Below are 72,089 nucleotides of genomic sequence, written 5' to 3' on the forward strand. Positions count from 1 at the left end.
AACGGTTTTCGAGGTTTTAGGTTTTGGAACGGAGCTAAAATAAAAACGACGAGTGAAAAAATTGAAAAACGTTTCACCTGCTAACGAATGGGAGGAGAAGACAAAATGGCCGATAAAGATGAACTCAAAATGGTATAAGGGAAAGTTTACGAATGAGGTGGGAGAGGGACTAAATGGAAACCGTGTTGTTTACGAATGAGGTTTAGGCAAATTATGATTAGGGATAAGTAAATCGACTTTCGATTAATCGACTTTTTGTATTGAAAAGTCTAATGCCATGTAGAGACGAGCGTTGTTCCCTCTCTCATTCGTGGTTCGACTCTTAATTATGAAGTAATTACATAGTTCAAAGGAACTACATTAAGGAACTAGTTCCTTTTTAAAAAAGAAACGAGAATGATCGATCCCTGAAGAGTAGGGATATGTAAATCGAGTTTTGACTTTTTGTATTGGCTGACATGGTTAACGGCGTCAGCAGTGAGTGATGCCAAAACGGGGCAAAATACAATATAGAATTAGTCAGTACCGTAACGTACGTTACGTGGAAGTAATCAATAATCACTTCAATGATGTCATTTGACTTTGGAATGTGTTATGCCATGTTTACCATCATGGTACAATTATAAAAGGTAACAGCAAATCCCAGCTGATTTGATTCCAACGTAATACTAGTGTCAATATGAATTTGACAAATTATGTTTTTAAAAATCACCCAACAGGAAAATTGGGAACGCATAAAATTTGAAATTGTTCTTTATTAAATGTGCTCCCGTTTTCAATTTACTCAATCTACCTGCTGGGAAATTTTCAGGAAGCAAATCTTTCTTCAAGGAATAACTCGCTATTCCCAGCATTTTCATATGTGTTATACATATATGTGGCAATTGCACAATTAAAGGAAAGATGTGGACGCGATAGGAATATAAATTTGAAAGATTTTCATTCATGTTTTTCAATTTTTATTTTGAAGATTCGAAAATATTTCATTTTCAAAATAAAAATAATTTGATGATAATTTGTTTGTTTACATTTTTCTGTCAAATGAGTTGACACTAGTAGAACTTACAACAACAAATTTCCATGTGGTTGTTGTATCGTTTTTTGTACAACAACACTTGCTGTTACCTTCTATTATTATACCATGGTTTACCATTTTCTGATAAAGGCCCTGATATGGCAATGACCAGTAATGATTCCTGTCACTACTCTTATTTCAACTTCGCTCAGTTCCAACAGTGAGTGTGTCATTTTTGGTAGACAGAGTCGGCCAAATAGATCTTGACACATTGTACCTAGTTTCGTTATGCCAAATTTCATAGGCTCTTTATCAAAAGTTCCGATAAAGATGAAATATTGGTGGTTTGATTGAGCCATCAATTGCTAGATCTGTAGATTAAGATCCTCGTCTAGCTAATTGGTCTGATCTTTCATTACCCATGATATCACGGTGTCCTGGTACCCAACACAGCCGATAGCTGCATGTAAATTCTTCCAAAAGTGAGGACGGCCTTAGATTTGATGTAACAGGATTTGTCGGCTTTAAGAGCCGCTTGACTATCCACAAAGATTGTCACCGGTTCAACAATCTCTGCATCCAGACTTTTTATCAATTCCGCTACCTTCCAGCGCAAAGATTTCAGACACTACAGTTGCTATCTAGCTTGTAGGTAGGCTAAAAGTCTAGCCTTTCACAGCCCAGCCCCTGTACTTGTTCCATCTTGGGTTTGTCTGTATAGAAAGCCAGACCGTCCGGTTCCAGTCGTCTCTACTAGAAATAACGACATCTACATCGTCAAAGCTCAGGACTGGTGATATATAGTAGCATAGTTTTACGCGTTGGTCCAATGTCATATCTGGTTCGTTCAAGATACAACCATGTCCAAAGGTACAACTTCTCCAAAGATTTTGTTAAAGCAGCTTTAGGGCACTACGCATGGCCTGACACGTAATACTGAGGCCCAGAGGCCTTAAGTTCAGCAATGTGTTCAGAGCTGCTTGCGGGGCGCTCCTCGCGGTTCCTGTTATAAGAATCGAGGCTTTTCTTTGTACCTCATGTCAATAAATTACAAATTGTTCCAGTGGCTTTGCTTATGCCGTAGACGTCTAGAAAATTTGGAAAATAATTCTCTATTCATGAATAAAAATTGGTCTGTTCCCGTACTGCAAGAATCTACTAGATTTTACTATTTTCTTCGATGTCATAAAGGAAAATTCGTTAACGTAGTAAAAAGTAGTAGATTCTTGCAGTACGGGAACAGACCAATAATTATTTTATTATTTTTGAATTATATCGTTCTTTATTCATTGACTTTCAATTTTTTTTTTCCAATTTTCTAAATTTTTGGTTTGTTCCCGTACTGCAAGAATCTACTAGATTTTACTATTTTTTTCGATATCATAAAGGAAAATTCGTTATCGTAGTAAAAAGCATTAGATTCTTGCAGTACGAGAACAGACCATATTTGCTTATTCTTTTGTTAATAAATTTATACATTGTTCATTTTTACTATTAATAACAAGTTCTACTCAAAAAATGCAATGCTCTTCCAAATTTCTTCCTTTTTGATTGCATTTTTGCAAGAAAATTTGAGTATGACGCTGAGCAAAAATGAATAAAATCTATTCTAGCGTCAAGCCACTAGACGCGAACGTCAGTCGTCGGGATTTCCCGTTGCCAATAAGAAACACACGGTAAACAACCGTCGTTGATTATCTGGTTGTGTTTAGACTCTAAGGTGCATTTGTATTAAATGTCAATTTATAAAGGAATATCAAAGTCTAGTTTAATTTTTAACACCGTTCTCTTTTCATTGTTTACAATAAATAATGACATGCTTTTATGTGCCACATCAAAAAATTTTCCTTGTGCAAACCCGTTATAAGTCATTTCTACAAACCTTATCGATTTTTACACTAATCGCCCTCATTGTTATCGATTACGGAATGCCAGCATTATCGCCACCATTCGCCCCCATCACTAATCTATTCGTCATAAGTTTTTTTCCAAACGTCATAAGAATTTCAGGCCGGTTTCAGATAAACGAAACACAAATTTTCACAAAAAAATTGTGAAATTTGGAATCTCCGCAAGAATATTTTTGCACCCCGATATTGTGGCACTGTGCGACTGAACATTATCGTCGAACCGGTACTAAACAGCACGCCTAAAAATGCAAAAATTTGCAAATCGCAATTGGGCGTTTTTGGTCATAATTCTTGGCTTTGTTGTTGTCCAGGCGGCAGAGCAGCAGCAGACAATACAAAAATCCACCAAATCATTAATTGAGTTAAATGAAGACAATTGGTCGCTGATGTTAAAGGGCGAATGGATGGTGGAGTTGTAAGTTGAGATTGTGTTGTTGTTGTAATTATTAATTAGTGGTCTGGGTAATTTACAAAGGAATGGAAAATCGGCCCTTGTGTTAATTTACAACATAAAAATCAAACAATGGGCATGTGATTTACTCACTATCGTGTATCGGTGTGTGTGTGTTGGCCAATGTATGTGGTAGAGAGTTGCCAGACAGACACCCACCATGATGTGACTACAAAACAAACAACAGCATTTTATTTTTGATCTTTTTGTTTCCTTTGTGTATTGATTTATGTCGCTAATTTTTTATTGCAGTTTTGCCCCCTGGTGTCCAGCATGTAAAAATTTGGCCCCCACCTGGGAACGTTTTGCAACGACAGCCGCTGATATTAATGTGAATGTTGCAAAAATTGATGTAACCACGTCGCCTTCTCTTAGTGGGCGATTCTTTGTCACCGCCTTGCCAACCATCTATCAGTAAGTTTGAATTATTGAATATGGAATTTAAAATTTTTAAATCTTTTATTTAATATTTAGATAAAAGCAAATACTAATTAGCAAATTATTTTCTATGATACAAACATTATTTTATATACCCCTATTGCAATAAATCTACCTACAAAATAGGGGGCGTTAATATTTTGAACTATATCAAGAGATTAGTACTGGATATGGTTATTAAATTTATAATAAGAGACCGAGAGTCTTTTTTATAAAGACCAACAGACATGTATAGTGACCAAAGGTCTGTATTGAGACCCAAGGTCTATATAAAGACCAATTGGTCTGTATAGAGACCTAAGGTCTCTATAAAGACCATTTGGTCTGTATAGAGTACTAAGGTCTATATAAAGACCAATTGATCTTTATATAGACCTAAGTTCTATATAAAGACCAATTGGCCTGTATAGAGATCTAAGGTCCATATAAAGACCAATTCGTCTGTATAGAGACCTTAGGTCTATATAAGGACTAATTGCTCTGTATTGATACCTAAAGTCTATATAAAGATCATAGTTGTATTTAAAGATCATCACTCCGTATAAAGATCACAGAGCTTTATATGGAATAATTTGTTTTTTTCTGTTTGAATATTTGTTATGTATTTCTTAATATTTTGACATTGTATATTATTTGTTTTTTAGCGTTAAAGATGGTGAATTCCGTCAATATCGTGGCTCACGTGACGGCGATGCCTTAATGTTCTTTGTCAAACAAAAACAATGGACCAAATTGGAACCAATCTCTGCCTGGAAAAAACCCGATACCGTGCACATGTCCGTTTTGTCGTATTTCTTTAAATTGTCGCACACTTTGAAGGTAAGCAGATAACAAAATTTATTTGAAAATGTTTAGTGTTATCATTTTAATTTCTTCACTTCAGATTTCATACTTTACATATTCAATATCAATTTATTTATTCAGTATAAAGTACTAAAAAGAATTTCCTTTTTTTATCAAAAAATATTTTGTGTACTAAAATACATATACTTTTTTTAAATCTTAACATTTAGGGGTACTAAAAATATATATATAATATATAAATTGGTGTACTAAAAAATATTTTTTAAATAATCTCCAATCATTAATGTGCGTATTTTTTAAAAAATCCCCACCTTTTTGTTGTACTAAAAATATTTTTTAATCCTCACCTTTTGGTGTACTAAAAAATATTTTTTTAAAAGATTTTTAAAAATATTTTCTATAAGATTGGTGTACTAAAAAATATTTTTTTAAAAGATTGGAGTACTAAAAATATTTTCTATAAGATTGGTGTACTAAAAAATATTTTTTAAAAGATTGGTGTACTATTTTTTTTTAAGATTGGTGTACTAAAAATTTTTTTAAAATATCCTCACCCATTACTTTATATTACTAAAATAATATTTTTTTTAAAGATTGGTGCACTAAAAAATATTTTTTTTATAATATTGGTGTACCTAAAAATATTTTTTAAAAGATTGGTGTACTAAAAATTTTTTTTAAAAGATTGGTGTACTAAAAAAATATTGTTTAAAAGATTGGTCTACTAATTTTTTTTAAAGATTGGTGTACTAAAAATATATTTTAAAATATTGGTGTACTAAATTTTTTTTTAGATTGGTGTACTAAAAAATTTTTTTTTATGATTGGTGTATTAAAAAAATTTTTTTAATTATCCCCACCTATTACCAAAAATTTTTTTTAAAGATTGGTGTATTAAAAAAAAATTTTTTATAATATTGGTGTACTAAAAATATTTTTTTAAAAAAGATTGGTGTACTAAAAAATATTTTTTATAAAAAAAATAACGTCTAATTGTGATCCAAACAAATATTTTTTTTAAAAATCCAACCTTAGTTTTGTAATAAAACATATTGGTGTATTAAAAATATGAAAAAAATAATCGCCTATTCGTGTACTAAAATTTTGTTGTAATATTTAAATCCAAATGGTGTACTAAAAATATGTGCTAAAAAATTGTTTTTTCAATTTTTTATTTTTAAACCAATTTATTATTACAATTTTTTTTTTTCAATTCCTTCACCCATTATGTATTTCATTCACCTCATATGTGTGTGTTGTTGTTGTTTTTGTAAATGTGTGTATTCCCATTTACTAATCTCTAGCTTATCCAACATTCATTTAAGGATTTCAATGCCCGCCTACAAGAAGAATATGGCCTGCCCACTTGGGGTTCTTATGCCCTCTTTGCCATTGGTACCATTTTCGTGGGTGCTGCCTTGGGCTTGATGTTGGTGTGTGTTGTCGATTTCCTTTATCCACCCAAGAAACATCAACGTCAAAGTTTCTCCGAATCCAAGGAGAATGGACAAAATGGCATTGAAGATATAGCCAATGATGAAATTGAAGATGATGCACCACAAAATGATGACGACGAAGAAGAAGACGGCGGCGAAGAAGAGGAGGAGGATGAAGAAGAGGCTGGCAATGATGAGGATGCCTCAACCGAAGATGATGACAAACAAAGTGAGTCCGAGGAACCTGAGAGTGAGAAAAAACAACCTGCAAAACAGCAGCAGGAGGAGAAGAACAATAAACCTAGTCCCACAGAAGTGCGTAAACGTAAACCACGCAAGGCAGATTAAAGAGATTTCTTCTTGAGTTTTATTTTTTTTTCGTTCGTAACTTAAGAAAGCCCCCCAAAAGATTTGGTTTTCAAATTTTTCGTTTAAAAAAAATAATTTTGTGTAGGAAAAATTTAAAGAAAGAAAGGAGAACAACAGTAACGTGACTCGAAATACGCACACACACTAAAAAAATAATATTTTCTACTTTCTTAGACGAAATTTGATATTAAAAAAAAGAATCCAAGGAATTTATTCCTTCCACAGCAACAACAAGAATCACACTGCAAAATGTATTAACAACAACAACAAAAAATTGTACTGTTTCGGTATTAAAAAAATAACAAGAAAAAAAAATATAAAAACAATTTTTAATTTCTTAAAGACATTTGTTTGCCTTATTTAAAAAAAGTAAATAACAAAAATATAAGGTTTACAAAACAAACAAAAAAAAACTGGAAATCCATTTAAAGCATTTTTTTTTTAAATATTATCGAAATATATAACAATAACAAACCTTAGATATGAGTGTAGTTTTATATATTTAAAAAAATTAACACTAAAGAAAATGCCTGTAAGGAAAACAAAAACATACAAACTTAATTTTAGTTTTGAGTAAAATTTATTCTTAATATTTTTTAAACAAACTATGACTGCTTAAACATATTTTTTTATTTTTCTTTTGTTCTTTTTTTAATAGTTTATGTTTTAAATATTTTTTTTTTTATTGCATAGATGTTAACTTTTCTTAAATATTTATAACTTACATATAAACTTTCTCTATAACAACATTTTTTTGCAATATTCTTGTCCATAAAAAACATTTATTATATAAAATTTTTTTTGGTAATGAAAAAATTAATTTAGTTTATAGGAGAAGTAAGCAAACACAATACATCGCAAAACCAGAAAAAAAGAGAAATTTGCAACTCTTAAAATGCATTATTAAAAAAAACAGTTACTGATGATGATATTTATTTTTTTTTTTATTTCAATGAAACACCATTCATCATCACGTCGCAACACTTTTGAACATTGACATTAAAAATCCCATTAAAATAAAACAAAAAATTATTATTAAGTTATATGAGACCATTTAAAAAAGTAACAAAATTATTAAAAATAGTAACAATAATTAATACTAAAAATAAAAACAAATTCAATAAACGACTATAAATGTTTAATATTACAAAAAAACAAATGGGTTTTAATTTACGGTATTCTTAAAAAAAACATTTTAAAAAAATCCACTTCTATTACTTACTTAGCTGGCTTGTAACAGAACTTTCGTTTCATAAGCCGAGCTTAAAAAAGATTTTCAGGCCCGTCGGTCTTTTGCGCAGTGTTTCCAATTTGAAAGACCACATTCGGCAATGTTGTCTTCCACTTGATATTTCCATATTATTCGTCCCCTTCTGCGTGAACCATCAGCTGGTTCGCTTTTATACGCCTTCTGGGTCTTCATCCATTCTCACAACATGACCTAGCCAACGTGTAGTCGCTGCAGCTCAATACTTCTAACAATGTCGATGTCCGAGAATGGCTGGTACAGCTCATGGTATATTCGACGACGATATTCACCGTCAACGCAGAACGGCCCATACATCTTTCGGAGAATTTTTCTCTCAAACACTCCAAGAGCTGCCTCATCTGCTTGCGTAAGTACTCATGCTTCAGATCCATACAACAGCACGGGTAGTCTCAGCGTCTTGTAGAGTGTGAGTTTGGTCTGGTGGGAGATGGCCTTGCTTTTGAGTTGTTTGCTCAGACCATAGTAGCATCGGTTGGCCATCACTATCCTTCTCCGAATTTCAGAACAGATGTCATTCGTTTTACTTATGGCGTTACCAAAGATATATAAAATATTTAACAGGAATGTCAAACGCAGACGGACTGAACGGATGGGGCTGTCGAATGCGGCTTTATAGTCGACGAAGCTACAGTTCTCAAGTTCCACAGTTAGTCTACTGGACATCTTGCGCGTTGATACCATCAGCATGGTCTTCTCGCCGTTTACTGCCAGACCCACTTTGACAAAATTTACAACTTTTTCAGCTACATTTTGACCATTTTGTATGGGAGGTACCAAAAGGATTGGATCGATATTTTCCATCTTCGTTCTTGATTTAAGTTTGAAACAAATATTACGATGTACAAAGTATGAATGAAATAGGTTAATCCCTATGAGAGTTATCGTGCGGACGATCCAACCAGTCAGGCCGATAGACGGATGGATGGACATTTGTAAATAGACTCCAAATTGTCTGAAACGGATTTGCTACGAAGAAACATGGGGTCTAAAACTAATATTTCAAAATTTCTTTCGATTGCCCGTTTAATAAGTACGGAAATGGAGCAATTGCCAACCAGCCAAACACCCAGATAGACGGATGGACATTTTTGTAAATCGACCTAGACCCACCTTTAAGTATACCGATCGTCATATCTCGACTAGCTGAGTCGATCTAGACATGTGTGTCCGTCCGTCTGTCCATTATAATTTGTAAACACGATACAGGCCACAGTTGTGGACGAATAGGTTAATATAATATGGTAAAGATAGGTTAATATTTAGGGGATGAAATGGACCATTTACTAAATTTTTGTCGGTTTTTGTGGTCGCTCCAGAGGCCGCAAATATGACCCAAATATCACGAAATTTTATATGGAGATCTTTATAGGGGACTTTTGTGTGAAAAATTACGAAATTTGTATTCTATGGAGTATATTTTTACCACTGAAGAACAAGGACCCGAAAAGTTGATAGCATATCCAAGAGGAGTGGTTGACCTTTAAATTGATACCATCTATATTGTCATATGTACTCTGATGAGGGAGTTACACTTAAATATTTACTGGTGCTTACTCATTCAGATAATATTTAGTAACCCATTACCACACTGGGGGGCGGAAATATAGCGCCGATCGCTTTAATTAATTTTTTGTGTGTGTTTTCGAGTCGATCTGTAGTCCACAAGTGGAAGCCGAACATCACAACACAACCCGCTGTGAAGGGAAGGTCTTTACTGAATATTAATAATATTTGTTGACCTCTAGTTGGTCAAGATGGTTCAAATATCGCAAAATATTGCCCATGCTCAGAATATAGAACCACAGAAAGTTAGATTTTCGTGGAACTTGTGAAGGGTATAATATGGTCGGCCCCGCCCGACTATACTGCTCCGCTCACTGGTTTTTTAAAAATAATTTTCGATTTCCCTTTAATAAGTACGGGAACAAAGCACTTGTCAACCTTAAATAACGGCCACTATCAGTAATCAGGTAATCGATTATTTTTTTACAACACTAATTACTGATTATTAATCTTTTGTTATTATTTTTTGCTTGCTTTTGTTTATTTGTTGGTGATTAGAAAATTACTTAGAAAGAAGCAGTGAGTCTACAATAGTCGAACTCAAAACGACAGTCACAAAAGTTAATTAGTCATTGACGAATTGAATTGAAAACAGCATTGAAGCTAAGCATCTCCTGTAACAAACACAAAAAACAAATTGTTCTAATCACAGCATTTTAAAATGGCCGACGTCAGCGATCAAGAATGGAATGATTTCAAGGTTTGAAATTAAAATTCCAATACTATGCATTATTATTATTTTCAATACAAATAATTTCATTTATCTAAATTTGGTTTCATTCCAGACCAAATTCAATAAAACCTATGCCACCGAGGCCGAGGAGAAATTGCGTCGTGAAATCTTTGGCAAAACGAAAAATCGCGTCGAAGAACACAATAAGAAATTTGAAAATGGTGAAGTTTCCTATTCGATGGGCATTAATCATTTGGCCGATGCCACCGAAGAGGAGATGTCATTGCGTTGCGGCAAACGTGTGGCACCAACAGCTGTATAACCAAAAACAACAAACAAAAAATTAGAATCTCTCCAAATAGTTATAATGCGTTTCATTTGTCTATAGATGTGTGTTAAGTTTCGTTTTTTTTTTTTGTTTCTGCTAATATGTTTTAGTGAATATGTGTCTTTGTTTATTTGTATTGAATGAATGAAAAAAAAAAAAAACAAATAATGACTCGATATTAACAATAAAAATTTTTTATAGCATTTGATCTCGTTAAATCGTGTGTTGGAAAGAATGTTTTGGATTTGTTTCTAGGGAGATTTTTGGGCAGGAGTTCTTTGGGGGGAAAATGACTTCAAGGAGATACAACAGGTTACTTCAATGTAATGGGTGGGATCTAGTAGATATTTTTAAAGTCTTATACCCCATTGACCATAAAGACTGTTTTGCAAGGCTATAAAGGTTCAGAAAAGAGATTTTTTTAATATTTTGTAATCCTACCAGTAAACGTGTTTTTTTTACAATGCTATAAAGTATGGAATTTCAGTGAAATATTTAGATTTAAAAAAAAAATCCGAATATAAGCTGAAATAACCATATAACTGCCCACATTTTCGGTATTTTAAGGATTTTAAACACATTTTCCAACTGAATTATCTGTTATATTATATTTTGAGTACTAATTGGGTAAAAAATTTCCATAAAAATATTAATTATTAAATTTTGGTATATTAAGGGCTCCGTGACACGTTTTGATAGTCTGGGTTTACACATGCAATATTTTTCAGCAACTCTGCTGCAGCTCTCTACTTTTTGGCTATGTTGATTATATAAAGATTCCAAGATTATTCACTTCGAAAATTTTGGCCCGGTCGTACTTAACGACATTTTATATATTTATAGGTAAATTTAATTGTACGTTTTATACACATACTATTATTTTTATATAAAAAATATAGTTTTTCTTTTTGTCATCTATTTAAAATTATTAAAATCTGGTCAACTTATATAAAGGCTAATCTCAGACTTATGTATAGAGTCCCACAAGTAACTGTTTGTTTCGTTAATAAAGTTCTGTTCAGTCAGCTTCATAAACGCCTTGGAAGCCCATCTCCACAGAGTTCTATAGAAGCTCTCCAAAGAGACTCTTACAAAGGTGTCTGTAAAAAAAAACAATGGGACCATATAGCCATATTATCAGTCGTCCGTAGTTATTGTTTCTTAGTCGTCAGGATTCCTTTCAGTGGTCCATAAAGATGTCATTCAGACCTCTATAAAGACTTTTTAGTCGTCTATAAAGATTCCTTTTAAACGTCTATAAAGACTCCATTCAGTGGTATACAATCACTTCATTTCAGTCTTCTTCAAAGACCTCTTTCGATCGTCTATAAATACTTCTTTCAGTCTCTTTCCCAGTCGTCTAAAAATACCCCTTTCAGTCGTCTATAATGACTCCATTCAGTTGTCTATAAAAACCTCTTTCAATCGCCTATAAAGACTCATTTCAGTCTTCTATAGTCTCTGTCCCTGTCGTCTATAATGACTCCTTTTAGTCTCTTTCCAAGTCCTCTATAAAGAATCCTATCAGTCTCTTTCCCAGTCGTCCAAAATTATCCCTTTCCGTCGTCTATAAAGACTCCATAAAGACCTCTTTCTATAAATACCCCTTTCAGTCTTCCATTAAGACCTCATTCAATTCAAATTTCCCAGTCGTCTTTAAACCCCTTTTCTGTCGTCTATAATGACTTCTGTTCAGTCTTCTATAAATAACTCTTTCATTTTTCTATGCAGTCTCTTTCCTAGTAGTCTCTAAAGACTCCTTTCAGTCGTATATAATGAATCCCTTTCAGTCTTCCATTAAGACCTCATTCAATTCAAATTTCCCAGTCGTCTATAAACTCCTTTTCTGTCGTCTATAATGACTTCTGTTCTGTCTTCTATAAATAACTCTTTCATTTTTCTATGCAGTCTCTTTCCTAGTAATGTCTAAAGACTCCTTTCAGTCGTATATAATGAATCTATAAAGACCTCTTCCAATCGTCTATAAAGAGTCCTTTCAGTCTTCTATAAAGTCTTTTTCCCAGTCTATAAGGATCCCTTCCAGTCGTCTATAATGACTTTATTCAGTCGTCTATAAATACCCCTTTCGGTCCTCTATAACAACTTCTTTTCAGTCTTCTATAAAGACCTCTTTCAATTCAAATTTCCCATTCGTCTATAAACCCCCTTTCAGTCGTCTATCAAGCGGTCTATATGGGTTTGGTATAGCCAGGCTGAATCGACTATACTGCATTGTTTACATTTATCGAAAAAAATTATCCATATTTTAAATATCTTTGAACTTTCATATAAAGCTAATTTTCTCGTATATAACATATATTTGTATATGTGTTGTCAATATCGAATAAAACTTTAGAATTTCCTCGAACCATTGCTGCCAATTTTATGAAAATCGGTTAAATAGTCTCTGAGTTATTTGCATTTGAAATCAACCATGATCCAAAATATACTTACTGTTCGGTGCTGGGCACCTAATACCAGAAAATGAAAAATTACACAAAAATTGATTGTTACAAAAGGGCAATTTTTTCTTCTTCTTCTTCAGCAAGCAGCCACAGCCATTAGCTGGTTTGTAAAGAAAAGAATAGCATACTTTTAGGCGCAAACAAAGTCTGTATGTTGTTCGATTTTAAATTGATATTAAACGAATGATAACTCTCCAAGGGTGTAACTGATTTCATTCAAACTTTACACATCGCAATATCTCTTTCAAACATAAGTCATTTTCGAAAATGGGGAATATCGGTCCACTACGTCTAGTACCCCCTTCACAAAATGTTCAAACTTTTGCTGGAAAATTAATTTTGTAATATCATGCGAACGGACTAACCAATTTGAACCAAACTTTGCATAACCAAATATTTTTACCTGTATGTTGTTGAAAAATGGGACTTATGGACACATTCATTCTAGTCTCCAGAAAAATTATTTAAAACAAAATCTACGCCTTATTTAGGTCTCTAGACAAATTAGTCGCCTATAGTCTTCTAGAAATAAATACCTTTCCTTCTAGAAATAAATACACCAATGTTTTTTATATATGTATCATTTTTTATTGAATTCTTTATTATTCAAAATTCACTTGGCTATAATTTAAGTTAAAAATAAAATAAGCCATTTTTTTCTTTATAGTTGTTGTTATAATTTTCGGAAAGAAAAATATTTTTCATTTCTTTTTCATTGTTTAACGATACAAGATTTATTTTTTTATTAATTTTTATGACGACTTATTTTGAAAAACAATGTTCGATATAAATTTAAAATATTTTTTTATGGCAGTATCAAAAATTGTTGTTGTTTGTTTATCATGGACAAATATCTAGCTAAATGTATAAAAAATAGAAATGTCGTTTTTTTGTAAAATAAATGCCTAATATTGGATGATGATCGTCGTGTATTGGTTTGAAAATAACTTTTAATGTAAATGAGAACATGTTACAATCTCTATTACTTGTTAAATATTTAAATATCCTTTATTATATTAAAAAAATAATAGAAACAAAAGTAATAAACTCAACACGTTTTTTAAAAATACGCCAGTTATCCTATTTTCCAATTTAATATTTAGATGCATTGGAAAAAAACTGTAAAGAATCCTATGAACCAAATTTTTAAAATGAATATGCATTGCAAAAAGGTAACATTAATGGCGAACATTGAAGCTTCATATTTTATAGCAATTTTATTATTATTAATTATTATTCATCATTTGTTTTTTTTTGTTCACAGAGAAAATTTATTGATTTAAACTTTTTAGCGTGATTTGTTTCTTCTTCTTTTTATCTAATTATTTTATTTAATATAAAAAATCTGATTGTTTTTATTTTCTTTTTTCGTTTTTATTTTTTTTTATTTTTAATTTTTTATTTTTCTTTTATTAATCTTAAAAAATAGCACATATACATTTACATAGATTTTTTATGCTCGCTTTAAATTTAATTTTTTTTTATTGTTATTTATTATTTATTTTTTTAATGTAAATTTGATTTTGTAATGTGGGAAAAGTTGCGAAATATGCTGTACTTTATGTGTGATGTGATTTTGTTGTTGTTTTTTAATTATTATTATTATTTTAATTAGAGATTATTTTTTTAATTTTGATCATCATAATTTCAAGGATATTTCATATACTATAGATGACAGAGAAGAAGTCCTGATGGACAACTGAAAAGCAGACATTATCGATGAAAAAACTGAATCTATATACATGAGTGAAATATGTTCTAGTGGACACCAGAGAAAGAGCCTTAATGGACATTAACAAATTAACCTCTATGGATGAGCGTAAATGAGATTTTATACACGACTGACTGCAGACTATTGGAAGGAGTCTTTTCTCTCAACTGAGAAGAAAGGTATTATTTAGAACTGAAGGGGATTAATAGACCACTAGGAAGGAGTTATAAGGTTATAGGAGTTATAGGTTTCTTTATAGATGTTTCAAAAGGATGGTTTATTAACGGCGAGCGGAAGAGACATTGCAGGCGACCCAAAAAGAGGACTGCTCTTTATAGACGAAACATTTTTTTCTTGTCATGGCCTGTGTCCACCGTCCATCGTAAAAAAAAATGTTAAACCAAAGCAACAAAAACTCTTTTAATTAATTCCGTGTGGATGCCTTTGGCAACCTCAGACTCAACAAAAACTTTAAGAACAATATTCAATGACGAAAGTTTCTGACTCTGGTACAACTCTTAATTTGTTCTAATCGTCAGTAGGTTCTGCCAACAAAAACGATTGATCTAAGAAGCAAAGCGAATAAGTTCCCAATTTAATTGAATAAATTGGGTCTTTCCATCTTAGCCAATAGCAACACCCTCCAGTTGGGATGAATTTTCTTCCAAAAGTTTGAGTTCTGTGACAAAAAAAAAAAAAAAAATCAGAAAATATACCCCCCGGTCATCCTAACCAAGCCACATGCGATGATCCGTTCGGTATAATTCCCACACATCAAGAATAACAACAAAGTCGAAGATGGCAGGCAAATGAAACACCAAATTTGTGAAAGTCACAATTTTGAAAGTCTTTAGAATAAAAAAACTCCTGGGTCGAGTATCGAGCTCTTCGGAGGACTTCCTCTCTTCCAGTTAAGTTCTGTATACAGACGAAGAATGTGGGGAAACCTCAGTACAATCCTCCTTACTCACCTGATCAGAAGGAATCTTAAGTGTGTGTGTGGACATTTGAATAAAACAATATTCACCTAACTGCAAGTGAGATTCAAGACCAATAGAATTCTCTGACAAGTCCTCAATAATGCGAAGGCAAGGACAACCCTCCATAAAACTAAAAAAAAACAAAATGATTTCAGCAACTTCAAAACAGTCAGGACTCCGCCAAAGGACATTGTGAAAGTGTCAAAGGCTTTACACACCACGAAACGGAGTCTCTATCGACGACTAACAATAAGGAGTCTATATGGATAACTGAAAGCACGGCGAAAAAACGTCCTTATAGACAACGGAAAATTAGTCTTTAAATCAGACAGAAAGAAATCTCTTCAGACCAACCAACGAGTAAAACACCAAACCGAAGGCTTTGGCCTTGTCGATTCAGACAAGGTGACAGTTTGTCTTTTTAATGTCTTGCTGGAAAAGGTCATACGAGAGGCAAAGGTGAACAGAAATGACACTCTGTACACCAAACAGCATATGCTACTCGCATACGCCGATGACAACGACATAATGGGTCGAACATTGCAAGCGGTAACAGCCACATTTGAACAAATTGAGGAGTCTTCCAAAGTGGGTCTGGCAGTAAACGGCGATTAGGCCAAGCTGATGGTATCAACGCACAAGACGTCCAGTAGACTCGGACCAACTGTGGAATTTGAAAACTACAGCATCGAGGTAGTGAACGATTTTATATACCTCGGTACCGCCATAAACAAAACGAATAACATCAGCTATGAAATCCGGAGGAAAATAGTGTTGGCCAACAGATGCTACTATGGTCTGAGCAAGCAACTCAAAAGCAAGGCCACCTCCCTCCCGCCAGACCAAACTCACACTTTACAAGACGCTGATACTACCCGTGCTGTTATATGAATCTGAAGCATAGGTACTTATGCAAGCAGATGAGGCTGCTCTTGGATTTTTTGAGAGAAAAATTGTCCGAAGATCTATGTGTCGATCTGCGTCGACGGTGAATATCGGCGTCGAATGAACCATGAGTTGTACCAGATATTCTCGGACCTCGGCATTATTAGACGTATTGAGCTGCAGTGACTACACGTTAGCTAGGTCATGTTGTGAGAATGGATGAAGATGCCCCAGCCCAAAAGGCATATAAAAGCGAACAAGCAGATGGTTCACGTAGAAGGGAAGGGCCACGAATTTAAATGGAAAGATCAAGTGGACGACAACATTGCCGAATATGGTCTTTCAAATTCGAAAAAAAACTGCGCAAAAGACCGACGCTCCTGGAAATATTTTTTAAGCTCGGCTTATGGAATAACCGTTCTATAAGAAGCCAGCTATATAAATAAGGATGACTGAAAGGTGGTGGATGAGGATTATTTATGGACTACAGAAAAAAGTCGTCTGTCTGTAGAGATGACTGATGGGAAATGTGAAAATATTTATTCTATTTTGCCATAACATGATGATTTACATTTTGTTTTTGTTTTTTTTTTTGGATTTTAATTATTGAAAAAATTTATCTTTTGTTGTTTGTTTTTTTTTTTTATTTATTATAAATATATAATTTATTTGAAAAAAACAATATCTAAAGCATTTCTTTTTTTGTTTGTTTTGTATTTTATTTATTTTTTGTTTTATACATTTGTTGTTGTTTATTTTTATCTTAATAATTTGTTTAAATATATATTTTCTTTATAATATATATATAATAATCATTTTTTGTTTGTGTGTGGTGTAAATTTGAAAGTATATAATTTGTTTTTTTTTTTTTTAATTTTTATGGTATATATATAATTAAATTGTTTTCTTATATAAACATATATATACCCTATAATGTTGTTGTTGGTTTTTTGTTTCGTTACAAAGTTGTTGGTTGTGGATTTGTTTTTTTCAAATATAATTTTTTTAAGAACTACTACATCATTGTTGGGTTTTTTTGCTTTATATACTGAACATGATTTATGTAAGGGTTTTGTTTTACATAATAGTATATATGTATATATATAAAAAATTGTGTTGCTTTCTTTTTTGTTTTTGTTGTGTTTTCTTTAAAAGGGAGTGAGTGAGGGGGCTGCGGGGAGACGACATCTACAAATAAATGTTGTGTAATTTTTGTGTTTGTATATAAGATAGGTATATAGTATATGGTGTGTGTGTGTGGTTGGTTGGCATTATCTGTCAATTATTGTATAAAAAAATATATATATTTATAATTATAAATATATTAATTAATGCATATCTGTCTTAATTTACTTTTGAAAGAAAAAACAAAAGAAAAGCTGCTCTTGGGGGACTCGGATTTTTAAATTATTTTCTTTCTGGCTATATCGTTTTTTTTTTTTAATTATTATGCCTCTCTTCTTCATCTTCTAGTCGTCGTCGGGCGTTTTTATCGTCGTTTTGTAAAAATATTTAGCTTGCACTTAATGTTGTTGTTGTTTCTTTTGTTTTAAGAAACGAAAAAAAAAATAAAAACAATACATTTTTATATATAAAATTAATTATAAAACAAAAAAAATAATTAACACATAATTAAAAAAAAATAAATTGGGGAAAAGGGGGATTGTTTTGTTGTTGTTTTGCACATTTTCTTAAACTAGATAATAATTAAATCCCGTGGAGTATCGGGTCTCCGTTTTATATATCGTGGTGAGTGGGTGTGTGTCATCATCTTCTCGTTTCATTTCGCGATGAGTAGAAAATTTATTTTTTTGTTGTTCTTGTTGTTATAATAAGAAGTAAGAAATATCATCATGTTGTTGTTGTGGGGGTTTCTTTAAAAAAATTTCAATAATTTTTTTCTTAATAAGAGCATCATCATCTTCTAACGCCTTCTCATCCTCCTTCTTACTATTCATCTCGCATAATCTTTCGTTGAATATGTTGTTGTAATTGCTGGTGGTGTTGTTGTTGGTGTGTTGCATGCAGCAGTAGTTGTTGTTGTATTAATTTAGGCTTCGGCCTTCTTCTTCTCCTTCTTCTTTTTCAAGAAGGATGGTGTTCGCAGACCCTTCTTCTTTTTCTTGTCTTTCTTGGGTGAACCGTCCGTTGAAATATCCTGGAACCGTAATAGAAATTTGCATTGAGAATATCGTTTGTGGTTTTGTTAGTAATTGAACACAGGGTGGTTGGGATTGTGTGGGGGATCCAGGAGTACAGCGCACGCAAAATTTCGACCACAGGAAAAAACAAACGAGGGATTGACATGATTTGGTTGGGTGGTTAGATTTGAGGTTAGGTTTTTTGAAAAGAAAAAAAAGAGAAAAAGAAAAAACATATTTAAGAATTTGGAAAAATAATAAAAAATAGGGAAAAAATTGAAGAAGAAAATCGTAGAGTGAACATGACTTTAATTGGCTCCAAAGTGAGGTTATAAATTAAAAAAAAAATACTTTTGACACTTATTAATGAGGTTTAAATTTATTTTCTGGAAATCTAAATTTTCATTCCAAAATTCAATACGATTTTCTTCTGCAATTCTTAAAAAAAGATAAAAAAATACGAAATATCTACTGGATACTGGATAGAGGATAGACTCTGGAGGGGGATTATTGCGCAAAATCTCTTACCTCTTTACTGCTGTGCGAAAATGTGCTCAAATGAGCTTCCGAATGATCACCGTTTTGTACATTTTCACCTAGAATTTGAAATAGAAAAAAATACAACAAAAAAACAATTAAAATATTTATTTAAAAAAATAAATTGCAGCATAATTAATCATGAATTATTTATGGACGGATCACATTTTTACAAGTTATGAAAGAGAGAAATGAGTTTTTCGAAAAAGAGAGCGAAACGGAGAGAGAGTGTAAGTGAGTGAAAGAATGTTATGATGGAGAAATATGAAAAGAAACCAACAATGATTTTTTTGACATGCAAGGCAAATAAAAAAAAATAATAAACAAACTAGGAATGGACTTTGAGGTTATGTGTAAAAAATATTAGTTTTTTTTCATTTAACATATGGACTAAGGGAATATTTGGGGTGTGGGTTTTTTTGAAGGTTGGGTACTAATAACTAAAACTAGAGTTTACAAAAGTTTTCATTTAAATCTAAAATAAAACTATTTCTAAACAATTCACAAAACACAACAAAAAATAAATATTTTCAAAACTATAATTGAAACTTAAAAAATAATAATTACCTGTGTTTTTGACTTAAATTAAAAAAATCTATTAAAATTAAAAAAAATATTTAAAAAAAAATTATAATTGAAAATACAGCACCCTCAGTCAAAGAGCGTGCTTTGGATTTCTTGTTGACTTTTTCTAATCTAAAAAAATAGGCTTCGAAATTTCTCTTTATATATTAAAACATAAATATAAATTGTATTATAATATTATTTATTTTTTAATTATAAATTTTATTTAACAAAAGAAAATGAAATGTATTTCAAAAAAAACAAACTTAACAAAATTTCAAAATTTATAAAAAAAAAAAATTATATAAAAAATAATAAAAAATGTTTTCAATGGAGTACTGTACGTGAGGGGTTTTTACGCGCCAAACCAAATTTAATTACAAAATTTATGATGCAATTAAAAAAAATTCTCTTAAAGTGAGGTTATGGTTGAAGAAAAAATATTTTTTTTTTTTGAATTTTGAAAAAAATTGGGGTTTTTAGAAAATAATTTTTTTTCATAGACCTACCAAGGCGTGGATTTTTAACAAAATAATTTTTCAAAGATCTACCAAAAAAAAATAATTTATAACCACACTTTTGAAAAAAAAAATTTCAAAATATCATTGAAATATATAAAATTTCAGTTGTATTACTCAAATAAGTGAGTGATAAGTAGGGGTACGTTTTTTCTATGTTTAAAGTTTTTTATCATAACCTCACTTTTGGGGAACATTCTTTAAATACATATTTAAAAATCGAATTTTTTTATTCAAATATACATTTTTAAGCATTATATATACCGGCTTTTGAAATAATGGTGTTATTTTTTCTTTTTTGCAAACTTTGATTTTTCACCCAAACCTCACTTTTTTTACGGAGAGTTTCTGAATGTATTTGTACTCTAATGTATTCAAATATCTCTTGTTGGAGTTTGGAACTCGTAGTGTACTTATTTGTAATATTGATATTTACATTTTTTTCTTGGATTTTATATTACAAAATTTAAAAAAAATATACATTTCAATTTTTATATGGAAATTAATACAAAAAAAAAAGAAAAATATTGAAATTGAACTTAAAATAATTATCGAATTTTAATAAAAAAAAAATCAATTCAAAATTTTAAATTTTCCCAAAAATCCTTCATAGCCAACCATCACCCATTGAGGCCGTTGTCCTTGTCTGATGATGATGTTGGTTTTTCTTGGTCTTGGAACCACCTCCTCCGTTACTCAAAGGATCCACATGCAAACTGGCCGTTCGAATATCCTCCGATATTTGGGAAATTTTCATTTTACAATCACACATATTACGTATGATGCCATTGAGTAGCATTTCCAGTTCATGTTCGAGCAGGGCCAGGGTGTGGCGATAACGTAAATTTTGTAAATTCGATTTGTCGGCAGCCAAGCCATGATGATGATTTGGTAATGGTGTCGATGCTATGGAATTAAAATCATCATTATCATAGGAATAATGGCGATCAGCTTCGATGCAGGCTGATTCAGCAGCACCTTCTGCTGATCCGTCACCATTTAAGTGAAGATGATTTGTACCATACAGCCCAATGGCATCGGGTGCGGATAGGCAACGTTGCTGATAATTTAGGGACAAATGTTGGCAACCCTCTTCCTCCTCCTCCTCTTCTTCCAACTCGTCATCTTCCTGTTCATTGGTGTTATTATTAATGTCGGGATTTTCCAATTCCCTGGTTATCAAACTGATCTCATTATCGATGACCTTTTCCAATTTCAATTTAAATTCCTGTTCATGATTTTGCAGATTCTTGACACAGTCGCTGTTGCGAATGTTGACATTTATATGGATCTCAATGGCAGTGGTGGAATTATTAGTGGCCTCCTCCTCTGTCGTCATAGCCATGGAGCTGGAATTTGTTTTGTTTTGAATTACCTGGGCAGCAAAGGTGGCCGCCGTTTGTCCACCACCACGATTTCGATTTGCTATCCCTTTGCGCTCATTGAGAGAGGAGGAGGCACGCCGTTTCAAGGAATTCAGGGTCAGGGTAACATGGCGATTATCACTGCTGGAATGTAGGGATTGTGTAGAGGAATAAATTATTTTCTCTTTGGATTTTGGTGCCGCCGTTGATGTGGTGGAGGAGGAGCAGGATGTGAAGATGGTGGTTTTTGCTTTCCCACCTTGATTGTTGTTACTGTTTTTGTGGTTAGGGGGACCGCCTCCTCCTCCTGCTGTTTGTTGTTGTTCACATTCCGGTTTGTGGGGATCATGTTCGTCCGCATCATCATCATCATCTTCATTCATGAAATTATCCGATTCCGTAGTATTGGGTATAAAATGACGCTGTACATAATTGCGATAAAGATTTTCCGATGAGGTTTTTCGGCCACAATTGGAACAATTATCTGCCGAATCGGTATTGAAATGATAATGATCCGGATCACCATCATTGTTCGAATGACTGGCAGCCGGATAGGTGCCACTTATGGAAAGCATTGAGGAGAATTGTTCCGACAATAAATCTATACTGGGTTGTTGCCGATTTCCACCATGATGTTGCAATGATTTCACCACTTGCCCCGATGATGAGGAGCTGGAAATGTGCCGTAACTTCTTGCGCGGATTATTCCTCAATTGTATTTCTTTGATGGATATAAAAGACTCTGCACCACTACTCTCCAATTTTTTGGTATTTTCATAAATATGATCTTCTTCTGCTTCTTCGTGGACTTCTTTTCCCGTTAATTTCTTCATATTTTGTTTGGTCAACAATAGGGATGTTGATTTTTCCCGGGCTCCTGCCGCTGCTGCCTCCATATTTAAACGTTTAATAAAGGCTATGACCTTTTGCCTTTGCAGCTCTACTGGAGTGGCCGAACAGGCCGGGTGTAAATTTACACTGGGTTTATAGGTGGAGGGGTAATTGAAACCATAATGGGATACCGTACGATAGGGTGGTAGTATACCACCATCCTCCTCATCTTGAGCGTGATGATTTTGCTGATGATCAACATGTAGCTGTAAATTTGCCCGGCTCATTTCCAAGGCATGCGGCGATGAGGACGAATTTGCAGCTGTTGTTGCCGGTGCCGGATAAGTGTAATGGGGATATATTTCGATTTTATGTATCATATATAAATCGAAATCAGTTACGGTACTGCCCTCCTCCTCTGCCCGCCAGGGGTATTGATAGAGAAATTGATATTTTTTCGCAATCGTTTGTGATTGGCGAAAATTTTCATAATTTTTTAAGATTTTTTGTATCATAGGATATGAGATTAATTCATGGCATGATTGATCAGGATGATGTGGATGTTGATAATGTATTGAATTAAATTCAGAGTCTTCTTGTGATGATGAAATAAATAAAGAAAACAAAAAATATGGGTTGTTGGCCTGATGATTTGTAAAAGTGTTGAAGGTAGTGTACATGAATATACGACGAGGACAATTCGAGGACACGACGGGACACGACGACGAGCTACTTAAAATTCTAAACATAAAATAACTACACAAATAAATATAATAAATTTAAACAAAATTTATAAAATATTAAAAAAAATATTTTTTTATTAAAAAAAGGAGTAAATTTAAAAAAATTGTTATTTAATTAAAAATATATATATTTTATATATTTTTTAAATTCAATTATTTGTATTGAATATTTTATATTATTTTTTAATGAATATTTTTTTTCAAGTATTCTATATTTAGAAAAATATTCAGAAATTTTTTTATTGGAACAAAAAATAAAACTTTATTTCAAAATTTATTGTCTATATATGAACACACATTATAAACTAAATACAAAAATAAAATAAAATTCAAATACTTACAAAAATAAACAAATTATACAAAAATAAAAGCAAACATAAAAAAGCGCATATGGAAATGTTGACATAAAAAAGCAAATATTCAAAATTTTAAATGAAATGAAAACATACATAAAAAACAAAAAATAATGAAAAATTAACATACAATACATAAAACCATAACCATTAGTGTTTGTTAATATTTTTAATTTTATTTCATTTGAATTTTTATACAACAAAAACAAAAAATATACATACAATAAAAAATTAAAAAAAGGATAAATAATTTTTTTTTGAATTTATGAAGTTGTAATGATGGTATATTATGATTTTTCATAACGAATAGGGAGGTAGGTAGGTTGTGGTGGGTGATGAGTTTTGAATAAAATTCAAATTTTTTAGAGCATGAGGATTTTTTTGGTGATATTTAATTTCAGTATTTCAATGCATTTTCTTGTGGAACGTAATATTAAAGAATAAAAATATATAATTTTATTAAAAAAATATTTTTCAATATATTATATTTTTTAAATAAAAAATATTTTTTTTTAAAAAAAAAAAAAAATAAAAAAAACATTTATTATTTTTTTAAAAAAATATTTGATATGAAAGACAATTTTTTATTAAAAAAAATATATTTTTTTTCATTTATTTTTTCTAGTAAAAATATTTTTTTTAAGAAAAATATGTTTCTGAATAAAAATATTTTCTTTAATATAAATATTTTTTTAGTAATTCTTTTTATTTGAATTGGATTTTAGATTATTTGAATTTTTGAGGTTAGTTTGAATATTTTCTAAATTCCCGAAAATTTCAGATTGCATTTTGAAATCTGTTAATGATTGTTGGCAGTCATTATCAGTTCCATAAAATGCATGTTTTTCCGATTTTTTTTTCGACTAGAAAAATTTGCGATTGCAATTTTTGAGGTTAGGAGGTTCGGAAAAGATATTCCCAAAATTCGTATTATTTCCGTATGACTCAAATTCCAAAATTTTTTATTTCGAAAACTGCTAACATTTGTTGTAAATTTATTAACTATGGGTTCTTTCTCCATCAGAAGAAAATTTCAAAATTTTTAAGGTTAGGTTGAATATTTTCCTTTATATTTGAATTTTCATTTTTATTTATGTTACATTAATTTAATTAAACATCCATTTGAAAAAAAATAATTTTTAAATAAAATTTTTAATTTAAAAAAATATATATATTTTTATTTTTTTTTTAATATTTGAATTTAATTTTAGTGCAACTACTTCAGAAAAAATTTCAAAATTTTTTAGATTAGGTTGAATATACATTATTAAAAAAAACAAAAAATTCATTATTAAAAAAAATAATAAAAATTTCATTTTTTAAAAAAATATTTTTTAATAAAATATTCAATATTTATATAATTCAATAAAATATTTATTTAAAAAATATTTTTTTAAATAATGTATATTTTAAAATTCGATTTTTTAAACAATTATTTTGAATAAATCGATTTTTTTTAAAAAGTTCTAACCTAACCTCAACTTAACCTCAAAAAATTAAATTTTTTAAATAATTATTTTCAATAAATCGATTTTTTTAAAAAGTTCTAACATAACCTCAAAAACTATTTGCCCATAATTCCCCTCCATTTTCCTCCCAAAAAACTAATCTTCCGTTTCGGATAATGAAAATGTATCGACACGACATATGATATCATCAACATATTGTTGCAAGGACATGGCTTCCCGAAATTCTTCATGATCGCTAATGATCTCCTCCTGGGTGGCAATACATTCATCCATGTTACGGGCACATTTGGCGACACGATCACCAAAATCATCCAATTTTCGTTTGTAATTTTCTAAACGTGGATGGATTTGACGAATCTCCTGGCCCAAGGCATTGATTTCTGCATCGACATTGGAAGGAGGTGATGGAAGAGGGCTAGTGGAAGTGGAGGGTGAAGAAAATGAGCTCTCCTTGAGGAGAAATTTCTTTGTCTTGTTACCCTCCTTTAAGGTTCCACTTGTTGTTTTTTTAGCTGAGGAGGATGAGGGGGATCGCCGGCGGTATTGTTGTTTCCTTTCCGGGCTCTGTGACATGCTAACCCAAAATCGTGGTGAACCTTTAACCAATTTCGATTGAAAGGCATAAACATTGGACGAGTTGCAAAAAACAGGTGACGATTGGGTCTTACCCAAAGCATTCGTTTTTCGTGGAGATTTTACTAGGGCAGAAGATGATCTGGGTCCAAAAGGGTTACGACAAAATATAGCCTGACTATTGCCCTGTAAACGTTTAACCATCTGAGGCTTGCTGACATTGCGTATATTTTCCAAAATAAAATTGCGCGATTTAGACGACGATTTTAAGGATTTTGTTGTCGAAGTCGAAGAAGTAGAGGAAGATGATGTCTTGGGTGTAGGTGGTTCATCTAAGATAATGGAATTTCTTTGGCCCACCATGGAGGGTGGTGTTGTTGTTTTATTTAATTTCGAATCGAATTGTTTGGCATTTTCATTTAGAGGTGTCAGGGATCTTGAACGCCTATTGGCTGATTTTGAATAATGGCTTGCTGGTGGAGGAGTAGTAGAACCGAAAATTGTTGGTGCTATTTGAGGTAGAACACAATTGTCCGAACATGATTCATCTTGATTATAGAGCCGCAACCATTGCTGCTTAATTAACATTTCCAATTTACTGGGCGTCAATTTATTTCGAATACTATTTTCAATTTTATTGAAAATCTCTTCGGATTTATTCAACTGAAGTTGTTCGATTTTCCTTAAAATTTCCAATTCCATAGAGGATAATTCATTTTCCGATTGATTTTCTTTGTTGTTATATTCATGGAGAAGATTTTCCAAATTTATTTCAGAATTCGATTGCCGCGGAGAATCCGAAACTTGGCTTTCCTCCAATGGAACATCAAAATTTTTTGAATACTTCTCGATATTCTGCTGTTCCTCTCCATCCGGATGTTGTTGTAATTGTTTATCTTTCTTTTGCAAAATATCAATACGTTTTAAAATCTCTTCATAATCCACATCGGAATCACTAAAAAGAGGGTCTTGAGATTTCGAAGTCTGGTCCATTGGATTATTGCAGCCAAAGTCCAGAGAATCCAATAGCTGAGATTTGTAACGCACTAAAGTTTTCGGTTGTTTGGTATTCTTCTCAACATCTTCATCCATAGATGACAATTTTCCTTCCTCCACCTCCCCTTCAGAATTTTTTTTGAGGTTAGATTGAATATTTTCTAAATTTTCGAAACTTTCAGATTGAATTTCACAATCTATTAATGATTGTTGGCCTTCATTGTCAGTTCCATGGGAATTTTGCATTTCCGATTTTCTCAGGCCACAAAAAAAAATATTCTCAAAATCCGTATTCTCTCCGTAGAACTCAAATTCCAAAATATCATGCTGAGAACTGCTGGTAGTTGTTGTTGTAAATTCATTAACTGCGGGTTCTCGTTCCTCAAAGGCGATTTCAAAATTTTCAATGTTAGGTTGAATATTTTCCTTAAAGATTGGATTTTCATTACGATTTTTAGCAACATCAATCGAAGAACTTCTCTCAAATATAGGAAAATCTTCTGGTTTTGTTTGTTTAAAAACATTTTGGGGTTTGAGGTTAGGTTCGGAATAAATATTTCCAAAAATGTCGGTATCATCATCACCGGTTAACTGAAACTGCAAAAACTCGTCCTGAGAAGAAGTAACATTTGTTGTAAATTCGGTTATTCGATCAGGTTCCTTTTCTATAGAAAATTTAGGTTGAATATTTTTTACAATCTTGGAATTTTTACGATTACCGGGTAAATGTTCATCTTGAGAAGTGCAACCACTTGAAAATTCAATAATTTCAGCCTCTTTTTCTTGAGTAATATTTTCAAAAATTTTGAGGTTAGGTTGAAATTGTTCTTTTATATTAATCGGAGAATTGTCCTTATTTTTGAGGTCATATTGAATACTTTTTACAATATTTGCATTTTTACGATTACCGAGTAAATGTTCATCTTGAGAAGTGCAGCTACTTGGAAATTCATTAATTTCGGGGGGTTGTTTTCCTTGAGAAAAAATTTCAAAATTTTTGAGGTTAGGTTCAATTTTTTCTTTTATATTCGAATTTTCCATTGGATTTTTATCTAAATTAATCGAAGACTTGTCATCATATAATGGACATTCTTGTTGATCTGTTTTACCTTGTTTTAGAATTTTTTGATTTTTGAGGTTAGGTTCGGAAAGAAGAGGTTTTCCAGTTTTCTCATTATTTTCCCTTGAATTGAGGAGGTAAGAAAATGTTTTCGTATTATCTTTGAACACAATTACTTCTTGTATTTCAATGTTTTCTTTAGTATTAAAGATTTTGAAATTTTTGAGATTAGGTTCGGAATTTTCATTTTTGGAGAAATTTGCAATAATTTGCATATTATCATATCCAGTAGCTTCATCCATATCAGAATCATTAATTTCTATGGTATTTTTATCATCATTATGGGGATTTATATTTTTCTCATTAGCTTTTTTTTGCATACTTTTAGGTGTCACGGAACTTTCATCTACAAATGTCAGTGTTAAATCTCCATCTTTTTCTGCTTCCACTCCTCCCAAAGAGATATTCATATTATTTTCTCCTACGTCTCCACTCTGAGAGGGAGTTAAATTCCCATCCCTCTCTGCTTCCACTCCCCCCAGAGAGATAATCGGATAATTTCCTTCCACGTCTCCCCTCATAGGTGGAGTTAAATCTCCTGCATCGGTTTCTGGTCCCCCTTGAGGTTCGTTCTTGTTGTCATCTGAATTCGAATCGTCTTCTTCTTGTTCTATTTCCTTGGTAATAGTTCGCTGATCTTTGAAAATATTCGTCCTGCCAAAACTGCGCTGCAATAGGTTCTCCTCAGAGGATAGAAAACGATCCTCCTCATCCTCACTAATATTGAAGGTTAATTTGGCCTCCTCAGAGGATGCAAAACGACCCTCCTCCTCATCTTCACTACAAATATTGAAGGTTAATTTGGAGGAGCTGGCCGATAAAACATCCTCCTCCCCACGCTCTTCTTCTCTATTGTAATTTAAAGGTCTGCGGGATATGACAACACTGTGACCATGAAAAACTTCTCGATGGGTTTCATCAATGGCCGATTCGGTATCACTGAAACCACAACCACCTTGTCCGCCACCAGTACTACCTCCTCCCGCAACCTCTTCACGATTTTCCAAATATTCAACATGCTCCTCCCATAGCTCTTGAAATATTAATTTACGTCGTGTGCGCTCTTCACGATTCATTAGGGAACGCAATGAAGAGGAGGAGGTGGGGGTGGTGGTGGCTGCAGGTTCTTCTCCATGGGAAGTTGCATTTAGAGTACCCAGGAAATTATTAAAATCCAATATTTCGGTAATGCTAATAATATTGTTCTCCTCTGTCATTGTTTTATCCTCCTCCTCCCCACCTGCTGGTCCGGAAATATTTAAATTTTGAAATTCTTGTTCCAAACCCAAGGTCTGATTTTCTCTTCCTGGCAATGCCAGTTCATAATGAGGTGTATTATTATTGTTGTTGTTGGATATATGTGAATAATTCATGCGCGATATTTTATCCAGAAATGTGGAATTGTGACTTTCGGAACTATCCTTCTCTTCGACTTCAATTAGAGGTTCCAAGGGGCCGCAGGATGAAAACAAATTTTCATTACCATTGAAGGAGAATTTTTCTTCCGCTTCAGGTTTAATGTAACCATCCTGTCCCGATGTTGATGATTTCGAGTCTCTTTGGTAAACCTCCATCAAATTCCTAAGCCGAATACGACGATATTCCATTAGTTCCGGCTTAAAGCGTACAATTTGTTCAAAACAATGTTCACACAAATCAATGTAACGTCCCGAAGAGAATATCTCTTCATAGGATATGGAACGACGTAGGGGTTTATATTTCCCTGTATCCATCACATCAGGTGGCGGAACATGTTTATGGTGGGGTCTTGGTGGTCTCTGTGGTGAATTGAAACCAAAGTGAGATACAGTACGATATGGTGATCGGGGCTGATGGGGAGAATTTATTCCAACACCTTTACGTGGTGATTGTATCAATTCAGGTGTTATGCTACAGGGACTATAATTTCTACGTATCGGTATATTCCATATCAAATCTAATGGGCATTGAGCATTAACATAATGCTCTTGCAAATCGCTGGGTTTATCTAAGGTCTCTAAAATTGGTTTACATATTTTGGGGGTGTGACATTTTTCGGATATGAAAAATTTTCGATTTAAAAAGGAAATATTCTCTTTGAACTCCTCATTGGCATAATCATAAATATTGGAGGAGGGCTTGGGGTTTTCAAAATAAGGATAATCATAAGACAAGGATTCCACTAGGGTCCCTATATTAGGAGCATTGTTAGTGGTAGGGGTAGTATTTAAAGAAAATGCATTGAAATTAAAATTTTCATTATCACCAAGGGTTGCAGCAGGGTCTTTTAAGGGACTGCGAGAAAATGATTGGGAATTTTTATTATAAGTATAGCCGTGTGCATATCTTTTGGCTGTGGGTGTAGTAGTAGTAGTGGCTAATTCTTGTTTGCGTTTTTGCCTTCTAAATAAATCAACCGATTGCAATTCGGAAAATAAATTCATATTGGAATGTGAGCGAGAAATATTATTATCATTATTAGTATTGAATGGTACATGATGATGAGGATGATGATGTCGTTCTTCTTCTTCTTCATCAACAGCAGCAGTATTTGAAATATTCTTGATGTGTGTTCTTTTGAAATGATTTTGAAAATCGAATTCATCTTTGCCATGAGAAAATGAATTTGTTGATTTGAATGCTATGCTTTGACTTGCTGTTAAATCTATGGTATCTTGAGTAATTCTTGAGTTATTTGCTATTATTCTATTATCTATAAAATTAATTGAGATTTGGATTAGTAATTTTGAATTCAAAAAAATTAATATTTATATAAAAAATTTATATAATTAAAATGTCTATTTCAAATGCAATACAAAATACCTATAATTATTATACAAAAAGATAACTTTTAGTTTAGTTTCCCAAAAATAACCGTAGATTATTCACATTGTCAAGTGAATAACAAATTTAAAATTTAAAGCATACTTTTAGGCGAACATTATTATTTAAGGTAAAACCGCATCCCTTTGCAGTTTAGCTTGAAGCCGAATTCTCCCATAAAACTTAAAGTTAGAGGTTTGCTTCCAATGAAAAAAATATTCTACACTAAATTTCACCATAGGTCGCAGACCAAAAGAAATCGGTATATATAACATATATCGGTAAAATAACCGATATTAATTTGCAAACTTATTTTCTAGGTTAATTGGGTGATTTTTTTGAAATAGAGCTTAATTTGTCCCACATAACTTAAATTTAAAGGAGAGCTTCCCAAGGTAATAATGTTCTACACTAAATTTCACCATAGGTCACCGACCAAAAGAAATCGGTAAATATAATGGATATCGATAAAATAATCTATATTAATTTGCAAATTTATTTTCTAGGTTAATTTGGTGATTTCTTTGAAATAGAGCTTAGTTTGTCCCACAAAACTTAATTTTAGTGGATAGCTTCCATTGCAAAAAATTGTCTACACTAAATTTCACTATAGGTCATCGAATAAAAGAAATCGGTAAGTATAACCGATATCGATAAAAATAACCAATATTAATTTGAAATTTGAAATTTACTTTGAAATGGAGCCAAATTATCCTGGAACACTTCATTATAGAGCGTTGGGTCCAATGGAAATTTTATTCTACACAATATTGCACAATATGAGTCGCCGAACAAAAGAAATCGGTATATATAATATATAACCATGAAAATATAGGCAACAAATTGAGAACTTAAGGCAATACTATATTTTCAGGTCAATTTCGTATTAATTTGACAAAATTTCACTATAGGTCAATGGAAATTATTTTCTACACTAAATTTCAGTATGGGTCACCAAACAAAATGAATCGATAGACATAACAGATATTTATAAAAAAAACGATAACAAATTGATTTTTTGGACAAAACAATTTTCTACGTTAATTTTATAAGGGGTTTTCAAACCGAGACAATTTGTCCTGGAATCTTTCATTTTAGAGTGATGACCCCAATGGAAATTATGTTCTACACAAAATTTCACTATGGGTCGCCGAACAAAAGAAATCGGTATATATAATATATAACCATGAAAATATAGGCAACAAATTGAGAACTTAAGGCAAGACAATTTTTTTCAGATTAATTTCGTATTAATTTGAAATGGAGCCAAATTCTCCTGGAACACTTCATTTTAGAGTGACGGACCCAATGAAAATTATATTCTACACAATATTTCACTATGGGTCACTGAACAAAATGAATCGATAGACATAACAGATAGCTATAAAATATATACACGTTACGTTAATTTTATATAAGGACTTTTTAAACCCAGACAATTTGCCCTGCAATCTTTCATTTTAGAGTGATGACCTCAATGGAAACTATATTCTACACAAAATTTCACTATGGGTCAGCAAACAAAAGAAAGTGGTAGATATAATATATAACCATGAAAATATAGGCAACAAATTGAGACCTTAATTTAGGTTAATTTCGTATTAATTTGAAATGCAGCCACATTCTCCTGGACCACTTCATTTTAGAGAGATGGGTCCAATGAAAATTATATTCTAAACTAAATTTCACTATGGGTCACCGACCACAAGAAATCTGTCCGGAATGATCCATGACAATAAAAAGATTGGAAACAGATTAAATCCGTTAAGAAAAATTATTTTTTTGGGTTAAAATTTTAATACCTTTGAATTGGGACAAATTTGCCCCACAAAACTTGATGGTAGAGGTTGACTCTCAATGGGAAAAATATTCGAAATCGTATTTCACTATGTGTCTTGTAACAAAAGAAATTTGTATATAGAACATTTATCAAAAAATTAGGGAGACCTTGGGCCAGATGAGAAGAATTTCATTTTTTATGAAAAAACAAAAATTGAAAATTATAGCATACTTTTAGGGGGCACAAATAAAAAATTGTACAATTGTCAACAATAAAATCCTGAGAACCTTTTTTTAATATTTTAATTTTGTTTAATATATTTATCAATATTTACAAAGTATATATACACTGTGATTATTATTTTGTGGCATTTATGAGATTCGATTTGGGGTTAGATAGAGAGAAAAAAATGTGGTTGAGGGGTGGTGCGATTTTAAGTGGATGAGAAGATTTTGGTGATATATATTATTAGGCAGCGGGTTTTGTTGTTATATACTTGCTGCTTTTGTTATTGGGAAATTTGCTTAACAGGACAAATATATTACCTCGACCTGTTGGTGGCTTACGATTTGTAGCCGTATGGGAACGTTCACCATTGATAAAACTTAGAGTTGCTACAAAATTGAACGGAGGTTTCAGAACGTTTTGGTAAAGTTTCATATATATTTATATTGTATAAAACACACAGGATATGGGGTTGGTTGGTTGGTATCGAGTTCAAAACAATCCAAAATAAAGTTGAAAAATAAAGAAAGATTTCACAAAATAAATAAAATATTTTCAAAAAAGTAGTAAAAGAAAATAAATTAATATATAAAGAAAATATAGTTTGTGTTAATAGAAATCAAGGCAAATGGTTAGGGGGGAAAAGGAGAGTGAGTGCAGTATTATTAATAAAAATCTGTATTGTTATGATATCAAGAAAAAAGTTAGGTGTTAGGGGGGTTAGTATTTAGAAATTGTTTAGCAGCTGCAGTTAGGAGACAAATAAAAAACATTTTCATATTTCTAACAAAAAAAATTGAACATTAAAACACATTAATCTCTTTACAACACTAATGCTATTTATGTGGCATTAAATTTCAACAAAAATATATATCTTAGCCCATTTTTTTAAATATATACAAAATATGTTTCTCTGATAACTATATTTTTCATCTATATTCAATGAATTATTATATGAAGCAATCTTGAAGCATTTCAAAAGAATTCGGGTGAAACACAAGCTATGTATATATTGGTCGACGAATATCAATCTATGTATGAAGCATTTCCCTATAAACTAAAATGAAGAAACTAGTAAATGATTTGGTTGGTTATTTAAAAGTCCATTTTCCACACATTTAAATAACACACAAGCCATGAAGAAGAAACGAATTTTCTCATTTGTTGCCTTAACTGTTATACGCCAACAAAAATTTTGTATAACAAAAAGTAAAAACAGATCATGCCAAAAAGTATGCAATTCTTTTAAAATGGTAAAATTGTCCCAAACCGAACAAAATAAATTGGTAGATATAATATATAGCCATGAAAAAATCACTAACAAATTGAGTCAATTAAAAAAGAATATTTTAAGGATAATTTGGCGATACATTTAAAAAGTAGTCAATTTGTCCGGGAGGATTTCATTTTGGAGTGATGGCCTCAATGGAAGTTAAGTTCTACACAAAATTTCTCTATGGGTGACCGAACAATATAAATCGATAGACATAACAGATAGCTGTAAAAAAATCGATAACAAATTGATTTTGTAGGTTAATTCGATAAGTGTATTTAAAAACGAGGCCAATTGTCCTGGAATCCCTCATTTTAGAGTGATGCACCCAATGGGAATTATTTTCTACACTAAATTTCACTATGGGTCACCAAACAAAATGAATCGGTAGATATAGCAGAAAACAATAAAAAATATTGCCAACAAATTGATACTCTAAAGAAAAAAATTTTTAGGTTAATTTTTTGAATTCATTTCGAATAAAGCCAAATTTTCCTGGAAGACTTTATAATAGGTCGATGGTCCCAATGGAAGTTATGTTTTACACCAAATTTCACTATGGGTCACCGAACAAACGAAGTCGGTATATATAACGGAAACCAATAAAAAAATCACCAACAAATTGATACAATTGAAAATACATTTTAAGGCTAATTTATAAATTGATTTCAAATGAGGCCAAATTTTCCTGGAAGACTTCATCTTAGAGTGATGCACCCCAATAGGAATTATGTTCTATACCAAATTTCACTATGGGTCACCGAACAAAAAAAGTCGGTATATATAACGAAAACCAATAAAAAAAATTGAAAGAAATTAAGATTTTCATGAAATATATTTTTAAGGCTAAATTATAAAATGATTTTAAATGAGACTTAATTATCCTGCAAAAAAATCAATTTAAATTTATGGCCCCAAGGGGAATTATGTTCTACACAAAATTTCACTATAGGTCACCGAACAAATGAAATCGGTAGATATAACAGAACCTGGATAAAAAGTGGGGAGAGAATACTTTTTGTTAATTTCATTTTTTATCATCCTATGTTAGTTATGTTAAGTGGCGTATAACAGTTTTATTTTTTTCGTATAACAGTGGCAACATAATGAAAATTTGCTTCTTCTTTTTATCAGATTTTATAAAAAAAAAACCAAGTGATAGTTAACAAACAAAAAAATTAAAGTGAGGCAAAAGGAAATTAAATTTGTTTCCACAAATGATTGTGAAGCGAACACCAAATGATTTTGATGTTTTCAATTTTTATTTAATAATTTTATGAAATAAAAAAATATTGAAAAAAATGTTCATTTGAAATGCTGGTGTGTGTGTGTGTGGGTTGTGAGAAACTACACACTAGAGATTGATTGGTTGATTTTTTGAAGATGTACCAAAAAACAAAATAAATAGCAGAGAAACTCACCTCACTTTGATTCGATTCGATTTGATGTTGACGAAGTTGAGAGTAAATTAAAAAATTTTGATTTGGAAATTGAAGGAAAACTGGCGATTTCGTTGAGTTTGATTCTAAATCTCTAAAAATTTATGCTTCAGACTTTTGTGTGTCGTGGGACGATCTTCGAAGAGGGTTTGTGTGTGTGTGTGTGTATTGTAAGGTAGAAAATTAAAAAAAAACTAAGGACTGGCCAATGTTATGAACACCGCTTGTGGCTTTTCTTGTGTTAAAAAACTTGTTATTCTAAACTATTATGAATTCCGTTTTACCAATTTACTTTTTCTTTTTTGAGCGGGCTGTTTCAATTTCCAATGGAGGGGGGTAGAAAAAAATACAAACATTTTTTTTAGGGTAAAAACAATAAAAAAAATTTCATTTTTAAGTTGTTGTTGTTTTGGGGGTGTATTATAAAGCAGATTTTGTTTTTCATATTTACAAAAAAAAAAAAATAATTTTGGAAAAAATTAAAAAAAAAATCTACAAATTGATAAAAACTTAAAATTTTTTTAAAATTTTCAATAAAAAATTTTTAAATTAAAAAAAAATAAGTATTTTTTTTAAATTTTCGAAATTTTTCATTTTTTTTTTTTTTTGAAAATTAAATTTTAAAATTTTTCCAATTTAAAAAAATTTTCAGATTTCATTTTCTTGGCGAAAAAAAAAATTCAACAAAAATTTCAAATTCTAAAAAACTGCAGCTGTTTCCTAAGTTTAAAAATTTAGAGGGGTCTGTGTGTTATGAAATTATAAAAATAGTTTTTTTAATAGTTGTGCATTAAATTTCTTTGCTATATAAAAAGATTTTGTGTTGGGGATGAGTGTTTGGGGTTAGACAGAATAGAGTTTTCAAAAAAATAGGGGGATTATTAGATAATAGTTGGCCTTAGAAGAGTGTTACACTAGAGTGGGTAGTAGTAGAAGTAGTTGTTGATAGTAGTTATTAGCAGTAGTAGTACAAGTTGTTGTTGTAGAAAATTGGTTGCTTGGTAATATTATTGTTGTTGTATGCATAGCTATTTAAAAATTATCTCATATAACACGCCGTACAACATGTAGGCTCTGTGAAAAAAATTAGCGTATTTGAAAAAAATAGTTTTTTTGGGTTAAAATACTTTTTTTCAAAACAAAAATAAAAATACAATCTATAGCCCTTTTTCCTTTTACAAAAAAAAATATAGGTAATAGCAATTCTAAAGAAATGTTATCGATAGCATATCAAAAATGCACAATAAATGATCAGTTCTAACCACTACAATATAGGACGATTTTTCCGATTTTTTACGTTTTTGTTCAACAACTAAATTTCGGGAAGTTGTTTGTTCTTTTTCTTTGGTAAACAAAATACCATAATATTAATTAAAATCGAAACAAAAAAACAAAAGAAATAAAAATGAAAAGTATTAAAAAATAATAATAATAACATAAAAAACAAAACGAATTTTTGTATATAAACAAATATTATCGTCATTAAAAGCCAAATTGTTGTTAAACACAAAAACAAAAAATAATAATACAAAAAAAATAATTTTTTAAGACACTCGAAACAAATTCAAATTTAAATTCAATTTTTGGACAAATGCAAAACACAAAAAATTTAATTTTTGGAAAATTTTTAATTTAGAAAACTCAAAGGACAATGGACTGGCTAAGGTAAAAGCTAAACAAAAATATAGGTAATAAAAACTTACCGTCGCTCAAAACTACTTCGGGCTGACTGGGAACTGGGGCTTGTTGTGTTTCTATTCTCATCACTTGATGTTCTGAAAAGGTGGAGAGAACAAAAATTATTAATTAAAATCAAATTAATTAGTAATAAAAAAAATTAAAAAATTATAAATAATAGTAAGCAAAATATATTTTTTTGGTTAATTTCAAATCTGAACAAATTTCCAAGGAATACTTCATTGATGTGATGACGCCAATGGAAATTATGTACTGCACAAAATTTCACTATGGGAAATTCATGAAAAAACACTAACAGATTGAGTCAAATTGAGACATTTTTTTAAGGTTAATTTGGAGATTTAACGATACATTTGAAGAGGAGTCAATTTGTCCAGGAAGAAATAATTTTGGAGTAATGGCCACACTGGAAGTTATGTTCTACACAAAATTTCGCTATAGGTCGCCGAACAATATGAATCGATAGACATAACAGATAGCTGTAAAAATCGATAACAAATTGATTTTTTGGGCAAGCCAATTTTCAAGGTTAATTTAATAAGTGTTTTTATTAAACCGAGGCAAATTGTCCTGGAATCCTTCATTTTAGAGCGATGACCCCAATGGAAATTATGTTGTACACAAAATTTCACTATGAGTCACCGAACAAAAGAAATCGGTTGATATAATATAAATCTGTGAAAAAAAATCGGTAACAAATTAAACCATTTAACAAAATTATTTTTTTAGGTTAATTTCAAATTAAGACAATTTTTCCGCGAAAACTTCATTTTAGAGTGATGACGCCAATGGAAATTATGTTCTACACAAAATTTCACTATATATCACCAAAAATACCGAACACAAGAAATCGGTAAATATAACAAATAACAATAAAACATAGCCTACGAATTGAGACTCGGTAAGACTAGTTTTAAGGCAAATTATCACACTTATGTGAATATGTAGACAAATTCTCCTAGAATTCTTCAATTTAGAGCGATGACCCCAAGGGGAATTATGTTCTATACAAAATTTCACTATGGGTCACCGAATAAAAGAAATCGGTAGGAATAATTTGAGCCTTTAAAAAATCTGTAACAAATTGAGACATTTAGGCAAAATATTTTTTTGAAGGTTAATTTCAAATCAGATCAAATTTTCCACGAATAATTCATTTAAGAGCGATGACCCCAATGGGAATTATGATCTACACAAAATTTCACAATGGGTCACCCACCGAACACAAGAAATCGCTTGATATAATATATGTGTATAAAAAAAATCGTTATAAAAATGAGACATTTAAGCAAAATAATTTTTTTAGGTTAACTTCAAATTAAGACAAATTTTCCTGGAAAACTCCACTTTAGAGTAATGACGACAATGGAAATTATTTTCTACACAAATTTTCACTATGGATCACCTAACACCAAGAATTGGTATATATAACGGATAGCAATAAAAACAGTGCAAACTAATTGAGACATCAGGGGTTAAAGGCTATGTTTAGGATTATATGTTGATTCATTTGAAATGGAGCAAAATTCTTTTTGAAAACTTAATTATAGAGTTGTGGTATCAATGGAAGTTATATTCTACACCATAAAAAATCGGTATACATAATATATAACCAAAAAATATGGAAAACAAATTCAAACACACACTTTTTGAGGTTAATTTGTTGATTAATTTCAAATGAAGCCAAAATGTAATGGAAATCGTTATTTTAGAGATGTGGCCCTAATGGAGGTTATGTTTTACACAAAATTTCACTATGGGTCACCGAACAATAGAAATTGTAAGCTATACTATTTAACAAAGAAAAAGTCAAAAACAAAAAAAATACCTGAAACATCTTCTGGCTCTGATTGACTAACAGCGGCAGTTGTTGTTGTGGTAGTGGTATTTTGTTTAGTTTGTTGTTGTGCGCCTGATGTTTGCAGTGAACTCAACGCCTCAGATTCTGAGAAATCTGTATCAGTATCTAAAAAAAATGAAATATAAAAATTATTATATTAATCTGATTCATGTTTTCGTATGAGTGTGCGTTGCAAACTTACATTCACCATGAATACTCTTCTTTTTACGTTCCACCGTGCGTTTGTATTCATTCAGCTCATCATCGGTAACATTATCGAATGGATTCTTGGCATATGGTGCCTTATAGACGGTAGCATTGTGTTGGAAGCCACGTTGTATAATACCCTTGGAGGCGGCACCCATTAGCACAACATGATCACCGGTTTGACTGACAGTGGCATCTTTAAGGCGATTGGCCTCATCCCAGGTGACACCCTCCAAAATGTGTGATTGTGGACCGGCGGAAATTTTATCGGCACGACGATTATCCTTGATCTGAAGAGAGAGAATATGGGGATATTAATTTAAATGATGGAAGAAATTAAATTGAAATTAATTTACCTGTTGTTGTACCCGTTTAAATTCCTTGGGATTTGTATTGACTGGCACAAATTGTAATGGATCATCAATGCGTACTGGTGTTGAATGTGTGGGTGAACCTTCAGCAACCCACTGTGATGTTGTTGTTTTTGAGAAGGTGGTTTGGGGGTAAATTGTATGTGATGGATGTGAAAAAAATTTGGGACCATTGTGTGTGGTGATTGATGTATAACAACGTAGCAGAGATCAAGTGGAGGAACAATGGAAAGAGAAAGAAAAATAAATTCGTTATAGTAAAACTGTTGTTTGCTTTTCACAAAAAAGTTAATTGTTTTTAAGAACTATTGTTAATAACTATTAAATAAACTATCAAGTATAAATATACTTTAACAAAATTATCTTAGAAATGATTTATCTTAACAAATATTTGCATATTTTTTTATTTTAAACTTTTTGAAGCTCTCTTTCGAGCATACATAAATAGAAAATAAATTAATTGGTATCTATGACAAATTTCTAGGTCAAAGGTCAATTAAAAATTTGAAGTCATCACAATAAAAACATATATAGATTATTTCAGAGGGATGTTATAGTTTAAGGTTATTTTTTTAATTTATTTCAAATGGTGCCATATTTTTTAGGTTATGGTTATGAGATGGTAGCAAATTCACTAATTATACTTCATTTTAGGGAGATGGTTCCCATGGAAAAAATATTCTGTACTAAATTTCAGTATAGGTCACTGAACAAAAGAAATCGGTAGATCGAGTTTTTATTCATAAAAAAACCCGAAAACAAATAGGAGTTTATTAGAAAACATATTTTTAGGTTATGGTTAAGAAATGGTAGCAAATTCACTAAGTATACTTCATTTCAGGGAGATGGTTCCCATGGAAAAAATATTCTGTACTAAATTTCAGTATAGGTCACTGAACAAAAGAAATCGGTAGATCGAGTTTTTATTAATAAAAAACCGAAAACAAATAGGAGTTTATTAGAAAACATATTTTTAGGTTATGGTTAAGAAATGGTAGCAAATTCACTTGGTATACTTAATTTAAGCGAGGTGGTTCCAATGGAAAAAATATTCTATACAAGATTTCACTATAGGTCACTGAACAAAAGAAATCGATAGATCGAAAATATATTAATAAAAAAAAAACACTAAGTATACTTCATTTTAGATAGTTGTTTCCAATGGAAAAAATATTCTACACCAAATTTCACTATAGGTCACTGAACAAAAGAAATCGTTAGATCGGACATATATTAATAAAAATAACGAAAACGAATTGGTAATTATAGAAAAATTCTTGTCATAGTTTCTACATTGCAGCTTCAAATAGTCAAAGCTCAAACTGTGTTACTAACACCAAAAACAAATAATTTTGAAAATATTTTAACTAAATTGCCTTAAATTTAACTTAATTAGCGACAGTATATATGTTTGTAACAATGAATGAATGATGAAATTAGGAGAAAAAAAAAAAACAAAGTGAGAAATTTAGTTCAAGTATGATGTCATGACAAAAAAAAAATGTTAATAAATGTTAAAATAACAATAAAAAGAAAAAAATAATTTATGATAATTAATGTTTTTTTATGGTGATTTTTTTAGTAAAATAATTTTGTGCCAAAAAAAGGAAGTAATGAAGACCTATGAATAACTAGCGAGAGGGGGTGTAGATCATAATCTCAACATATCTAGAGAACAAAAAAGAATTTGAACATGAAAAACAAACAAAAAATAATGAAAATAAAAAAATAATAAAAACAGTGAATGAAGAAATTTTCCTTAAGGAAGTTCAGTTAAGATCATGTTCATTACATCAACAAAAATGTTCCAAAAACATGCAATGAAAAAAAATAATATAAAATATCAAATTATCGTCGCTCTCAAAAAAAAAACATAACCTCAAATATTAAAAAATCTTGTCAAGTGTTTTTAGACATGCAATTTCTTTTAAATTGTAATTTTTTGCTACATTATAAATTAAATTATTTTGAGGTTATGTTTACCAAAAAAAATCCTTAAAAATGAATATTTTTGAAAACACTATAAAAATCCACTTATATTGAAAATATTTTGTCAAGTATATCTAACCACATGTAATTTTTTAGAATTATTAAATAATTTTCGACTTTTTAATTTTTTAAGGTTATGTTTACAAAAATTCTAAAAAAAGAATATTTCAGGTACTATTGATTCAGAGGAAATAATGTGGTATTACTTTAAATATCTTTTTAAATATTTTTACATTATATCATTTTAAACTTTTTTTGAGGTTATGTTGAAAATTTCCTTATAAAATAATCTAAAAATCAAATTCATTTTTTTATATATATTTTATGGAACATATTTTTTAATACATTGTTTTTCAGAAAAAATGGTAAATAAAATTTCCAATTTCGATATGAAAAAAAATTGCCAAAAAAAAGTTTTTTAATAAAAATATTTTTTTAAATAAAAAAACATTTTCTTGTGAAAAAAATAAGTATTTCGAAAATATTTTCCCATGACACTTTCTGTAGTATTTTTCCAAAAAAAGTTAATTTTTTTACAATACAAATGAATTTTTCAGAAAAAATATTTTTTGTTATAATAGAAAAAAAAAAAAAAAAAAAAATTAAAAAAAAAAAATTAAAAAAAAAAAATTAAAAAAAAAAAAAAATTAAAAAAAAATTAAAAAAAAAAATTAAAAAAAAATTTAAAAAAATAAAAAAAAATTAAAAAAAATTAAAAAAAATTAAAAAAAAAAATTAAGCAAAAAATTTAAGAAAAAATAAAAGAAATGGAAAAATTATTGAAATTTCGAAATGCTTATTGAAAACTATTTATATCTTTAAAGCTAGGGAAAAACTTTCGAAATACCTAATGAACAATATAAATATTTTTAATTCTAGGGAATCATCTATATAAAAAAAAAATTTTCCCTAAGACAATTTTTTAAGTAAATATTTTTGTTCAATATTATTTAGAAAGTAAAATTTCTTAGAAAATAAATTTATATTTTCTATATATAAAAATATTATATATATTTTTTTTGTAATCAAAAATTTATGTGTCCTAAGAAAGGTTCCTTAAACAAAAAAATCTTTGGAAAAAATATTCAATATATATATATATATTTTTTTTTAATTTATATATATACAAAAAATAATTTTTCTATCATATTTTTTTTTCAAATTTCATTTAAAATAAAACATTGATCCAATTACAATTATTTTTCTTTCTCTTTCACATTGACTTGAGAGAGGGGTGTGGGGGCCAAGATTAATGGGTGATTTGAAAGGAAACTGGGGGTCGGGCAACAATAATAATTTTAAAATTAAGAGGAAGAAGAAGAATAGCCCCATTATTACACCAAGTAGTGGAGAAGAAACTACTCCCAATTACGCGATTCCCTGGTTGCTTCCTTCTAAGGCACAAAATTATTATCCACATTTGATACTTCGATTTGTTGTATATATTAATTATCATTGTTTTTGTTTGATTACATTTATGACATATATAGAGAACATTGCGCAAGTTTCTACACTTTTTTATTGAATATTTTTGTTTTTGTTATTACATAGTAATGTATATTGTAATAATAATATAAATAAAAATGTTGATAGACATAGATAGATATATATATATATATATTGATGACGACATACAAAGCGCGAATATTTCATATATATTTTTTTATTTTCTTTTATGTTGTTATTTTGGGCGTTATAAAATTTTTTTTAATTTTTTGATTTTTGGTTAAGAAGGGGTGGTGTTGTAATATTTTGGAATGGAGTGTTTGTTAAATTTTTAATAAAAAGCTACAATATTTTAATTGCTGGTTAATTTTTTTCGTGAAAATATATATTTGTTTTATATATTTTTCTAGTTTTTTTTTAATCTAAAAAGTATTTCTTTAAAAAATTGTATGGCAGCAAATAAAAAATTCTTTTAAACAAAGACTAGGTAGATTTGCAAAAAGGAAACATTTTGTTAACTTAATTTAAAATAATATAATTAAAAAAAGGAATTTTAATTTCCAAAAAATAAGAAAATAAATTTGAACTAAAATATTTTGTGCTTTGCATAAAAATACATAAATATAAAGGAGACAAAAAATAAACACTAAATAAAGGAATGTGTTTTTTAAATATTGGAAAAAAGCTAAATAAAAATTCCCCAAAAAATATTTTTTTTCATAGATTTTCGTTTAACTTTCATTTCCACAATTTCTTTCAATTGAAAAAAAATAATTTTTCAATTTTCGGAAAATGGGAATTAAAATTGTCATTATGATCATTCATGGGGGTAAGGGGGTGGGGGGTTAACTCTTAATTTTAATTGTCATTTGTTTGTGGTTTATCTTCAAATGTTATTATCTCTACCTTGGTAATCTTTTTGGGATCTGGTGTACCGGTTTCTAAGACTTCCACCTTTTGATAGACATTGGGGGAGTTCAACCAGCGGCTGCGATCACCACCCTTGCCAGCAACGCCCTTTTTCCAAATGCTAGAAAAAACAACAACAACAAAATGTTAATAAAATGTTCCAAATAAAAAATCCAAATAGAATTAAGGGGGATTTACCCTTGACGGAAAAGTTCCTCTTCCTCCAGCAAATAGCCCAACGATGAAACGGCCGGTGGTAGTTCAACATCATTTTTGGGTTTTGGTGGTTCCGATTTAATCAATGGATGACGATAGATATACCCGGTACGATAGCCGGCATTATCCAACATACGCATAAGGGCCTCAAATTCAGCACCACCAACACGCCATTTTGGTGTCTGACCCAAAACCTTGGTGGTTGCTGCTTCCTTCTTCTCTTCAGCGCCGCCTTCTTTCTTCTCTTCAGCCGCTGAATCTTCGGTTTTATTCGAATCAATACTGGCAGCTGCGGCAAATTTCTTAGCCAAATCTTCGGGTGGACTGCGTGATTTCTCATAGATAATTTTACGTGATTCTTCGGGGATCAAGACCAAATTATCCAAACCCACTGGCAGTAGTTTCAATTGTGTCTCACATGCCTGAACAATGTGGCAGGCGGCAAAGAATGCCTCCTCAATGGTTTCACCACAGCACAAGGCACCATGATTGGTCAAGAGCATTACTTTGGAATTGGGACCCAAATTGCGTACCAATTTTTCACGTTCATCTTGATCGACAAGACAACCGGCATAGGCATGTGTGGTAATTTCACCCAAGACACAGGCATCCTTGGTCAGGGGCAAGAGGCCAGCTTTCAGCGAAGAAATGGCCACCACTGGACTGCAGCCAATGTAGATAATGCAACGGATGTCGGGGCGAGCGGCATGGACAATGGAGTGTAAAACAAAATCTAAACAAAAATACAACAAATTAAATTGTTTTAATTATTCTTCCTCTCCTTCTCCTAAACACCACTTACGACTTTTGTTAACACCAAAATTGGTGGTACCCTGCTCGACAATATTGCCCTGCATATCCACCTTATTAAGGGATGAGGCCGTTATCTCATGATACAACAACCCATATGGATTGACCAAGAAATATTCCTGATCCACCTTAAGGCGGGCGGTAATTTGGGCACCCAATCCCTGGGTCCAACCATACAAATCCAATAGCCTAAATGTGGCAGCCAATTTGCAACGTAAAATCTTTTCACCCTTGGCATAGCCCATGGATTCAACACCACGTATATCATTAATGGGTTGCATACAATTTGAGGCACGGAATACACTGCCGACACGGGTGGCTGGTACGCCCACAATATCGGACAGCTGTTGGAGGATACCATCGGCATTGCCACTATCACGTGCTGAATCAACAATACGTTCAAGCTCTTCACGGAAGAGTTTGGAACCCATAATAGCTTCGACACGTTTGCGTCGTTCCATTTCGCGCATATCCTAAATGGAAGAAGAAAAATATGAAATTTAGCACACACACCCATACATACATACGTTTGAATAAAAATTAAGTTTGGAAAATCAATAGTGAGGTCAGTAGTGAGTGAGAGCCCAATTTACTTACCTGTTCTATATCAGCTGGACGAGATTTGCTATTGTCATCTTCTTCATTGGCCGACAAATCAATGCCATTCTGTGGTGGTTGCTCAACTTCAGTCATTTTTGTTGGAAATTATGTGTGCTAATATATTGCGATAAACGAACCGTGCCGTATCCCTGGATTTGCCTGCTTCCAAAAAAATAAAAGGTGCCTCCTCTTTGCAAAATCAATTCAATTCTTCTTCTTTTATTGCAAGAAGCACACACACACAATCACAACACAGCACACTCACGTACAGCCTTGCAAAATCTTTCTGCAAAAAAAGAAGAGAATTTCATTAGAATATAAAGAATGGAAAAAATATTTAAATAATTTATTAAATTGAATAAAATACTACATTTTATTTAATTCACGGAACGACGAGGCTATTACCAAACAACACACACCCTGTCTCTAAGTTAGTTGGCGTCTATATGATGATGAAAAAGTGTCGTCATCATAGTTAAACTACAAAAACAACGAAAATCCACAAAAAAGACAAAACTGAGCAAGGAAAACTCCCGTAGGCACGCCGCTCACACACTTCAAATGCAAAGAGAATGAGAGAGTGAATTTAAACAAGAGAACACAGAATAGGGAAAGAGAATGAGAAACAGCAATTGCAGTTTTTTGGGGTGTTATATGGTGGGGTGGGTGTTTGTCGGCCTCACACACATAACAACCAAACGACCGACCGAACGACCATTCTCGTGCTAACAACACACCACCGACCTCCCGCCGTTGCCGTACAAAACCTCCCCCTCCTTAACTAAAAACCAAAAGAAAAAACATTTAACCAACCACTTATTTCACACAATAGAGTGGGGCACACACACACTCACATACTCTCACATATCTGCTCTCTGTCTTTTATTCCTTCTCTCGCGCCATCAAATGTTCTTCTGCTCCTACTGTCTGTCTGTTTGTATCCACCATTGTACATAATTAAGCTATGACCTCAACATTCAAATGGGAAAAACAAAAAAGCACCAACCCACCAACAACAAATAATTGAGCATGTTTTTCGTTTGTTTGCTCCCCCTTATTTTCATTTTCAAAAGCAAGCAAGAAGAAAAATTTGTATTTGCATTGAAAAAAACAACAAAAAAACAGGAAGAGCCCCCGTGGTAATGTACAGTAAGAGCAAGCGAGAGAGAGGGAGGCAAGCAAAATCAGCAACAAAAAAACATGACAGTTTTTCCCCAATCAAGACTTGTGCATGCATGCACGGAGAAAGTTGACGGGTTTTTTCTCCTTCTTTTAATACAAAAGAAAAGAAATGGGGTATATTTCGACCTCATTAAAATTAATAAAATAGAATTTATTATTAAAACAGATGGTTAAACACTATAAACTAAAATAATAATAATAAATTAAAAATGGAAATGAAAGGAAAAACATTTGTAAGGCAGAGAAAAAGAAGACAAACACACATTTGTGTCTGCATTTCAAATGGGGGAACATATGTATTTTGTTGCAATGTAAAAGGGAGATATCAAAATTGGGGAGAGGGAGAGATACGAGTATCAGAGAAAATATGACAGATCATATGGTAACATAATTAAATTGCACTGAGGCCACAAAGTCAATGAAAAATTGCACAAAATCAATTAAAAACATAAATATAAAATACTATATAATAAATAAATAATATTTATAATTAAAATTTTATGAAAAATTATATATAATAATAAAAATAAAATAAAAAACATTTTAATGAAATTTAATTAAAAATAAATAAAATGATATGGAAATAAATAAACACAAAAAATAATTTACTACTATTTTTTTAATTTAAATTTGTATTTTTTTATTATTTTTTATTAAATTTCAAGGTCAGGTTTCCGCTGCCTTAAACTCTAGTAATTGGCAGTTCATCCTAATATCAATTGTCTAACAACTGTCAGCAATCAATCAGTCTTTTTTTGCATAAAATTTACTTCCTGCTGGTACAAACATATCTACACCTGTGCAAAAACTAAACACACAACCGTGACAATAATTTGCAATTGAAAACAACAACAAACAAAAAATCACACACAAAAATGCAACTTTATTATTTTTTTTCATAGAGAAATTTGCAAACAAAAATTGCATAGAGAAATATATGGTCATAAATTACACTGTGTAGCACACAAGGGGAGCCACACAGCAATCATCACCACCTCACCACACACATTAAATTATAGGAAAAAAAAGGTAAAATAGCGAAAGTAAAAAACAAAACAAAAATTCCCTCCACTTTATGACAATTTGATAGCAGGTTGGAGCAAGATTGATAATGTTGATTAGTTTAACACGGTTGAGAAAAAGAACCAAAAGGGTTTTATATATTAGTGTGAGAGAGTGAGAGAGAACAATAGAACTGGGAGCACCACACATATCCCCCCAACGTAACAGTTAAATGAAAAAAATGTAAAACACACATGTCAAGTAGTGGCGAGTGCTGGCTGCCGTTTCAGTGCAAAACAATAACAACAACAATGTGATGATGTCAACGTCGTAACGGCGTCGGCAGCTATGATGACAAACAGCGACGGCGTTAAATATGTCATGCGGTACTACCATAGTATGTATATGTAACATAAGAGCAAATGCAATCATGCAAGCATACACAGGTAATTGAACTTTTGCGATAATGAGTAAGTGTATTAAGTTGTCTTTCGGTTTATTGTTGTTGCTGTTGTTGTTGTTGGCGGTAAGAAAAAGAATAAGAAAAATGAAACAAGAACAAACCATGTTATTAAATAACAAACATATTAACTAGACAAACAAACACATGTAAGTGTTGTGTTCAAAGGCAAAAGACAAAAAAGTAAAACATGAGCAAAAAAGTAAATCACAAAAGAAGAAGACGAATTAGCATTAAGAATTTGCACATAAAGGCAATTGTAGTTTATGTGTGGTAGGTAGGTAAAGGTGGGTGGTACTTGTAATAATGTAAATCAAACAAAAGAAAAAGAAGAAACAACAAAAAAAAAGAACAACAAACGATTGCCAATTGATTGCCGTTGCTATCATCAATGACGACGACGATGAGTGTCATCGTGTTGTATGTATTGCCATTATCAAAAAGAGGATATTCTTCTGATTTGTCATGTCGACACATTCAGCAGAGAAAAAAGTCTGCAATGATGCTGACACACACAAACACAAGTGTGTGGGCGTTTGAGGGGCAATTTTGATGCCAAATGTGTCAATGAAATCGGAAAAAGATAATTTAAAGAACACTCTGGGTATTTTTGATACCGAGACAAGATATATTTGACACATATCGCGTGCAATCAATTATAGTGAGGTGTTTTTTTATTTTTTTATGAGAGAGAGCGAAGATGTGCTGAGCAACCACAAATCAGCTGTTCAAAATGCCATTTTTGGTTAAATGAAGTGAAATGATTTTTGTAAGCCTAGGGGGTATTTTTTAAACGAAAAAATGGTGTAATTTAATTTAATTTATGTTTTTATATTTTAAATAAAATTTAATTTTATTCATATTTTATATAGAAATTTAATTTTAAGTTTTTATTAATTTTTTAATTTAATTTTTTTATTATTTTTTATTTTTAATTTTATTGTTTTTTTATTTTATTTTTTTTTTTTTAATTTTATTTTTTTTTTGTCATTTAAATTTTTACTTTAATTTTTTATTTTATTTTATTTTTTTAATTTTTTTTTTAATTTAATTTTTTTTTATTTTAATTGTTTTTTTTTAATTTAATCTTTTTTATTTTAATTATCTTTCAAATTAAATTTATTATGTTTTTAGTTTTTGGCTTTAAAAATAATTTATTTTTATTTATTTTCGGAATTCTAAACTTTTGAAGGTCAAATGCAATTATTTTGTTTCTTTCCGACAGATTTCAAATTTCATAATAAAATATAAAAAGAAGAATATCTTCAATTTGTTCTTGTTGTTGTTGGAATTTAACACTTATTCTATAAATGATTTTTTATTTCTGCTAACAGAAAAAAAATCTAGCACATGCTATTATTTTCAATGAAAAAATAAAATCTCATATGCTCTGTTATTGTTGTTGTTATTGCAAAACATCATCATGTTTGTTTATTTTCTCCAAAGAAAAACTAGAATATCCATTCGAACATGTTTATGGAGAATTTTTTCTGTTTAAAACATTTAGCACAAAGCCAAGCCAAAATCACATTTTGGCATACCACAGAAAAAAAACAAATTCGAAAAAAAGTACACACACCCAAATAGACTAAAATAGATTTCTCCAAAAACAACTATTCCAAAATACCATTTGGAGATAGTGTAGATGCGAACGAAAAAAAATCTTGAATTTTTATGTATGGCTGTGGTTTGCTTTCTATGTGTACAAGTGTTTTTTCGAATAATTTGTATTTATTTCTTTTTTGAATAATTGGGAATATTAATGTATTTAATTATCACAAAATTTATTTGAATTTGTTCAACACAATATTAAAAAATATATTTTTTAAAAAATTAAATTTTAATTTATATCCTTTTACGTTACTATATGCACTAATTGTTCATTTTTTCCAAAGAATTTTCATATCGATTAACTAAAAATGTATTTTTGTTATATTTTGTTTAATGTATTTTTTATAATTATTTTAAAATTTAGATTTTTTTAAATTTTTATTAAATTCTATTTATATTTTTTATTAAATTTACTTTTATTTTACATATAATTCTATTAAATTTTATTTATTTTTAAATGTCTACGTTACGGCCAGCACTAATTACATGCATTTTTACCATTTTTGCTTATATTTAATTTAATATAAACATCTGATATCTCAGAATTTAATGTGTGGCCTTGCCCCTTGATATTAAAAGTTAATTCACAATAACTGTTATCATTCTATGCAGATGACATTATTCTCTTTCTCACAACATAGAGGGATCGCTGTTATTGCGGTATTATCATAATCACACATACACACTACTAGTGAGAGAGTGAAATTGTGCTACTTAGTGAGAGAGTGCTACTTAGTGAGAGAGTGAAATTGTTGTCTTGTTATTATTCTCCGTCACCTATGCCCCGTCGTATTATCACACATACGTCACTAATACATATCAGCATGCTTATTCAAATGTTGACTCTCAGTAGTAATGAGAAGTAGTTGGGAGAGAGATAATGTTATTATATCCCATTATGTATGAAAACAAAGCAGTACTGTTATCCTAATTCAAGCATGCTTACCCATATACGCTACCGTAACTGAGGGTCGACTGATAAACACATTTTCTCTTTCTTTCTCTTTACGTCAGTCGTTTTTAATGGTGAATTCTCAGTTATGCTTGCACACACTTGCTCTCAATTTAATTTTGCCCAACACTGTCCTAATTCAACTTGTCATGGCATAACGGTCTCGTCTCTCTGTTACTACATAATGAGAATGATAACTGTCATTATGCTATATATTAAGGTACAGGGCCACACTTTAGATTTAGTATATAATTAAGTAATTTACATTGAATAATGAAAACAAATGAAATTAAATTATTAAAAACAAACCCAATTAAATAAAAAATGTACAATATAAATAAAAATATAAAAAAATAAAAAATAAATAGGAAACTAATAAATATACAAATAGAGAGAAAAAAATATAATAAAAATAGGGGAAAAATAGAAAAAAATATAATAAAAATAGGAAAAAATTAAATAAAAATAGGAAAAAAATAAAATTAAAATACACAAAATATTGTTTAAAATAAATAAAAAATTCAAAAATAAATAAATTAACAGAAAAAATAAAATATTGAAATATCAACCAAATACCCCTTAGTTATTTTCCGATTATGCATCTGCGAACCAAGCTGCCAGTCTTTGATAAATATTAAATATATATATGTATACATCGTATATATAAATGTGTATGTATAAAGGCACATACAATAAACATGTTATTATTTCAAGTGCACTTTGGAAAATTGATAATTGGTACAGGGGCGTTTTTACTGTAATTCTAAACACACGCATATCCACACCAGCAACCACCAACCATCCACCCCCACACTTGGATATGACTGATTAATTTATGCATAACCCCAACCACAATGTGCGGAATATTGTGCAAAAAAAAATATACAAGTCGACGACAGCTATTTAAATAATTTAATAAAAAATGAAGATTAAATTCAATTAGAAAATGAAATAAGCAAGAAAAATAAATGCAGAATGAGGTGGGTCGATATTTTGAAAGTCATTGCAAAAATATTTTCCCAGGGGGGAAGAATTTTTTTCAAATATTTTCCTTTAAGCTTTCTTTTCCACTTCCGTTGGCAAACAACATGCTTTCAACATGCCACTGTCGTCTATTATTTTGACATTTTATTTACACAAAAAAAAGGCAAGGCGACACTCCCTAAAAAAAATTGTTTTCAAAATACCGGTAGTAATCAATGAAATTAGTGTAAACAACTGTGGTGTATGTGCAATAAAAGGGTATTTTACGATCAAATGTCAAAATACCTAATTGGCGCCACAAACAAATTGACAATTTTTTTGCTTGCAATAAAGGTCAAAAATGCAAATGAAAAAACAAATTCCAACATTCTGACAGACATATGAACCAAGCTTTTGTCATTTGGTATCTGGCCTTCCGCTTAGAACAAATTTTTTTATGTTGAAAAAAAATAAAAAAAACAATTTTCAAAATATCAAATTTCAATGGTTGAAAAATAACGGAAGATGCAGGGGGATGTGGATTATATATTGGAGCCGTCATATATTGTCCCCGTCTATGACCACTGGTGTAAACGTGTTGTTGTATTGTCATCGACCTCCGTGTCTCTAAGGTTTCAATTTTATTATTTTTTATGTTGCAATCGATATTGAATGGAATCGAATAGTGGAAGGGAATGTCTTTTTTTGTATCTCTATTGCTATTACAACAAAACCACTTGAAGGTCAATAAACTTATCAAGAGGGTACAGCAGCAAAAAATTACATGTATACAATTTGTTGTTTTTGTTGTAATGCGCCATGTTCTTATGCTATTTATGCTGTTCATTAAAGTGGAAAATCCAATTAGGAAGTTGAAAAATATACCAACAAAATGAAATAATGAAAATAAATATGCAATTGAAATTTTCAATAGTTGAGAATTTTTTTCGAAATTAAATTTCAATGAAAAATTATTTTTTTAATAAATTAAAATTTTAAATTTTTAATTTATTTTTATTCTATATTTTTCATTTAATATTGAAATCTCTGAATTATATAGAGAATTTAACGTGTGGCCTTGTACCTTAATATTAAACGATAAATCACAATAATAGTAATCGTTCAATGTAATGACATTATTCCCTTTCTCACTGTTATTACCCCGTGAGAAAGAGAGAGAAAGAGTTGATCTGTTATTATTCCCCGTTATGCATGTGAACTATCGTATTATTATCACATATGTTGGCTCTCTGCCATGAGGTGTATTTAAGAAAGAGAGAAAAACTGTTATGTTGTAGCTAAGGTACAGGGTCACACGTTAAGCTACGCTTATTAATAAGTAATTTACATCAAATAGTGAACAACTTTAAATAAAATTTAATAAAAAAGATTAAATAAATAGAAAAAATGAAAGAACTTATTAAAAATTTTAATAAATTAATAAATTGAAAAAAAATAAAAGAATTATATTTTTTAATAAAAAATTATTTAGAATTTTTTTAATTGTAATGTTATATGATTTTTTTTAAAAAAATAGGATTTTTTTAATTTACTCCAACTCAAAATAATAACAATAAAAAAATTCTGCCTGGCTGAATTTACAAATTCACTTATAAAACGCCCAAACAGACAAGCTGAATTGAAGATTTTCAATGGAAATTTTTATTCAGCTGTATCGAATTGTAGGTTTTCATTGAGAGAGCTTATTCAGCCGGAAAAAAATAAAAATTTCGTAATAGAAACATATTCAGCCTGGAAGACCTAAACCTAAATTCTGGATTTCCTAATGGCATTTGAAGATTTGCCATCAGAAACCTAATTCAGCAGGCTGAATTGCAGAAATATTTTATGAAAATCTAATGGGGATAATTTTATTTCCGATAGGAGACCAAACTCAGCTTGGTTAAATTGCCGATTCCGTTATTCTGGACATAATTCAATTAGGTAGAATTGAAGATTACTTTATTTACCCTATTAATTTGAAGTTTTTCGTTAGGGGACCTAATTCAGCTGGGTTAAATTAAAGATTTCGTAATTTTGGATTTCCTAATGGAAATTATTTATTTGATAACTGGATAGAATTGAAGATTGCCTTCAGAAACATTGCTTTATCCTTTCTTAAATGAAGTTTGGTTATGATAAACCTAATTCAGCTGGGATGAATTTCAGAATTACTTTATGAAAATCTAATTCAGCTTGGTAGAATTACAGATAACATTTATTTATATTTATTTACCGCAGATAATTAGTTTATACTGACAGTATTTACCCCCAGGATAATTTGAACTAGTTAGAATTGAAGATTAACTGCGGAAACTTATTTTTTACCTTTCTGAATTGCAATTTCTTGGTGGAGAATTAATTCAACTGGACGGAATTTGTAAATTTCTTAGGAAAAACCTAATTCAGCTGTGCCGAATGGCAACAATTTCTATGATTTGCTATGATAAACCTAATTCAGCTGGGCTGAATTGCAAATTTCTTAACGAAAATATAATTCAGCTGAGGTAGAATTGCAAATTACCATATAGTAAGATTATTTATCCGGGATAATTTGAAGATTTCCGATAGGAGACCAAATTCAGCTGAGTTCAATTGCAATTTCTTAATGGAAAATTAATTCAGCTGGGTTGAATAGCAAATTTCATAGGCAAAACTTTATCCAGCTGGGCTGAATTGGAAAAATGTCTAATGAAAACCTTATTGCAATGAAAAATATATTAACAATAATATAAAAAAGTAATCCGAATATGCACTTGGCACGCACCCGGTACCTTAGTTTCAGTGATAATTCACAATAAGTAATCCATTTAAAAACAACATTGGTAAATAATGCAAGGTTTACATTATTTTCCTATTCTGGAAAAAATACCTGTCGCCATAACTGACACTGTGGCCCTGTACCTTAGTTGCAACGACCATTCACAATAAATAATCCATTAAAAAGAATATTTGTCAATAATGCAAGGTTTACATGATTTTTTATTTTTTCCAAAAAAAAAAAAAACTGCCGTGTGGCCCGGTACCTTAGTTTCGAGAGCGCAAGTAAGTGTGTAATTCACAATAAGTAATCCATTTAAAAAAACAACATTTATCAATAATGCATTGTTTACATTTTTATAATTTTTTTTTTGCAAAAACAAATACCTGTCATCATGACTAAATTGACGCCAAAATGTCTTGAATGACATTTCTTTATTTTATTTATTTTTTGCAACAAAAATATATTTTTTTTGGCAACTGAACCCATTCTCCGTTGTTTGGCAATAACAACAACACAACAATTGGCAAATATGTCTAAAATAAAAACAGTTACAACAACAAAAAGCCAAGAAAACTTTCAGTTTCTTCATTTTAGTTTTTTTCTCACATACATTTTTTGTTTTGCTAACAATTTTCGTAAATATATACCATGGTGGGTAAGTAAGTTAATGTAATTCTTAAAAAAAATACAACAATAGCAAAAACAAACACTAGTGGCGGGCTTTTAAATCTTAATGTCTTTGCGTGTTTTGAATAAAAGATTTCTGTTTTAAAATCAAAAAAATAATAACAGAGAGTAAGACATCGGAGAAGACGAAGCAGCAGCAGCAAAAAATATAAATATTTATTATTTTTCCCACCAATCATCATCATTTAAACACGTAATAGTCTAGTCTTGCAGCACATCAACAAAACAAAGCAAAGTAAATCAAGAATTATGTATCGTGCTTTGCTTGTCTGACAGTAAAAGTCCTGCCTGTAATGAATTCAAATGAGCTGTGCTGGTAGGTAGGAGATCATGTCATTACTACTGTTGTTGTTGTTACTGCTTTCGTTATTCTGCTGTTCTGTTACACGGGCTTAGGGGGGTTCACATGCTTAAGAAATGTATAACAAGGCATCATCACATCACAGTGCATGCCGTTGTTTCTTGTAGACGGGGACATGGACGAAGAGAGAGCAGAAGTAAGAGTGTGTGAGAATTAAAAAAAAAAAACAGAGGTTACTACTACTTCACACGCCCGTCTAATTATTTTATTTACATTAAATTCTTGTTGATCGTCATCAGGCAGGCAACACATTCACATTACTCATTCCCTATTAATAGAATTTATTAAGGAAAAAGAAGAAGAGAAGTAGAGAGAAAAAAAAACATGCAAATAGACAACCAAAAATTGTTTCTTTTTGATTTGTTTATATAAAATTGGTTTTGTTTGTTCTTGTTTGCTATTTCTGTGGTTGATATTCTCTCATATGAAATTGTGGTTTGAATGGCCTGGTTTTTTAAATGAGAGAGATGTACGAAATGAGATGATGTTTTATTAAAATATTTTTTAAGAAAATAAAAATGAATTACATTCAAATATTTTAGATGGTGATGAATATTTGACAGACAATTGAAAGAAAAGAAAACTAATTTAATTTGTTACATCAGAAGGTAGGTTCACATGGTGCTTGTCACCATATGATTTTTTGCACTTCTTAAATCAAAGGGCCACACATTAAATTAATTATAATTAATGTCAAAAAAATATATGTCAAGGCCATTTTAAATACGAAAACCGAAAAAGAAAAGAAAAAAAATAAAAAAAAATTAAATAATAAAAATTTAAAAAAAATGTAAAATGTAAAAAAAAATAAAAAAATAAAAAAATTAGTAACAAATTAATAAAAAATTAATAATAAATATATTAATAAGAAAAGAAAAAATAAAATAAAAAAATTAAAAATAAAATTAAATAATGAAAAATATAAAATATATAATAATGAAAATATTAAAGAAAAATATTAAAAAAAATTAAAATATTAGAAAAATAAAAATATTAAAAAATAAAAGTACTAAAAAATAAAAATATTAAAAATTAAAATATAAAAAATTAAAAGTTAAAAAAAAATTCAATAAAAAAATGAACAAAAAAATTATTAAAAAAAACATTAAAATAAATCACTAATAGCAAGCAATAGGGCGGGTTTACACTACTCTGTTATGCCATATGACTTAATCCAACAACACTTGAAGAATTAGACTTAAGGCGTCTAGCCACATATCAAATTGAATAGACGTGCATTAAATGCTTTCGAAAAAAGTACAACTAATGGTAGGTTCACACAGTTGTGAAAAATAAAAATATTGTAATAAAAATCGGTAGGTTCACACGATAATAATTTCAAAAATCTTAAATTTGTGATAGATACACAACTATTGCCACTTTTAAAAAAAATTAAAGGTAGAATCACACAATAAAGCCACCTGGCCACAGATCATATTGTACATATTGTAATAAAAGGGGAGTTATAAAAAACACCTGAAAATAGGTAGGTTCACACGAGAATCAAAATTTAAAAAATATATATAAAAAATATATAAGTCACCTGGCCACACATCAAATCGTATCCAGTTATTAATTGCAACGTTTTTTTTTTTTTTTTTTTTTTTTTATTGGAAATTTTTAAAGGGGAATGTAGGAAATTTAAAGGATATTGAAAACGTAATATACTGGAATCAATAAAAATTGTATTATTAGAAAAATTAAATGTCAGTTGCAATTTTTTTCTGTTCTCTGACATCAGTCAATCTTGTTTTTTTTTTCTCTGGTTAATCGAACTTTGAAATGTACAAAATCCAAAAAAAAAAATAAAACGTTTGATTTTTTTAATCCCACCACATCATCGTTGCGTGTGTTTCCTATTCTCATTTTTTACGATTTTTATTTGATTTTTTTTTGCTTTTCATGTTGTTGAAATTCTATAGAAAAAACAACAACAACAATTAGCTTTTTTGCACTTGTACGGTATAAAAATCGTAGTACAATGACAACATATTGAAATTTAGGTAATGAGACTAATCCGCTGTCCGGCGGCAGACCAAGTCTAGTGTGATAGGCAACATGATGACGACGGTGTCGGTCACACTTGTTTGAAATTTAAATTCTGTTGTCGATTTTTTTTATTGGAAAAGAGGGTAGTGTAATAATTTTTGGTTAAAAATTGTTTTTGTAATTTTTATCAATTATTTTTGACATTAAAAATATTTTTTTGATTATTGTTGTTAATATTTTTTAATTAATTTTTTTCATCATTTCTCTATTCTTAATATTTTTGTTTTTTTATTAATTTTCTATTTTTTTACTTTATATTTTTTAAATTTTTTAATACTTCTTATGTTTAAAAATATTTAATTTTTTGCAATTTTTAATTTTTTTTTTTATTTTTTTATTATTTTTTTTTTTTATTATTTTCTTTTTTTTATTTTTATTTTTTTTTATTTTTATTTTTTATTATTTTTTTTTTTTATTTTTTATTATTTTTTATTTTTTTATTTTTCATTATTTTCTATTTTTTTTTTATTTTTCATTATTTTCTATTTTTTTATTTTTCATTATTTTCTATTTTTTTTTATTTTTCATTATTTTATATTTTTTTATTTTTCATTATTTTCTATTTTTTTATTTTTCATTATTTTATATTTTTTTTAATTTTTTATTAATTTTTTCTATTTTTTTTTTTTATTTTTCATTATTTTATATTTTTTTTTATTTTTCATTATTTTCTATTTTTTATTTTTCATTATTTTCTATTTTTTTATTTTTCATTATTTTCATTTTTTTTATTTTTCATTATTTTAATTTTTTTATTTTTCATTTTTTTTATTTTTTTTTTTATTTTTCAAAAATTTTTTTTTTAATTTTTTCAATTTTTTTATTTTTTTTTTTAATTTTTTTTATTTTTTTTTTTTTTTTTTTTTTTCATATTAATCTGTTGGCTAATTTTTTTTAATTTTATTTTTTTTTAAATTTTTTTTTATTTTTTTTTTTTAATTTTATTTTTTTTTTAATTTTATTTTTTTTTATATGGGTGGTTTTTTTAATTTTATTTTTTTTTTAATTTTTTTTTTTTTTTTAAATTTTAATTTGTTTAATTTTATTTTTTTTTGTTTTAATTTTTTATAATTTATTTCATATATTTAATTTCATAATTTATTTCAATTAATTTTGAATTTTTTTTAATTTCTGTTTCCAAAAATTTCCAATCCTCATATTATTTTTTTTCCATGCAATTATTTCGGAAAAATAAAAAAGCCAACACCGCCAACAACAATTTCATTTTAAATAGACCTGCAATTATGTGTATTTGTGTGGTTTTATGTGTGATGGCGATTTTTCTCGTTTTTGCTTGTTTGGCGTAATTTCCGCTCAATTGATTTGAAAAAAGAGATAAAATAAAAATATCTAATTTGCGTTTTTTTTCAATTGACAAAAAAAAAACAAAGACAAAATCCGACTGTAATAAAATACCAAGGGTCAATGTAAACAGCAAAAACGACAACTATGACAACTCTTAGAACAAAGATCATAAATAAATAACGGCTTGAACTTTGATTAAATATCGAATGTGAATAAAACAAAAAACATCAAATTAAAAAAAAAAAACATTTTATTATTCATATTTTTTTAATTTTTTTTTTTTCATTTAGCTTTAGCCATTTTTGTAAATAAAAATCTTTTTTTTATTTTTGTTTTCTAGTATTTATTATTTTCAATGATTTATTTATTTTTTGAATTATAAATTTATATTGTCTAAACACTGTATTGTCCTCGTCTGTCCACTCTTTAAAACAGCATCAGACAAACCCCTGCACGAGTGCTCTCTATGAGATTCAGTAAAACGGCACTAAAGAACGGTTCTCTGTCCGATCCTGAACAAAGCACGTCACCAATAACGGTTTGTGCTTTATATATGTTACACACGTCACACTCTGCCTCTCATTCTCTCACACCCACACACACCAAACCCTTTGTGCATCAAAACATTAATATAAATTATTTTATTGCATTTGAATAATGCAGAATATATATATAAAATAATTTAATAATGTAATTTAATAAAAAAACATATATTTATTTATTTTTATAACAACTACTCATCGTTTCAAAGAAATAATATTGTCAACACTATTGCCCGTCCTACTTTCAATGTCCAGCCACTCTGCTTCTTCTTCATAACCAAACACATCACCAATAACGGTTTGTGCTTTGTTTATGTTACACATCACTCTCTGCCTCTCATTCTCTCACACACACCAAACAAACCCTTTGTTTGTGCATCAAAACATTAATATAAATTAGTTTATTATGCAGAAAATATATATTAAATAATTTCATTTAATAAAAAAAACATATATTTATTTTTATAATAATTACTCATCATTGTTTCAAAGAAATAATATTGTCAACAATGTCTACCATTCAATGGCCGGCCACTCTTCTTCTTCTTCTTCTGCATAACCAAACACATCACCAATAACGGTTTGAACTTTGTTTATGTTACTCACACTCCCTCCCTCTCTCTCTCTCGGCATAACCATTCCGTGTGAGTGCCAGTGTGTCACAACACAACAGCATGAATAATGCAAGGGAAATATTAAAACGATTAAAACTAATTTAATACAAATAAAATAATTATAATAAAAAAATAAACAACAATAATAACAACAAATAAATAAATATTCATTCTTTTTTCACATTACTCATCATTGATTCGTATGAAAAACAAAAGTGATTTCCTTCAACAATTCCCCCTCATCAAAATGACACCGCAAAGCCGCCAAACGCCTTTATTGTGTGTTCGGCGTGTGTGCTGTGTCTCTATCGCAGATAGACATGATGACAATAGACTTTGACAAAAATAGAATTTTGTGTGTGTGTGATTTTTTTTATTAACTTTGCAAAGCAAATATTTTTGTTTGTTGCCTAAATTCGTTATAGGCTGACATATTTTAAATATTTTTTTCTAGAAACAAAACAAAAATACGTGAAAATATTTCAATCACAATAGTGTCATCATCACAATGAACAAAAAAATTGCCATGTTTGAGGCCCGTGATTTGTAACGAAAAAGGGATAAGCAAACATTTCAAAAATTCTCAAAAAAAGAAAAAAATATACATATACATATATATTTTTTTTACCAAATTCAAGACCTTCTCACAAGCAAAAAAATGTTTTTAAAAAATCCATGCCTTGTTGGGTTACCTCTAAAATATTTTTTATATTAACCCAATTTAAGGCATGTTGAAAAAAGACCGTTTTCAATAAATCCAAGACCTTCAAACAACTTCAAAATATTTTTTACGTCTTAAAATATTTAATTTTTAATAAATTCACGACTTTCACTCAGACTTAAAAATAGATTTTTTTTAAATCTTGTATTTCTACAAAAAATTGTGTTTATATAAATGCCTTTAAAACGTGTTGAAAAAAATATTTTTTAATAAATCAAAGATATTTTACAGCCTGATTTTTTTTTTTGTAATAAATTCTCAACTTGTTAGTTTATCTCAAAAAAAAAGGCTTTAGGACGATGATGAAAAGATTATACAAAAAATAGTCTTGGACGAGTTCCAAAAAATAGTCTTGGGCGAGGTACGTGACGGTTTGATGTTATAGTACGTTTACATTGAACCGGAAAATATTTGTCAAAAAATTAACGCCTTGTGTTACCACAAAAAATTTTGTTGATATAAATGTCTTTAAAAATAAAAATATATATATAAAATATTTATTAATAAATGCAAGACCTTTTGACAGGCTGATTTTTTTTAATAAGAACTTTTCGTATTTATCGATAGTTGCTTATTAAAGCAACAATTATTTTTGTGAAAATTTCCCCTAAAGTTGCGATTATATCTTGCCAAAAATAACAGTATATATTGTTATAAAATGTTTTTTTTTTTTGTTTAATTAAAAATTTCAGTCTGTTTTTACTTTTTTTTTATAATTTTCCTCTAATTTAATTTTACAATTGAAATAGAAGGCGATATTAAAGCAGTACTTAATTTCAACGCCGTTACTCTATAAAATGCAAAGCCGTAGTTACACTCCTAACGCAGCAAAACGCATCATACCATTTTATTACTATTTTACCTACACTCAAATGTCCATTTCCAACAACAAAAACTAATTGCAAACAAAGATTAGGAAAGAAAAAATGATCACAGTAACAGTTACATTATCATCATGTCTTAGTTTGCAATAATTATGATGAGAGAGAGAGAGTACACGTGTAGCTGTGATGATCTTTTATATTTCAACGCCGTTATTACAGCATATAGAATAGCGTAGGCGTAGGATGATATCAACGTCGTTACTCTGTGTAATGCAAAGCCGTAATTACACGCCAGACGCATGATTACACATACGTCACCTTGTTGTTCTATGCTGTGCCAAATTCTGACTACACAAAATCAACTGCAAACAACGGTTATTTTGTGTGTGTGGGAGAGAGAATGGTCAGAGTAAAAGTGATGATACAGTAAATAAAACGAGAAATAAAAAGAGAGAGTGCGTAACAGTGATGGTGCCATTTATTTTCAACGCCGTTAAAATATGAACGGCAATGCCACAGTTACTGCTGACGTATGGTAGTAGTACGTATCACACGTTATTATAGTTAATTGCCATTTTGGCTGTAATTAACTAATTAGAATATATTAAAAAATAAAAAAATGCTAAAGACAAGCGTTTTTATTTAAATAAATGATCTAATTTCCTTTCTAGGAGTATTTTTTGTTTTTCAATTGTGTATTTAATTAATTTGCAAGTTTGTTGTTGTTTGAAATAAAATGATCAGTCTTGTTCTACTTCCCTCACAATCATATCAAACATTGTCTTCATTCAATTATCTCACTCACAGACATACAATTGCTAATGACTGATGGCCCACTGAAGCAAACGCATGCATAGCAGTAATGTAGGGAGGGAATTGTAGGTCTGAAAGATGATCTATCTGTCTTCAAAAAGACGATGAAGAAGAAGAAAAAAAAAACAGATTAGCACACAAAACCATTGTTACGTCTTATTGTGTTTTCTCTCGTTTTTTTTTCTTACGTAATCTTTAAGTCGAGTATTTCTTTTCGTCGTTTTTTTTTCTTCTCTATAAATATATAAACATGTCAATATGATGATGATAACGCCACGACCGACGACGTTGATGCATTTCTTGGACCCCATATGTGAGTGTGTGTGTGTATGTGACTTGATGTGTGCGCTATAATTTATTCATTCATATATTTTTTATCATCAAGAAGAAGAAGAAAGAAAAAAAAAATAAACGAAAAAGTAAATTGCCAATGACACTCGCCACAATTTTTCTTTTCTTCTTCTTCATTTTTTGCATTACTATCGTTGGAGAAAAAAATTGCAGCGGGCCGATTGTTTGGTTTACTTGCTTTGTGGTCGGGGGGGTATGTGATGAATTCATTCATTCCATAATTGCCATTTGATTTTTTTCTTCTTTCCTTTCATTCACATCATGGCTGGAGGCCCATGTGTAATTTTTTGTATTGTTATTATTATTATTGTGAATTATGATATTGAGACGAGAATATTAATAACGAAAAAAATGCTATAAATATTTTTTCAATTTAATTGTGTCACATGTGTATAGCCAGACATACATTGGAATGGGGGGATTGGAAGTGGATATTCATTGTTAATTTAATAAAAAATATAATTAAATTGTTGACACTTGACGTAAGCGCATAGTGTATAGTCGTTGCTATTGTGAATTAATAACGCCTTACTATTAAGGGGATAATTTGGGGACACCAATATTAACGCAGATTTAAAAATATAGGTCAAAAATTATGGTTTCAAGGGTCCAGGGTAAGACCTGAATTAAAAAAAAAAGTTTTTTCAAGGTTTCGGAGTTGTCTTGTCTTTTTTAATATTTTCCATACTGTATGGATTTTTTAAAAATACTTTTCCAAGGCCCTTAGAAAAAAACCTGGATTTTAAATATTTTTTCTAAGTACCAGAAGTCCTCGATTTTCAAAAAAAAAAAATATTTTTTCCAATAGTTATGATTAGCGATGGGTCTTTATATTCCAATGCCGTTATTACACCACTTAAAATTCATAGGCTTAGGATGATTTCAACGCCGTTACTCTCTGTGTAATGCAAAGCCGTACGTTAGACGCCAGACGCATGATTACACGTACGTCATCTTATTATTGATTTTATTACAGTTATTCGAACTACAACAAAAAACAGCTGTTTTGTGTGTAAGAGAGATCAGTGGATCTCTTATCAAATGATGCGGTAAATATAACGGGAAATAGAAAGAGAGAGTGTGTGTAACACTAGTGAAGGCGACATTTGTTTTCAACGGCGTTAACATGTGAAAGACAGTGCCACAGTTAGTGCTGACGTATGGTAGCAGTACGTATCACACGTTATTGTAATTAATTTGCATTTTTGCTGTAATTAACTAATTAGAATATATTAAAAAATAAAAAAAATGCTAGAGACAAGTATTTTTTTTTTAAATAGATGATCTAATTTCCTAACTAGGGTTTTTTTTAAATTGTGTATTTTATTTTAATATTTTTTCAAGGTTTGGAATAGTCTTGGGTAAAACAAAAAATATTTTTCCAAGGAAAGAGGAAGGGAGACCTGGATTTTTAAAAATATTTTTTCAAGGACTTTTTAAATATGTTTTAAGGTTAAAAAATAAAATATAAAAAAATAAAATATAAAATATATTCTTCCAAGCGCGTCCAGAGCAAGTCGGGATTTTAAAAACGGCCCTGTATAGAATTGAATTTTCTTTTTCAATAATTTTCAAGAGTCCATAATCTTTAATAATTTAAAGAATATTTTACAACTTGCCTTCCATTCTTACACATCAATACCACCGCCCACTTGTCCTTTCCCATGGAAAACAATCTCACGACACCTCCTCCTTGAATTATATTACAATTCTGCCACCTTTATGTTGGGCGCCATTTGCACCTACCATAAAAAATGTGCATGTCAAAGCTAGAGTAAACGATTTTTTCTCCCTCTAGACGAGACGGCGACAATGTCGAACAATGGATGCCGCCACCGGCGTCTATCCTTATGTCTGGTAAAAGCACATAACCTATTGTTAAAAAATCATTTCAATTACAAAAGGGAGGAAGAAAAGGAGCGAGAGAGAGAGGAGAAAACTTGCCAACACAAAACCTGTCAATATAGTGAATGGGACTCTTCTGTGTGAACAGCATATTAATAATCATCAATGACAAGTGTTAGACAGAAGCTACAACAACACGATGCATCATCAGCAGTAATCCTTGAGGTAGATAATTGCAATGACATACATCTATTGTGAATGATTTGATATGACATGGCTGGCTTTGCAGCAAGAATAATTGTTGTATGACCACATAAAAGAATTGTCAAAGGAATTAAAAATGTAGAGGAGGATATATCGCATAAAACTGGATTCTGATTACAGTATAAAATAAAAATTTCACGATGGGCGCCAATTCATTTTGTTTATACTTTGAGACATTTAAATGAGGCTTGGATTATCTTAAATACATTAAGGCGTCAAAAAGAGGTGTGAATTCCGCAAATTATATTTTAAGATATTTAATAAACAAAGAAAACATATAAAGAATTTTAGGCACCAAAGTGAGGCGTGAATTTGAAGGAATAATTGTAGTAATAAAATAAAATACCACGTAATGATTGCAACTTGTCAAAAGAATTCAGAATATATCGCATAAAAACTGAATTCTGATTACAGTACAAAATAAAAATTTCACGTTGGGCGCCAATTAATTTTTTGGTATATTTTGCGGCATGCAAATGAGGCTTGGATTACCTTAAATACATTAAGACCACAAATAGAGGTGAGAAATCCGCAAATTATATTTTTAGATTTTAATAAATAAAGAAAAATTTCACGTTGGGCGCCAATTTCATTTTTTTATATTTCTAGGCATTTAAGGCACTAATGTGAGGCGTGAATTTTCTAAAGTATATTTTTAGGCGTCATATTTTAAGTATTTAATAAAAAAAAATCACGTTAGGCGCCAATTTCATATTTTTATGCGCTTCAACGAGACGTGGTTTTTTTTAAATAATATTTTATGCCCATGTGTGAGGCGTGGATTTATTGAACAAATAAGGCCTTCTCCCGCAAAATTCCGACGTAGTGATATATGCAATACCTTATCGCTGTTGTTTTTATTATTTATGCTATTTTTTTTAATATGTCGATTATATTTCCAATAACAAAAACAATAGCAAACAACAGTTTTTGTTTGTTTGTATCATTTTTCCAGTCTTTATTTCCAAAAAGTATGATTATTTAATACATTTTATTTGTATAAATATGATATATATATAAATATGACCATAACTGTGGTCATATTTATATCATGGCCGTGATTACACAATTCAAAATGCATGGGCGTACCATGATATCAACGCCGTTACTTTGTGTAATGTAAAGCTGTAGCTAGACGCCAGAGGCATGATTGCGTACACTCTGTACCAAATTCTAACAACAACAACAATACAATTGAAAACAACTGTTATTTTTTGTGAGAGAGAGAGAGAGTAAGATCAGTGTAACAGTGATATTATGCACCTGTCTTAAATTACAGTAAATAAAGAGAGAGATAATGAGAGATAGAAAGTGAGTGTGCGTGTGTGTAACTGTAATGGCGTTGGGCATTTGTTTTCAACGCCGTCAAAGGTGAAAGGCAATGTCACAGTTAGTGCTGACGTATTGTAGCAGTACATATCGTACGTTATTGCTCTTAATTACTATTTCTGATGTAATTAACTAGTAATAACAAGAAAATTTATTGCAAAAAATGTGAATTAAATTTAGAATAGTCAAATATTATAGAAAATGTATCAGATGGAAATGTTAAAAAAATATTAAAATCATGTAATATTAAAAAAATCGAATTATTAGGGTTACCATTGCAATGAAATATCTTCTTCTCATAATATCGGCCTGGAAATGATGTAATCCTCGTAACACCCTTAATTCCAAACATGACGACATACGATAATTTTTGAAGAAAGGGGCGGTAAATATGCATGATGATTTTATTGGAAGTTAATCCAGTCATAAAATACAACCAAATGACTTTCATTGCTCCAAATTTTATTCCAACAACAAGAACAACAACCATAAAAATAATACATTGCTGCAGTTTAGGGTGTGTTGGATGGATTGTCATTCCATTAGCCATGCTTGGAGGGGGGAGGGGATGATAAAGACTTTGACAATTCAAATCGATAAAGTGCATAGTCCACCCCTAAAATTTGTTGTTTGTAAATGCATGCACACACACATAGTAAATAAATAAATTTGGTATGAGATCATATCCAAAAACTCCTTGTTGTTTATGTCGATATGTTTGCCCAAAAAAAATTATAGAAAAACAACAACAAATTCAATTTGGCTTGTTAATGTCAAACATGACATCATTTTGGGTTTTATGTTGTGTTTTTTGACTGACTTCATTTGGCTTATTATGATGATGACAGTTAGGAAGAGGGTGAAACGGGGGAGGGAGAAAGTAAGGGGGGTTGTTTGGGGGAGGCAATTAAAAAACCATTCAAAATTTTGTTCAGGAATTTGGAGAAGCATTCTCCGGAGGCCTAAAATATTCTTCAAATTTAAAGGCTATATATATATATATATATAAATATTTTTGAAAAAATCAGGTTTCACCAAGTTGGCTAAAAATATATTTTATTAAATCCAGGCAACCTATAGAGCCTTAAAAATATTTTTGAAAAAATTCAGGCTTCATCAGCGTGGCTAATTTTTTTTTTATTTCATTAAAAAAATCCATGAATCCTATGGGGCCCAAAATTTTATTTTAAAATATCCACGACTCATCTAGGGTGCTTAAAAATACTTTTTGAAAAATCTATGTCTCCTGTATCCTGCAAAATGTCTTTTCCCAAGAACAAAAAAAAAAACCTTTTGAATAAACTAACGCCCATGTCTGACGTGTATGGGCTGCTTAATAGTGATATTATGTAGATGACTTAAATTACGGTAAATGGAATGAGAGATAGAAAGAGAGTTTGTGTGTGTGTGTGTAACTGCGATGGCGGTGGATCATTGTTTTCAACGCCGTTAACATATGAAATGCAATGCCACATTTAGTCCACACCACATCTAGGGTTGTTAAAAATATTTTTTTGAAAAATCCAGTAGCCCAAGATATATTTTTTAAAAAATTTCATGATTCATCAAGCGTGGCTTAAAATAAATCCAGGCCCCATCAGGATGCTTAAAAATGTATTTTTTAATCCAGGTCACATATAAAACCACAAAAAAAATAATTCAAGCTTCATCTAGGGTGACTAAAAGTATTTTTGAAATATTCAAACCTCTTATTTAGGTCTGCAGAAAACTTCACCCTATTAAACCACACTGAATTTTATGGCAGCAATGTAAATGAATTTTCCAAGTCCATAAAAAGGATAATAATCGGAAAAACTAGTTATAGTTTGATTACTTTATAGTAGGGGAGGAAGGGGAGAGGGGGAGAGAGAGGCCAATGGGGGGAGGGCGATTCATAAAAGTTTGATGGGAGACCGGCACCAAAAAGTACACAACATTGTTGATTTCATGGCATGTTCTTCAACCGCACATGCCCTTCCTCCCCTCCCAATGTCCTCCATTAATATCATACCACCCCCTCCCTCCCTCTGGGAAGGTGGTTGCTAGCATGTAACACGCAATGCCAAATAATTACAGCCATGGCCACAAATAGTTGGGTGGATGAGGAAACAAGTTTGCGTGACAATTTGCATAATAGAAATGTCAATGACCTTTCAAAGTATAAACTGAAAGCAAACGAAAAAAAAACAATGGAAATGACATCATCATCGGCAGCAGTGAAATGAGAGAGGGTGAAAAAAAACCTGTCGATTTGCGGGAGTAAAAATTATTTTCATTTTTTAGGAACGTTTTGTGTGAAGGGGCTTGTCTAATATTGACGAATTGTTTTTCCCACCCTGTCAATAATAAAACAATCAAACAAAAAAATGACGACATAACCTCAACTTTGTGTTGCCAAGTAATGCAAGGAAAGGCCTGTCAATACAAATAAAATGACGCCATAACCTCAAAAGTCATTGACGAGGAAGAGATATGACGTCATTTTTTTATTTCCGTTGCGTTTTTTTTTTCTTCTTTAAATTATAAAATGCATAAATAAAACCGGTCTCCTGACAGACCGGCCGGCCGGTAAATACTACCGGTAATTGGATTTGAAATTAAAGACAAGGAACACCTGTCGTCAGATGGTAAACTTTTAGAAAGACCAAAAAAAAAATAAACATGTAAACCTTGTGTGTGTCTTTTTATGATGTGGGTGGTGGTTGGCAACACCCTAATATACATATATAGGTGGTTATACAACAACAACTGTCATTGCGTGTTTCAATTTTTTTTTAGAACCAAACTTTTATGTTGCTTGTTTTTTTTTATGATAACATTTTTATTGACCATAATTGAGGATAATTATCCTGGAAAATGTGTGTTGCCAAGGACAACCATGACAATGTGTGATTTTTTACAAAAAAAAATAAATAAATAAAAAAGTCCATTAAACTAAAGCATTTGTTTGCATTTGTTTAACGTGTATGGGCCGCTTAATATTATACACGTGTTTGACGTGTATGATCAGCTTGATAGTGATATTATGCACATGTCACATGTTAAATAACAGTAAATGGAATGGGAGATAGAAAGAGAGTTTGTGCGTGTGTGTAAATGGAATGAGAGATGCCACAGTTAGTGATGAGAGAGAGAGAGAGAGTTTGTGTGAGTGTGTAACTGTGATGGCGGTGGCTATTTGTTTTCAACGCCGTCAAAGGTGAAATGCAATGCCACAGTTAGTGCTGACGTATTGTAGCAGTACATAGCACACGTTATTGCTCTTAATTATTTGATCAAATGTAAATAACTAAACAATTTTAAATATAACAAAACTACCAAACAATTTTAAATATTTTCAATTTTTTTTATTAAAAAATAATTGTTTTGTTATTTTTTTCAAATCTACAAAAATATTTCAAAATTTGAATGCCTAATTTTTTTTTTAAATAAAAAAAAAAAAAATCAATTTTTAAATTCCTAGTTTTTTTTTTAATATTTTTAAATTCCTGTCTAGACCGCATCATAAATTGTCAACAATTGAAATAATCGTTTATTCTTCCTCCGTTTTTTCTCTAATATCCAACGTAAAATTATCTCATGTTTATTTTCTATTCCCATACATTATTATTTCCACTTAATTTATCACCTGTTATTCCACCGCACATGATTTTGAATGTAGAGCAATGAGCATTTTTAATTCTCATTTATGACTGTTGTCATTTAGAAAAAAATAGGTGTGGTTTTTTGCACATTTCCTTTTCTGCTTCTTCTACTTCGCCATTGCTCTTCCACTTGATATTTTGCTAAGCAAATATCGTTTTCTAGCGTTTGTCGTGTGTACTTATCTTACTTTTAGTGCTTAAGTAATATCTCAAGTACATTTTAATTGAAAATGTTTTTTTTTCACAAATTGAGATCACCGGCAGCATGCTTGCAATGACATGGAAGAAGAAGAATAGGAACATCAACCAAGAAATTGTGAACAATTTACCGTAAACGTACGTAAATATGTGGCGCAAGGTGTGTGTGTGTTTGTGTGTTTAAGACCTTTTGTGACATTAGAGTATGTATATATATGTACATATATAGCATATATAATAACTATAACATGAAAAAACATGTTTGATTCATGTCATCATTTGTTTGTCATTACTTCGATTGTCTTCTTCTTCTTTTTAATTCAATTAAACCTTGCCTTTTTTCATGCTGTCATACTTCTATGGTTCTCTCTCTCTCTCATGGTAAATTAATTTCAATTACGCATATTTTCCGTTACTTTGAATACATCAACCTACGTACGTACATACGCATATTATGTGAATTAGAGCACACATAAGAGAGGAATTTGTTTTTTGTCGTGTGTCAACTTTGACCATTAGAATCCCAGAGATGGGAATTTAGTATTGCTTAATAATACTGGTGAGAATCAACATTTTTAAAGAAAAACGATATATTTGTTAATAAAAGATATTTTGTAATAAAAAAATATTTATTAAAAAAATTATTTTTTTTTATTAAAAAATAATTTAAAAAATATTATTGTTTAATATATTTTTTATTAAAAAATTATTTTGTAATAAAAAAATTATTTTGTAATAATTTTTTTTAATGAAAAATATATTTTATGGAAAAAAATATCCAATAATAAATATTTGTTCTTAACCCTTTCAGTGTCAAACAAATTTTTTGTCGAAATAAAAATCTAAAATGTTGTACTTAAAATCATATAAAGGCATAGAGTTTAGAAGAAAAAGCAATTTTCATTTTATCCCTCGGACAGTTTCGTCTGTTTTTCAGCAAAAACAAAACCATCAATGTTAACGGTACATAAGATAACCGAAAAATTGCAAAGAAAGAGAGAATTTCTAAATGTCGAATATATTCGACAAAAACACTGAAAGGGTTAAGAATTTGTTTCCAAAAAAAAAAGTTATTTAGAAAAATTTTTCTGATAAAGAAAAATATTTTTCAATAAAAAAGATTTTATCAAAAATTTTTAGATTTAAATTCATTATCACTGCCGATTTTCCCCTTATAACCATCATCATCAATAATAATTCAAATATTAATCAATAGTAATCATCAATTAATGCTACAGCAGCAGACTACTAAACTATCACATTAATGACCATTCAAAGAGACATTCACAATATCATCAATCACTCACACAAAACACCAATCACAATGATTGTCAAAATAATGTCAAATTTGAGAAGAACTCTATACGAAACGCCCATTTATATCAATCAAAGCTAATTTTTTAATGCAAAATTATATAAATAATTTCATTTCAAATAATATTTCAAAACTTTTTAAAAATAATCAATTAATATTTTATTTTAATAAATGTGATCAACTTACCTTTAAATTTGCAATAGAGTGATGATTTTTTGGAGTATTCACTTGTAACTGAATACGACGAAGAAACGAATGAAAAAAATGCTTAAACTATTTTTTCGGTTGTGATGATGATTAATTTTGTTTATAAATGCTGTAATGAGAAGAAATAGGAAGAAAAAATGATTAGTACTAATGACAAAAATTAAAAAATATAATAAAATTCATAAAAACGTATTTTTAAAATTTGTATGCTTTAATATTTTTATTTCATATATTTCATATAGTACTAATGACAAAAATTAAAAAATATAATAAAATTCATAAAAACGCAATTTTAAAATTTTTCCCTCAAAATAATTTTAATTTTGTACAATTTTTTTTTATTTTAACATTTTAATTTTTTTAAAATTTTTATTTTTTAGCTTTTAGTTATATTAAGTGTTGTGAATTTGTGAAAACATGATTTTAATTCATTTAAATCCCATTTGATGATTGGAACGCATTTTATTATGATCGTCCCATTTATTTTGCACATGGACCGTTTTTCGCTTTAGTTGCACACATCAAGGGCAGATAATTGCAAATTTTCTCCTTTTTTGCATGGAACGCTTATTATTATGATTTGCCCATTAATGTTGTGATTGGAGCGCATATAATTATGCATATGGAGCGTTTTTCACTTTATTTGCACACAACAGAGCCATAGCATTGTAAATCAAACGGAATGTACTTCCCTTTCACACACTTCCCAATTATTACTCTATTGTTGCCTCTCTCTCTACCCAATTGGACAAAAACGGTAGTCGCACTGTCAGAAATATTAAATTCAATTAAGGCGCGTTTACACTGCACCTTCTAAAACAATATATAATAATCATAGCTGTTTAGACTAGTATTAACATTATATCAAGTTAATAGTCAGCTATTATACATTCGTATATACATATACGTATATTATTTCACTAGTTTCATAATTTCTTATTCACATATATTTTTTGTGTTCACATGATGTCATC

The 72,089-nt window shown here is 30.2% G+C and overlaps 3 protein-coding genes across 5 annotated transcripts; 2 read left to right on the forward strand and 1 right to left on the reverse strand.

Moving 5' to 3' along the window:
• Positions 1–3,170: 3,170 nt before the first annotated feature.
• LOC133329933 (thioredoxin-related transmembrane protein 1) lies at positions 3,171–6,402 on the forward strand. The gene is made up of 4 exons (XM_061538389.1): positions 3,171–3,340; positions 3,629–3,790; positions 4,459–4,633; positions 5,944–6,402. Exons 1-4 carry the CDS (start codon positions 3,171–3,173, stop codon positions 6,400–6,402), a joined length of 966 nt encoding a protein of 321 aa, XP_061394373.1.
• Positions 6,403–9,893: 3,491 nt separating this feature from the next.
• On the forward strand, positions 9,894–10,251 carry LOC133329941 (cathepsin L-like proteinase). The gene is made up of 2 exons (XM_061538398.1): positions 9,894–9,956; positions 10,042–10,251. Exons 1-2 carry the CDS (start codon positions 9,918–9,920, stop codon positions 10,249–10,251), a joined length of 249 nt encoding a protein of 82 aa, XP_061394382.1. The 5' UTR covers positions 9,894–9,917.
• Positions 10,252–18,333: 8,082 nt separating this feature from the next.
• Positions 18,334–45,235, reverse strand: LOC133329958 (protein hu-li tai shao). Of its 3 annotated transcripts, XM_061538415.1 has the most exons (11): positions 45,110–45,235; positions 44,505–44,985; positions 43,685–44,435; positions 43,484–43,607; positions 39,128–39,238; positions 38,767–39,061; positions 38,553–38,690; positions 36,730–36,801; positions 32,635–32,703; positions 18,968–19,035; positions 18,334–18,456 (listed from the first exon to the last, which is right to left on the reverse strand). In XM_061538415.1, exons 1-11 carry the CDS (start codon positions 45,203–45,205, stop codon positions 18,349–18,351), a joined length of 2,313 nt encoding a protein of 770 aa, XP_061394399.1. In that variant the 5' UTR covers positions 45,206–45,235; the 3' UTR covers positions 18,334–18,348. The 3 variants fall into 3 exon arrangements, with proteins under 3 accessions (XP_061394399.1, XP_061394400.1, XP_061394401.1); XM_061538416.1 differs by lacking the exon at positions 32,635–32,703; XM_061538417.1 differs by lacking the exons at positions 18,334–18,456; positions 18,968–19,035; positions 32,635–32,703 and adding an exon at positions 36,213–36,362.
• Between the last annotated feature and the right edge of the window lie 26,854 nt (positions 45,236–72,089).

Source organism: Musca vetustissima, unplaced genomic scaffold (assembly GCF_032173495.1).
Source record: "Musca vetustissima isolate MV318-11 ecotype Yass unplaced genomic scaffold, APGP_CSIRO_Mvet_v1 utg16644, whole genome shotgun sequence".
Classification (NCBI taxonomy): Eukaryota; Metazoa; Arthropoda; class Insecta; order Diptera; family Muscidae; genus Musca; species Musca vetustissima.

Bases quoted from the DNA above. Each gene is read 5' to 3' on its own strand.
- LOC133329933 (XM_061538389.1), top strand. From the start codon at position 3,171: ATGCAAAAATTTGCAAATCGCAATTGGGCGTTTTTGGTCATAATTCTT. The intron at 3,791-4,458 runs GTAAGTTTGAAT...TTTGTTTTTTAG, and splicing joins GCCTTGCCAACCATCTATCA to CGTTAAAGATGGTGAATTCC. The intron at 4,634-5,943 runs GTAAGCAGATAA...CATTCATTTAAG, and splicing joins AATTGTCGCACACTTTGAAG to GATTTCAATGCCCGCCTACA.
- LOC133329941 (XM_061538398.1), top strand. From the start codon at position 9,918: ATGGCCGACGTCAGCGATCAAGAATGGAATGATTTCAAG. The intron at 9,957-10,041 runs GTTTGAAATTAA...GTTTCATTCCAG, and splicing joins AAGAATGGAATGATTTCAAG to ACCAAATTCAATAAAACCTA.
- LOC133329958 (XM_061538415.1), bottom strand. From the start codon at position 45,205: ATGACTGAAGTTGAGCAACCACCACAGAATGGCATTGATTTGTCGGCC. The intron at 44,986-45,109 runs GTAAGTAAATTG...TCTTCCATTTAG, and splicing joins GTCCAGCTGATATAGAACAG to GATATGCGCGAAATGGAACG. The intron at 44,436-44,504 runs GTAAGTGGTGTT...ATTTTTGTTTAG, and splicing joins TTTTGGTGTTAACAAAAGTC to ATTTTGTTTTACACTCCATT.